Raw genomic sequence first — 70,580 nt, forward strand, 5'->3', positions numbered from 1 at the left:
GCTAGGTCCCTAAGTTGACTAAGCTGTGGGGCAAACATTGTCAATTTACCCAGATAACATGGGCCTCCATAAACGTTCTTTGGTATGCCTTGCCAGGCTCTATCACCACAAATAAGGAACACACCAGTGGGAAGTGCCTTGGCGGTTCTGTTGTTCCACAACAGATGACCTCAGCCCCTTCTTGATGCTTTAACGCCATTATTCCAATTGTTTGCTCCAAAAGCACCTAAAGGTCTAATATGGGCCTTGTCACTGTCATTTGAACCGCAGTGTCCACCCTCATTGCTAAGGAAGTTATCATAGGGCTTCCCTGGTGATACATTTGTCCATTCATCCTTACCTCTGAATTTCATTTCAGGCCGCCTCATGGCCTTACTTGGATGTAAAGAATTGTCGAGATCCTGATATGCACTTCCAAATACAAAACATGTCTGGTTCCACCCCTGGGAGGTTTTCCCTATACTCTGCGATCCTAATAAATCTAATTCTTGGGGATCCCAAGGCAAAGATACATTTAAGCCCTCAATTAATTTTGCAGCACACTCAGAAGCATTAGCAATTCCAGTGCAGTTGTTAGTACTATAATTTCTAAAAGCATTCTCATTAAAATCTGGCAAACCTATTAAGCAAGTTCTAAAAGGATCTGTTGCTGAGGCCATAGCTGTACAGAATTCTTTGGTGCCTGTCTCATTAGCCCATGTGACCCACAAGTTCTTTCTCGGATCAATCTCGGGGGTGGCTGTCCCTGTCTCCGTTGTCTTCAGGAGCAGGTGCATCAGGATCAGCGGAATCAGCTCCAGCTTCATCTTGCTGGCCCTCGACAGCTGCTCTTGTGAGACGACTTGGCACCCAAAGTGGCCCCTGCTCTGTGGAAACACAAAGATAACCTCTACCATTAAACAAAACCAGGGAGGGTCCTTCCCAGTTCCCTGTTTTCGGGTTACGATATTTCACCAAGAGGCCAGGTATCGACGTGATGGCATGATTCTTTAGGGTAGCATGGATGTAACACAATGGGAGGCTCCTGATGATCACCTGTCAAACACAGAAAATTCAATACGAACAACACTTTACTCAATCTCTCTTGGGGGTCGGTGATATCTGCATGTTTGGCCAAATAGTCCTTCAGTGTATGATGTGCTCTTTCTATTATAGTTTGGCCCGTAGGAGAATTTGGAATCCCTGTGGTATGCTTTACTCCCCATTGCTAGAGGAAGTGCTGGAACCTGTCACTAGTATAGGCCTGCCCGTTATCTGTCTTTATCTGCTCTGGGACTCCTAAGACTGCAAAAGCAGCAGTGAGGTGTTTGCAAATGTGCCTTGCTGTTTCTCCTGTCAGGGCAGTAGCCCATATCACCTTTGAAAAGGTATCAATACTAACGTGAACATACTTTAGTCTCCCAAACTGTGCTACCTGCGTGACGTCCATCTGCCAAATCTCTAATGCCTTTAAGCTTCTGGGGTTAACCACAAGGCCAAGACCCGGCCCGTGATGGCTACGTTGCCCTTAGCTTCTGCTACTGAAAGCTTAAATTGCCTAGATAATGCTCTAGCATTTTGATGAAACATTTCATGCGAAAGACGTGCCTGTTCGAATGTATTTACTGGGGGAACTAGCTGACTAGTGCTCACGAGTTTATCAGCTCTATCATTCCCCTCTCCTAGTCCAGAATCTAACTGGTGGCTTCTAATATGGATCACACAATACTCATGCTCTCTCTGAGAGAGATGATGTCTGAGTTCTAGGAACAATAGTGCTAGTCTTTCTCTTTTTGGTTTCTTTAGCAATGAATCTTCAATTCTGGCAACGACACCTGCAACATAGAGAGAGTCAGTAACCACATTCAAAGGCTCTTGGGCCCAGTTCTTAAGGGCCCACACTACTGCTGTTAATTCTAGGGTCTGCAAAGAGTCGTCTTTAGTTCCTATCATAAAATGATGATGCCATCAACCATTATGATACCATGTACATATTGCTCTTCTCTTTTTCCTTCCTGAATCTGTATATACTGTCTGTCCGGGTACAGGTATGGGGCTTACTTTTGGAATTCTATACCACTGTAGGTTTTTAACTACCTGCCAGGTCTTTCCATCTGGATAAACATTACTTATCTTCCCTGTAAACCCCAGCAGAGCGTCTTGTAACAGTGCAGAGTTGTGAAGGCACCAATCTAGATGATCGCCGGTAAATGGTACATAGATTGTAGCTGGCTCCTTTCCATCGATTTCAATGATTCTAAGCCTACCCCTTTTAATTAATTCAGCAAGTATCTCTGTGCGGGTCTGTATGGTGTTCTTTGGATGAGTGGGCAAGAATACCCATTCTATGATCTTCCACTCATTGTCAGTGGCACTTGTATTTCCACTATCCCTAACCATTTCCCCCTTCTCTTCTTGCCACTGAGCAATGAGTGCAAAAGGATACCACTGTTTATTAACACAGAGAAGCATTAGTGGCTGGTCAGCAAGGCGACGGGTGGATACACCTGTCAGAAATTTATTGACAATTGACTGGACCGCCAGCTGCTGTTGGGCTGTTAAGGAGACATGTTTGTGTGCATCCGTGCCCTGTAACAGGGGCAACAACGGTTCTAAGTCCTCATTAGTTATTCCCACTATCCTGCGAACCCACTGAATATCACCCACAAACTTCTCAACATCTGTCAGCGTCTTGAAATCTGTGTGTAAAGCAATCTTTTGAGGTCTGATTGTGGTCTCAGTAATCTGCCAACCTAAGTAATGCCAAGGGCTCTGCTGCTGTATTTTCTCTGGGGCGACAATCAGACCATTTCTTTTGCAGACTGACTCAATCATTTCCAAGTCTGCAGGCTCAAACGGCCACGAACGACAAAAAAGAATGTCGTCCATGTAATGATAGATAATTGTACATGCCCAATGCTTTCGGAGGGGTTGCAAAGCCTTTGCAATGAACAGTTGGCAAAGAGTAGGTGAATTCTTCATGCCTTGTGGCAAAACTGTCCACTCATAACAACTCGCGGGTTCGGCCTTGTTCACAGATGGTATTGTAAAGGCAAATCGCTGGCAATCTTGTTCGGCGAGGGGAATAGGGAAGAAACAGTCCTTCAAATCAATTATCAGCAAATGCCAGTTCCTCGGGAGCATACTAGGTGATGGTAGTCCTGGCTGAAGTGCTCCCATAGCTTGCATCTGGTCATTCACTGCTCGAAGGTCCTGTAGTAGTCTCCATTTCCCGGACTTCTTCAGGATGACAAAAATAGGAGTGTTCCAAGGGCTAACAGAGGGTCGAATATGTCCTGCCTTCAACTGTTCCTGAACAAGTGCCCTAGCATGTTCAAGCCGCTCCACAGTCATAGGCCACTGCTCTATCCATACAGGTGTATCTGAGTGCCATCTGAGGGGTATGGGTGGCGGCTTGCAGGCAGCGGCCCACAACGAAAATGCTCGCTGTGAGTGGTGATAATCACGGCACCGACCTGGCCCAGAACATCACGGCCAAGAAGTGCTTGCAAGCTGTCAGGCAAGGGCATGACATACACTCGCTGGTGCACGGTGCAGTCCTCCCAGCACAAACACACAGGATCTCTGCTGAGCAGTCGTGCTGCCGCCCACACCGACCACGCCAGACATCGGATTGGTGAGCGGCCAGGCTGAAGGCCACTGGGTCCGATTAACAATGGTGACATTGGCACCTGTGTCGACCATAGCCGGGAGCCTCACCGCTTCCCCATGGGCAGATACTTCCAGAGTGATCATGGGTCTCTGCATCAGAATCCTAGTGAAGCAAACCGCCGGTCCGGTAGAGCCAAAACCTCCCACCTGCAGTGTCTGGGAAGGGAGGGGCCGGCGGCCGCGGCAGAGGGAATGCAGCAAGTTGTGCAATTTTACTGCCAGCTGGGAAAAACAGGGGCTGGGCAATCGTGTATGTCATTATGGCTATCGGCCCCGTATAGTCAGCGTCGATGAGTCCCGGTACCACAATAAGACCTTTGAGACTAGCTGATGACCGCCCAAGGAGAAGCCCTCCCAAAGAGCCCCATAAGGTAGAAAGGGGACCCGAAGCGGTGGTTGGAATTTTCGTGACTCGTGTATCTTGTAAGGTGACGCTTACTGCTGTTGCCAAGTCGACCCTGAGGCTGCCGCTGGTGGCTGGGTAGTGGGTGTTGAGACACCCAGGGCCCCATCCTGCGCCACGGCTACTTGTGTCTTCACGCAGCCGCTCGCACTGGCTTTGGAGTTTCCCGAATGGCAGACCACTGTGGCGTGGCCAGGAGACTGGCAGTGATTGCACCATACTGAAACGGAACAACACCGCCTGACGTGACCCGGCTGGCCACAGCAGTAGCAGCTGACCACGGTTGCGCCACACTTCCAATGTTTTGTGGAAACGAGAAGGACCCTTTTATCAAGCGCAATCTCCACTGCCTGTCCCACTGCATGAGCCAATTCTCCTGCTGTAGCTTGATTAGATGCCTGCACAGTGTCTGCAACCAGCGCATATTGCTCTTGATCCTGCGCACGGGCCACCCATTCTAACATGTCTTCCACAGCCACCCCTGCAGGCAATGTGGCCAAAATACCCCGGGTCTTAGGGTTGGCATTTTCAAATGTCATGCACTTCATCAGCCCTGCCTTAGTGCTATCGTCTAGCTCGCCCTCATGTGTCAGTGCCGCCCATAGCTGATCAACAAAATGACTATATTCTTCATTCGTCCCCTGTCGGATCCCTGCATAGGAGGGACCAGGTGTCAACCCAGGAGCAGAATAAAAGGCTTGTAATGCGAGCCGGGCAGACAGATCATGAAGCTCTTGCGGGAAATGAAGCTGCACGTCCGTAGCCTGATAACTGCCCTGACCAGTTAAGATGTCGGGTGTAATCCCATTCAAAGGATCACCAGCCCTCTGATGTCGAGCAGCTTCCCACAGGAGAAACTGGGAAGGTGTCAGGATAAGACTGGCTAAATTGCAGCAGTCCACAGGCATGCAACGGTCAGCGGAAAACAATCAATCTAGCATCTGCCTAGCGGGTTCCAATCACACTCCATATTCCTTAACAGCCTTTTGTACACGCTCCAGGGGCTTCCACTCCCAGGCATCCCAGCGCGCGTTACCATCCGCCCCAGTTATCATGGGAAAGGCGGTGGACTGTGCCGGGTGCCACTCCCCCTCGAGGATAGCATTCCTAATGACACCAGACCATTTCATATTATGCTGAGATGCTGTCTTTCGGGTCTCCTTGTCTGGCTCTGCCATCTCCCGGAGGCGCTCAGCCAACAAGCAAGCGGATGATGAAGCAGGGAGTGCCGGGGCAGGAAGAGTCGCCGGACGTAACGGCCCCGTAAGTTGCTTTGCATGTTCTGGAGTCCATTTTTCTAAGAACTTAACCACCTGATCCAGCATCCGCTCAGTGTCGTCAGCGGAAGCCGTGGGGGACCGATGGCCACTGACGCATGCCGAACTGCGGGAGCACGCCCCTGTGGCCGCAGTGCCACCATCAGGAATGGAGATGTCAATGGCCAGTTTATCAGGCACGGCCGGTTTATCGGGTGTGGCCGGAGTGGGGCGGGGGGGGAGGGGGCAGAGGTGGTTTGCGGGGCGGGGGACATGGCTGACTGCCCGAACTGTCCTGTACACTCTTTTTCAACTCCGCCATAGAGCTGGCAATTTTCCCAGTCATGCCTTTAATCGGAGCCGCCCTGCTAAGACCGAAAAAACGGGCTATGGAGCTCTCTTTCTCGACCGCTGGCTGCAACGGGGCATTTGGGGCGGGGGCAGAGGCAGAAACTGGCGTCACGCACGCGTCAGAACTCTCCGCTATTGCCAGCGTGGCTAGAAGTTGAGAAACTGCCAGTGCCACGTTCCTCTTGGCTTTCATCTCTAGCAACGCACGGAGCACATCGTGCCAGGTGGGACCTAGCTGTCGGGCCATCTTAGAATCTTTTCCACCATTAATAACTTCATCCCACAATGCATCTCTGACCTCCTGCCATGTGTCTGGCTTAAAGACCATGGGAGGCTCACTCACAAGGCCCCGTGACTGCGCCCAGAACAACAGCTCACGGAGCTTCTTTAAATCTGATGGAAGCCCTCTCTTAGAAAGAATACACCCCAGAAAACCTAGTGCCACCTCAGCTTCCATGACAGCTTACCTTACACATGGGCTGTTCACTCCAGAATGAATGTCCAGACTACTGCCACCTCTGGGCAGCGCTACCCAGCCCAGCGGCACCGAATGATGCTTACTTCCTCTGATGCGGAGAACATCCCGCAAGATAATCAGTCCCCTCTTCTTTGGGCCAACCCTCCGGCCCCCAATGCAGTCTCACCTGTGGCCGGCTTGCATCCTGACTCCTCTGTTCGAGCACCAGATGTTGGGAAACACGTTTGGTGGAGCGCTATGGGAAAATGACTCTTTGTTCACCAATATGGCTAGATGGTCAAATCCACTTTATTTTCATGATACAGTGACTTATATGCACTTTAGCAAGAGGCGTGCTCAGCTTAAGATTGGTTACAGGTGATAATTGAAAGGTTACATGTAATGTGCACATAGGTTAACTTATCACAACATTCTAAGGGTCAGCCTCCCAGACCACCCACTCCGTCCCCCTTGGTTATCTAGTCTCTGCCCACTGCAGCTGTGTGTGGGGTGCTCAGTTGTTTACATCTCGATCTCCTGGCCTCGCTGGGAACCAAGGACGTTCTCAGTGCAAGTTACCCATGTTTATGACTTTATGTCCTCAACTGGTGAGAAATTCTTCCACAGTTCCCAGTGCCCACAGAGAAGGCTGCCATGGGTGTCCTGGGCTGTGCCAAGGACTTCTTGTTAAGCAAACAAGATCCTGGTTGGCTAAAATGTCAGCATCCATGGGACTGAATTCTCCTGCTGCTGCTCCTGGGATGCCAGTCCGGGCTCTCCTTGAGCACTTAGGACAAAGGAGCTGCTGCCCTGCAGCCCTGCCAGCTGTCTCAGGCAGGCCGTGCCCAGGCATGGGGAGCAGCTCAGTCTGCTTGCAGGGAGATAAACCTGTGCTGAGAGCTCTGCTGAGTGGAGAGACCACAATGGGCTCAGCAGCATTCTTAGGTGCCACACAGCCCTCTCTGTGATGTCACACAGCCTACTCTATGGCATCACACAACCCACTCTATGGCACACAGCTCTCTCCATGACATCACACCATCCTCTCCATGATGTCACACAACCTGCTCCATAGCCTCAAGCTAAGATGTTGCACAACCCTCTCTATGACCTCACATGGCCCACTCCAGATCACAGACCCTGCTCTATGCTGTCACAAATCTCTACCTATGACAGGCCAGAGGGACAGGAGAGCATCCAGAGGGACCTGGACAAGCTGTAGAGCTGCACCCAGGGGAACCTGAGGAGGTTCAAGAGGAGCAAGTGCAGGGTCATGCACCTGGGCCACAACAATCCACCCTGTCAATGCAGCCTGGGGCAGGAGGTGATAGAAATCAGCCCTGAGGAAAAGGACTTGAGGGTGCTGAGGGACAAGAAGCTGTGGGACATGAGCAGGCAGTGCGAGCCTGCAGCACAGAAGGCCAACAGCAGCCTGGACTGCACCAAAAGGTGCATTGGGACCAGATCCAGAGAGGAGACTCTGCCCCTTTGCTCTGGTGAGACTTCACCTGCAGTGCTGCATCTGGCTCTGGAGCCCTCAACACAGCAAGGACATGGACCTGATGGAGAGGGTCTAGAGGAGGACACAAAAGTGATCAGGGGGTTGGAGCAGCTCTGCTGTGAGGACAGGCTGAGGGAGCTGAGGTTGTTCAGCCTGGAGAAGATGAGACCAAATAGCAACCTTCCAGGACCTGAAGAGGGCTACAAGAAGGCTGCAGAGAGAGACTGTGTGCAAAGGCCTGCAGGAACAGCCCAAGGGCAATGGCTGCAAACTGGAGCAGAGTAGACTGAGGTTGGATGTTAGGAGCAGGCTCTGTAGTATGAGGCTGGTGCAAGACTGGCAGAGGCTGCCCAGGGAGGTGGTTGGGGACCCATTCCTGGAGATATTCAGGCTGAGGCTGGACAGGGCTGTGAGCAACCTGACCTAGTGGAGGATGCACTGTGTGCAGTTCTGGAGCCCCCAGCACAAGCACATGGAACTGTTGGAGCCGGTCCAGAGGAGGCCACCAAGATGATCAGAGAGCTGGAGGAGCTCTGCTCTGAGGACAGGCCGACAGAGTTGGGGCTCTGCAGCCTGGAGAAGAGAAGGCTTCCAGGAGACCTTCCAGGATCTGAAGGGGGCCCCAGGAGGGCTGGGGAGGGACTACTGACAAGGTCCTGTAATGGCAGGATGAGGAGGAATGGGTTTGAAATGGCAGAGCGGAGATTGAAACTGGATGTGAGGAAGAAGTTCTTTGCAGTGAGGGCAGTGAGACACTGGCACAGGCTGCTCAGGGAGCTTGTGGCTGCTCCCTCCCTGGAGGTGTTCAAGGCCAGGCTGGATGAGGCTTTGAGTCACCTGTTCTAGGGGGAGATGTCCCTGCCTGTGGCAGGGGTTGGAGCTGGCTGAGCGTTGAGCTTCCTTCCAACCTAACCCATTCTATGATTCCAATCTATGTCCCTGCTGACTGCAGAGGGGGTTGCACTGGATGACCTTTGCAGGTCCATTCCAGCCCAGCCCAGGCTGTGCTTCTCTGGTCCCAACCAGCCCAATCTCTGATGTCACACAGCCCTCTCTAGGATGTCACACCCCCTGCTCTACATTGGCACACAGTGTGTGCTGTGGTAACATGTTGGAGAACACGTTCGGTGTAGCGCTATGGGAAGATGACTCTTTGTTCACCAATATGGTTAGATGGTCAAATCCACTTTATTTCCGTGATGCAGTGACTTATATGCATTCCAGCAAGAGGTGTGCTCAGCTTAAGATTGGTTACAGTCAGAGGGTCCAGAGTTACATGTAAGGTGTGCATAGGTTAACTTATCACAACATTCTAAGGGTCAGCCTTCCAGACCACCCACTCCGGCCCCCTTGGTTATCTAGTCTCTGCCCACTGCAGCTGTGTGTGGGGTGCTCAGTTGTTTACATCTCGATCTCCTGGCCTCGCTGGGAACCAAGGACGTTCTCAGTGCAAGTTACCCATGTTTATGAATTTATGTCCTCGACTGGTGAGAAATTCTTCCACAATTCCCTCTTTTTCTTTTTGAGCAACCCACACCTGGCTAACTACCTTAGTTAAGCTCCTCTTAATGCAAGCAAAGACAATACAAGTGCATAGCAAAACTATTATGAAAATAACAAATAGCTGTAAGCCTTCTCCTAATAAGCTACTTAACCACCCCGGGATTGTCCCAAACAGGTTCTGCAACCAGTCATCAAAAGTCAATGTTTCCTTTTTGATCTTGTCAATATGACCTTTCAACCAGGTTATACTCTTGTGAATGGACTCACCATGATCTGATAAATTCAAACAACACATCCCTTCAAAGTCCTCGCAGCTGTGTCCTTGGGCTAGCAAAAGAAAATCAACGGCTGCTCGATCTTGCAACAGGGCGTGACGAAGGCTATTTTGATCAACCAATAGTTGTCCTAAAACCTTTGTGGTGACATTGGCTTGTTTTGCTGACCAACACGTGAGTCTCTCTAACTGTACTAATGCTTTTCCAGCTGCTCCTCCTGGTAGAAATACAGCTAAGGCAACACGAGCAGCTGTAGATAATAGTTGAACGTTGTCATTGCAATTAGGACTCAATTTTAAAGATCGCTTAGGCCGGCGTCGGGCTAGGTTCCTAAGCTGACTAAGATGAGGGGCAAACATTGTCAATTTACCCAGATAACATGGACCTCCATAAACGTTCTTGGTATGCCTTGCCAGGCTCTATCACCACAAATAAGAAACACACCAGTGGGAAGTGCCTTAGCGGTTCTGTTGTTCCACAACAGATGACCTCGGCCCCTTCTTGATGCTTTAACACCATAACACCAATTGTTTGCTCCTAAAGCACCTAAGGGTCTAACATGGGCCTTGTCACTGTCGTTTGAACCGCAATGTCCACCCTCATCGCTAAGGAAGTTATCATAGGCTGTTTAACACAGGGGTGAATGGTGCAGCTCCAAATCAACAGTGCTACAATCAAAAAGAATAAACCTGTTAGAGCTTTCATCAGTAGCATTAGTCTGGCAAGCTAACAACCCAAGCTTAGCTAACAATCCCAAAAGCTATTTCTGCAAGCAACAGTAAGTCGTTCGTTCAGAAACCCAAAAGTGCAGATGAACATCACAGTCACAGGAGAGTGCAGCTGTGCCACGTCTGCGCTGGCTCTGTGTGGCAGTCGACGCTGCAGACTCGCAGATCACTCAGCTGTCAAGTATTCTTCTCAGACTCCCATAGTTCTGGATTCACTCGATGTTCTCATTACACTCCTTAGCTATGAGCTGTGTCTGACTATTGTGCTTAAGAACAACAGACCTCTAAATACAATACAAAGATATGCCCTAGATGTTACTATCAGTCTATTCTACTTAGGCCTTTTCCCACAGTTCTTCATCTGCTTTTACAATTTAGGGTAGTGTTTTTTATCTCTTGCAGGACCCTTGCAAGAGAAAAAAGTCACATTGCCATCTTATGCCAATTTGAGTGGGCTTTGGCCTTTACAAAGCTGTTAAACTGAACCTATTCTGTTAAACCACAATCACTGAAAACTCATAACAATACCCAAATTCGTTAGCCATGGTCCAAACCTTAAAGATCCATACAAATACAATCATCATGTCAGTGCTTCTTTCAAGTCCTTTCACAGTTCTGCCATCTGAGCAAGACTTCTGCTCACTTTAGGAAAAACAGGCTGGTCATAATCAGGTTGGTCTTCATCAAGGCCTGTGAAGATAAATGGTCAAACACAAGCAGATACAAGAACAAATGCAGACACATCCATTGCCTAGGCTAGCAGATCCACTGGCCTAGTCTGTATGATGTGATTAGAAAAATCTCAAGAAGGAAAAGATTTCTTCTGCTATCCTACTGTCCTCTAACCCATATTCCCCTTTTCAATAATGCCTAGATATACCCAAGAAAAACATCCCATAACATCCTTATGTCCTAAGTTCCCAAAACTACAAACCCTTAGTCTTAACTTATCTTACTCTAAGAATCTATCAGCTATAGGAAATTCAAGAAAAGCAAGGAAAATCCAAGAAGATAACAATCCCATGGTATTCTCAGAAAAAGGAAAAGTCAGAATTGTCACAAGGCTCATTTCATGCAATTAGCAGCTGCTCCAGTAACCTTCTATACTAGTCCTGTCTTTATCTGTTATTGGGGGAAGGAGCTGACTGGCATTAGCCTACAAGCTCTATCATTCCCTGCTCCTAGTCCAGAATCTGGTTAGTGACTTGCAATGCGGATCTCAGTGCCTACACCCTCGCTGTGAGAGGCAATGCATCTGAGTTCTAGTCTGTCCTGCTTGGTGCCTTCCGTGTCTGTATAAGTTTCCACCCACGGTCAGTGGCACTGGCATCTCTGCTATGTCCTAGCTATCTCCCTCTTTTTGCCACTGAGCAGGGGGGCAAAAGTCATTGCTGCGTAGTCTGCAGAAGGAATTAACCAGCAAGGCGATGGTGAATACCCCAGTCAGGAACTACTAGCTATCATTTCGAGTGCAAACTGTTATCATCAGGTGACTAAAAAAATACACCTGTGAGTGTCCATGCCTGTAACAGGGGCAAAAATGGTCCTAAGTTGTCCTCATCATTCTTGCTATCATTTCCATAAACTTTCTGACATCTGTCTTCAGTAGCACAGTATCACAGTACCATCAGGGTCGGAAGAGACCTCAGAGATCATCAAGTCCAACCCTTCACCACGGGGCTCAAGGTCAGACCATGGCACCAAGCGCCACGTCCAACCTTGCCTTGAACAGCTCCAGGGCACCAGGGACGGCGACTCTACCACCTCCCCAGGGAGCCCATTCCAGTATCCAATCAGTCTCTCAGTGAAGAGCTGTCTCCTCACACCTGGCGTTGCCAAAACGGCTTCGAGGCTTCACTGCCTCCTAGCAGGGAAAAAAAATCCGTAAGAGGAGATAACTCTGGCAGAAAAAAAATCCGTAAAAGAAACAACAGGCGGCGGGGGGGAACGGGGCCCCACGGGCCCTCCACAGGTGGCAAGAGGGGGGGAGGAGGAGGGGGAGGAGGCCAGCAGCCGCAGTGCCGCTTTTGTCCTTGGCCCTCCATCTTGCCCAACCCCCAGCTGTTTCAGGTCAGCCACCACTTGGTGTTTTCGTCCTTCCCTTCCCACTATCAATCTTCAGTACACAACATGAAATCTACTCTGAAAAGTTCCAAACTGCCATCTTCCCTCCCAGGCTCTTCAAGACAGAGAGAGAAAAAAAAGGCAGAGGTTAAGCTGTGAGCTATCGAACAGCTAATCTCCCTGTAGCCATACAAATGCAAATTGACTAAACTCTGAAAACGACTCAAGGAAACCCACAAATTCTTCCCACCCCACCAATCCCCTCAGCATCTCCCTCAGTCCCCCAGCTGTTGAAGACTCGCGGGGGGCCCCTCAGCTTTGGGATGCAGTCTGTTGGAGATGGGCGGGCGTGCAGCGGCGAAGGGGGGCGGATCTGAAGACTGTTCCGCCGAGCCGCGGGAAAGGGAGGGTCCCGAGCCGTCCGGTGCGGTCGCGTCTGCTGTCAGTCCATTCTCTTTACCGTCCATTCCTCTGTACCTTCAGTAGCGTGTCTTACCGGCTGAAAACTTAAAGTCTGGTCCTGTATCGCATGCAGTCATCGGCGGGGACGCGCGGGCTACAGCGGCAGATTCGAAACAGTACACACAGCAGCAGGCAGCCGCCCTCCGCGCGGCAGGTCTGAAATCTTTTCAAGCTGAGAAGCGATTGTAACTGGCTGCCGGTGGGTCACTACGGGCAGCCGCCATTGCGGGTGTGTCACTGAGTCGCTACGGGCAGCTGCCATTATGGGTGTGTCAGTGAGTCACTATGGGCAGCCGCCATTATGGGTGTGTCAGTGAGTTGCTACAGGCAGCAGCAACAACCCAGTCCCAAGCGCGTCTCTCCTAGCACTCCGATTAGACCGATTAAAAAGTCCTTAGCTTCCTACGCGCAGCCCACAGAGCTGAAGCAAGACGAGATGTCTCTCGGAGACTAAGACTCGTCAGCAGGGACAGAAAACAAAGTCATTCACATAGTGATAAACAATTGCACATGCCCAGTTCTTTTCAGGGGGCTTGCAATGCTTTGCAACGAACAATCAGCAGAGAGTTGGTGTAGTCTGCATGCCTCGCAGCAAAGTTGTGTACTCCGAGCGGCTCGCAGGCTCAGCTTCAGTCACAGATGGTACTATAAAGGCAAATCGCTGGCAACCTTGTTGCAAACCGCGTATCGCTCCCTGCCGTGGATACGTTCTAACGTGTCTCTTACTGATGTCCCTGCGGTCAACGTGACTAAACCAGGTTACCGGGCGCAGCTCCAGCAGGGAAGGAGGGCGGAGGCGGGGTGCGGGGCGGGCGACATGGGTGCCCGCTGGGATCATGCGTCACGCTCATATTCAACTCCGCCACAGAGCTGCCAACCTTCCCAGCCACGCCCTTAATGGGAGCAGCTCTGCCAAGACCGAAAAACCAAAGCACGGAGCTTTCTCTCTTCAGGATGCTCGGGGCGGGGGCGGAGGAGAAACCTGGCACCGTGCACACATCAGAGCTCTCTGCAATGGCCGGCAGGGCGAGAAGTAACAGGAAAACCACCGCCGCCATGTTTCTTTCAGCTTTCATCTTTAGTAACGCACGGAGCACCTCCCGCTGCACTTTCAATTTTAAGATCATGGGAGGCTCATTATTCGCATACGCCCGGGCCAGCAGCTCTCAGAGCTCAATGTCCAGTGAACTTCTCTCATGAGATAAATACGCCAGCAGACGCAGTGCCCCAGCAAATCCACTGTGGGCCTTACCTGCCTTACACATGGGCTGTTCACTCCGGAAATGAACGTCCAGACTACTGCCACCTCGGGGCAGCGCTACCTGGCCCAGCGGCACTGAATGATGCTTACTCTCTCCGATACGGGGAACGTCCCACAAAATGATCGGACCCCTCTGTCTTCGGGCCAACCCTCCGGCCCCCAACGCAGTCTCACCTGTGGCCGGCTTGCATCCTGACTCCTCTGTTTGAGCGCCAGATGTTGGGAAACACATTCGGTGGAGTGCTATGGGAAGATGACTCTTTGTTCACCAATATGGTTAGATGGTCAAATCCACTTTATTTCCGTGATACAGTGACTTATATGCATTCTAGCAAGAGGCGTGCTCAGCTTAAGATTGGTTACAGGTGATAATTGAAAGGTTACATGTAATGTGCACATAGGTTAACTTATCACAACATTCTAAGGGTCAGCCTCCCAGACCACCCACTCCAGCCCCCTTGGTTATCTAGTCTCTGCCCACTGCAGCTGTGTGTGGGGTGCTCAGTTGTTTACATCTCGATTTCCTAGCCTTGCTGGGAACCAAGGACGTTCTCAGTGCAAGTTACCCATGTTTATGACTTTATGTCCTCGACTGGTGAGAAATTCTTCCACAGTGCCACACAACCTACTTTGTGCTGGGTCTCAGCTCTCTTTGTGCTGTCACACAGCCCTCTCCACCAGCAGCTTTCCCTCAGCTGCCTTCTCCCAGCTCCACACAGGACACCACTTGTGGGTACCACTTGGGGGTTTCCCGCTCTGGGCTCAGTGATCTCCAGGCTGAACAATGCAAAGTCCCTCACACAGGAGCTGAAGGGAGGGCACCTGCTACAGGCAGGCAAATGCCATCGGCTGGGTGCAAGCTCCCAACTGATCAATCTTTGCCTGCTTTCAGCTCCACCCCCACATCCTGCTGGCCCTTACCTGCTGTCTGTTCACTCCTCACACTCTGCCCACGCTCTGCAGGTGGTCCCAGGCTCCTGGTCCCAGGCTTTGCAATAGCCTCTGTGGCTCTGCTGCCACATTCTCCCACATTCACCCCTCTGATCCCAGGGTCATTTTGCAGTTTCACTCACCTCCAGTTCCTGACTCCCACAGCTGCACCTCCTGTGCTTTGTGCCATCTTCCCAAGGCAATCAGTGCAATGAGCTACAGCTCAGCTCTGTGCTCTGGCCAGGAGGCTCCACATGCACTGCAGCACGGCAGACCTGGAAGGCAAACCTAAACCCCCACACCTGTAGGGTCTGACCTGCAAAGCAGTGCTGGGGTGGAGCCAGGAGAGACTTTTCCCTGACTCTTCCATGATGTTCCTGTGTTAACTTCCGAGTCTCAACCAACTGCTGCTGGGATGGAGCCTGTGGCTCTGGAGCTCCTTGCAGACTGCTGGCAAAGGCTCCTTGCAGATGCATCCTAACCAGTTCCCCTCTGCTGCCATCCTTCCTGCTGATATAGTTTAGCAGGCTGCAGGTGAGCTGGAAATCTGCAGGCCCACTGGTGGGCTGCTGGAAAGCTCCAGGGCTGGTGGAGGTCAGCAGGGCACTGTTAGGCCAGTGGAAGGCATCAGGGCCAGTGGGGATCCTGTAGGAAGCCTTGGGCCTGCTGGCAGCAATCAGATCCACAGGGAGCTGCTGAAAAGCCTGATGGAAGCCCTGGGCCTGCTGCAGTCCCACAGGAAAACTTGTGGGCACCAAGCAGCAGGCTTGCAGTGCAAGCAGTGGGCACAGTGGCTGGCAGCAGGGCACTGCTGGGGACTGAAAAGCCTGTGGGAACTCTTCTGGGAGGCAGCAGGGCCAGGGCTGGGCTGGTGGAAAGCCCAAGGGAATCCCCAGCAGGCTCAGCCGGAGGCTGTGCAAAGGCCAATGGATGCCTGCCAGCAGGCCCAGGCACTCCTGAGGCAATTCCCTTGGCTCACCACTTCCCCTGCTGCATTCCAGTGGCTCCAGGATATCTCTTGGCCTTTTCAGGAGCCCCCCAGTGACACTGCAGGGTTCCAGCCAGCCAGGGGCTGCCAACCTGACTTCCACCTGCCCACCAACTGCCCTGCAGCATCCCAGCTGGACCAGAACTTCTCCAGAGCTTTCCTCTAGCCCAGCACTGCTCCAGATGGAGTCTACCAGACTAGAGCCCTCTGCTGGCAATTCTACAAGCCCAAAACTCTTCCTCATGCACCACAGAGGCCTCTCAGGACCTTTCAGCAACCCAACATTTCCTCACAAGACTTCCCCTGTGCCCAGGGCTTTCTTCAGGCTGCCACAAGCTCAGCACTGGATCTGACTCCTGACAGCAGGCCTGAAGCTCCCCACAGCACTTCCATTAGCTCACCAAGGGCCATGATGGAGTCCAGCAGGCCCAGACATTCTTCCTTCCTTTCCATTGCACCTGGGCAGCTGAGAAAGAAGTGCCCAGGCACCCCAAGAACCACACCCTACCAAGCCCCTCTGCTTGACACATGGCCACCCCAGATGGACCTATCCCCACACAGCTCACCTCTGCTGCTGCCTGAAGCAGGCAGGGACAGGCAAACACAGGCAATGGCTCCACAACAGGCACCCACAGCTGATGATGGCAGCCCCCAAAGCATCACCCACCACCATCACATGCCGCAAGGGCTCCACTTTCCAGACCTTCAGAGGACCTCTGCTGCTAGGCCAGGCATAGGCCAGACTGGACCAGGCTCTGCCAGTGCCCAAACAGAAGCAGCATTGTCCAGGAGGTCACCACCCATAGCTGACAGCAAAAGCCACCTCCAAGGGACATCATCCTGCACAACCTGGCCACCAGCACAAGACACTCAGCAGCCTGCCAGCTGCCTCAGTGCCTGCCAGCAGGGCAGGGCCTTCCAGAAAGCCTTCCATTATCCACCACTGGCCCTGCTGCATTCCAGGAGGCTTCAGACTTCCCACAGGACTTCCACTGCACCAGCAGTGGCCCTCTACAATTTCAGCTCCCCCAGGGCTTCTATCAGGCAGACCCAAACCTCCCTACAGGATTCCCATTGGGTCACCAGTGGCCACGATGCCTTCCAACAGCAATTCTACTGCCCCACCTGTGCCCTGCACTCATTGCACTCATCCTGCTGCAGCAGGCTCAAAGATTAACTACTTTAGCTCAACCTGCTGCCTCAGGAGAGAAGGTTCTTGGCACTCTTGCCACTCCTCAGGCTCCTCAAAGCTCCTGAACACTCCAAGAAACCTCTGGCTGCTGGAAAGCCTCAGAGCAGCCACAGATCAGCAGGCATCCAGCAGGAACACTGCTGAGCTAGGGAGAAGGCCTTGGGAAGCCCCAGGCCTGCTGGAAAGCACCAGAGCCACTTACCACAAACCTGAGAGAAGCTTTCCAGGGGTTCCCAAAGACCTCCCTGAGATGTGCCCTACACTCTACAAAGATCCCCAAAGTCAAGCCTAGAACACTCCAGACCTCCCCTCCCAAACACTTAACATCCTGGCACCCCTGAAAACAAAGCCTCTGTGATGCCCCTGAGACTACTCTCAGCAAGAGACTCTCAAGACTCCTCTGAGAAGCTCTGTTTGACCTCCCCAACCTGGGAACAGGGCTGCTGTTCCCTAGGGAACAAATACCCCCAACATTTGGGCACTGTGGGCAGCAAGGGCTAAAATAAAAGCCAAAAGACAGGATTTGGGTCACTGTGGGCTTTTATTGACACACCTGGGCACGGGGCAGGAGGGGTATTACCCCAGGAAGTCACTAAGAATAGGGGGGAAGAACCAGACAAATCCCTGCACAGCTCAGCCCAGCTCCAATGGCAGCTCTGGCTGTGCTGACTCAGCACTGCAATGATTCTCAGCAGCACTGGTTGGTGCTCAGCAGGTGTTCCAGGTTGAAGCTATAGGGTTAAAAAAAATTCTGGGGACTAGAAGATTGTTATTCAATCCCATAATTCTGCTATCTCTTTATAGACTCACAACAAGGTCAGTTTGTTCTCCCTTCCTCCTCCTGCCCTGTGTGTGTGGCAAGAGCCACTTTATCAGGAACAGGTAAGCAGTAGGCCTCTTGGATGGCAGAGGCACTGGGGGGAGGATTGGAGCACTGCAGAATGTAGATTTAGAGTTTTTTTGGGATGGGGAAAACTTCAAGGGGGTTTGCCATGGATGGGGAAATGACTTTGCAATGTCTATTGCTGTATTGTCTCTCTCTAAATACAACTCTGTATTTTCTCTCCAATTTGATTTGAGAGTTTAATCTCTGTCAGCTCTCTTTAAAAACCCACGACAGAATTTTGGTGGCCCGTACAGGGAATCGAGATGGTTGCTTTGGCATGGACTGAACTGGAGAAAAATACAGAATCAGAGCTTAGGGAAAATGGTGCCTCTCAGTGAAGCTGGCATGGAGAGCTGGAGGGCTTGGAGAAGTGAGCTGCTCCCCTCCTGGGTGGTGGAGGGGGGAGAGAGAAGCAGCAAGGAGTGAGTTGAAAGGTCTGAGGTGGCTAAAGGTGACATGGGACCCCTGCCCCTGAAGCGGTCACAGCTCTTGCTGACCCACAGTGCGGTGCCAAGTGGCACTGCACAGGGTGAGCTGGAGGGGTGGGGTAGAGTGGAGCAGGCAAACCCCTGCATGTTTGCCCCTCCTGATGGCAATCCACCAGTGGTGGAAATGCAGGCAGCTCCGGCAGTGCCAGTGGCCTCCCCTGGACCTGTAGATCCAGGCAGCGTTTCAAAGATGGCACCACGCAGAGCAGCGCTGTTGCCTTCTGTGGTGTGGTGACCTGGTTCAGGAATGGCACAGCAACCAATCCCAGACCGCTCGGACCATCAGCTCACAGACACCAGTGTGGTGGACAGCAAATGGCGTTTCTTGATGGGTGGCACGGGATTATATAGCATGGGTTACAACATCACTTCCGTCTGCTTACATCATAAGCTGAACACTATTGGCTGTTCAGAGAGGGGCCCTATCTTTCCGTACAGCGCGATATCTTCCGGCCGCCAGACCCTAGCTGCCTACATTTCCCCCCTCCCTATGCATAATTGAATTAGCTGAAATAGAACAGTCTCAAAGAAGATATAGATCATAATCTTGAATAAAAACACACTAAATGCATAACCAAACCAGCTCAAATATCCTGTTCTTAGTCTGTGCTTTACAACAATCTAAAGTATACCTATCACAAACTTGATTAGAAAACATAAGGCACACTAAGCAAGAGGTACCTGGGAATAACGGGGTGTAACTGGGGATAGCTAGGGGGGGAAAATGTTTAAGAACATTCTTAAAGCAGTTGTTGGCATTCTACCGACATGATGTTAACACTCTCTAGCTGGCTCTTAACAAACAGCACGAGCCTATTCAGCATACAGGGTCCAAAGGTCAATGCTACCACAAGCATTACGATTGGCCCTATCAAGGTAGATATAAGGGTGGTCAGCCACGGTGATTGGTTAAACCAGGATGAAAACCAATTTTGTTGGGCTTCCCTGTCTCTTTCTCTTTTTTTCTAGACCCTCCCTAAGTTTGGCCATGGTATCTCTGACAACCCCAGTGTCACCTGCATATACACAACATTCCTCTCTTAATGCAGCACACAGTCCACCATGTTGTAAAATCATGAGATCCATTTCTCTATGATTTTGTAAGACTACTTCAGACAACAATCTCACTTACTTTTCCAAAGTGCTGATTGATAGTTCAATTTCAGCCACATCTTCATCCACTGATATTCTGAGGGAATGAAGCTTTTGATTCTCTTCGACAAGTGAGGCTATTCCTGTACCTGTCCCTGTGGCTCCTACAGCCAGTAGGGTAGCTATGGTCAGAGCAGGAATGGGTTCTCACTTTTGTATGTGATAAGAAGTTAGAAGGGTTTGATGATTATATACAAATTCCTCAGGGTGGTATATGATTCTTGGAACAATCATTACTTGTGTACAAAATTCATCACTGCCATTGAACTGTTTAAGAGATATACAGGGGGTAATTCCAGTTTTTGAACACATCCATTTGGTATTATTGGCAGGAACCAGCCAATTGGCTTTCAATCCTTTTCCTAATGTGGTCTCATTTGTACATAAGCACTTTTTCTCAAGGAGTACTTTGCCAATACATTTACACTGCCCTGATACGAATTGCATCGTTATTCCTGGGTTGCTCACAGTGTGCCATAGACATTGGCTTGGATTAGTGCCACTCACTAGCTCTGGTTTAGAGGGTATACCTACTGCTTCATAAAAAGGAGGCCTTACATCATAGCAAAGGCAACAGTTTGTTGCCATCTTTGGGTTTGTAGAGTTCAGTATCTGGTATGCTGAGTTCAGCAACTTCCATAGGGAGGCATTTCAAGTTCTAAAGTATTCAGAGTGTCGGTGTTATTGGGAGCCACACCCTCGGTACTATTCTTGGTGTTATGTATTAAAGGTTTTGATGTTTGTGGGTTAAGAACTGGGTTAGGCCCCATTGCTTGGGGTGCTTGTAGCATGATCTTAATAATTTGTATCACTACTCCTGGGTCTTTGGTAGCAATATGAATAAATACTGACCACATTTTCCCCACAAACCAACCCAGACTAGCCAGGTTTTGGATTTCCAAGTTCAAATGTTTACAAGTACCTTTTTGAGATATCATTCTGTCACACACAAATTTTGGATGCATACACCCTTTTGGTCCCCATCTTACCTGCAAAAGTTCACCCTCTTTTTCTGGTCTTGTTATAATGGTCTCGCATCCCCAGTACCCACAAAACCCCTATCCTGGATAGTTACAGTAACTCTTTCCTGGGTTCAAACTGGGGCACCAATATGTTCCCCATTATGATTTAGATTTAGATCCTCCAACTTTGGGGAATAGCTCACCAATTGTAACCGTAAAGGCTGGGGCACCTACTGTTATGTTTCCCTTTATCTCTCAACTGCTCGCAGGGTCCCATAGGACCCATCTGAATGGCTGATGGTGATTGTAACTTGGTTCTGCCTGTCCTATAGTGAAAAGCCCTAAAACTAAGATCACACAAAAACATCACAGCCCTCCCCTTTGGGGGCTATCTTGCCGTTGCTTGGATTTCACTGTTGCGACACCCTCAAGCGCGGGTAGAATGCTTGCCGACTTGTCGTCCTCTTCTGCCACCAGGACATACGCGTTACGAGGCCGTCCGATAATCCGGTCCTGTGGACAGAAACTCACAGTTTTCATTAGCTTTATTTTGGAGGTCTGGTTTAATAGACTTAAGTGGACACCACTTAACCCTGCCATCTTTTCTGACAGCAGCGTACCCACACCCTGTCAAAACTAATTTCCACCCTGGTTCCCATTCTCCCAACTCATTTCTAACTATGACTGACAGGCCCTCTTCTAGTACCCGAGTGGCCCAATATTTCTGGGAGGGTCTATTTACCTCCTCCCCTCTGGGGAATTGATTTAATGCTAACAGAGCAGTTGCTAGCAAGCGTGTTTGATCTCCCGAGGGAATGGCATTGGCAAACCCTTCTGATTTTGCTAATACCTCCAACTGAACTTTCAGAGTTTGATTTGCTCATTCAACTATAGCTTGTCCTGTGCTGTTGTATGGAATGCCGTGTATCAGGATAATGCCCCATTTCAAAGCAAATGTCTGGATTGATTTAGAGACAAAATTCAGACCGTTGTCTGTTTTAGTCTGATTAGGGACACCAAGCCACACCATGGCTGTCAGCCAATGTTGGACGGTCGCTTTGGAGTCGATCCAGAGGTGTTGTGTAGCTACGATCACTCTGCTATACGTGTCTACAGTTACTGCTAGCCACGCTCGAGTAACTGACAGAGCGTGAAGTCCATCTGCCACACTTCGAAGGTTTTAAGGCCTCTGGGGTTGACTCCACTGGACCACAGTGGTGCTTTCTGGCAGTGGGGGCATGTGGCTACTATGTGTTTTGTGTCAGTGACCGAGATTCCACATTTCTTTGTTAGCACTTTGGCTCCAATGTGGAGAGGCTCATGCAGCTGGTGGGCATCTCTTAGCATCCACAACCCTTTTGCAGTGGCGTCTGCCTTGTCTTTGCTGATTTGGAAAACCCCTTTTATTGGATTGTGGCTGTTACCATGGATGACTGAGATAGTGCCTTTTCGGGAGAAGAGTGCCTCTTGCAGCATTAGGGCTGCTGGGGATGTTGACACACCAGGCCCCGCCATGGCCAAGCAAAGTTTAGCCACAAACATTGAGTCGGTCACAATGTTAAGATGTTCCATTGGGAACAGTCTGCATGCCAGTACTATGGCTGTCACTTCTAGCTGCTGGACTGAGAGTGCACGATCAGTCGTTTTAATGCAGTGCTATTCTTTTCCCAATTGACACACAGCTGCCGCAAGTCATTGAAGATGCATCTCTAAATACTGTTGGTCCCTGTTGTGGCTGGTCCATGATTTTTCGTGGAAGGTCCATGTCGACAATTGCCAGCATTTGAGGCCAAGGGGGTTTTGCAGGGTACTGGACTTCTCCGCCAAATCCAACAAGAGCTATGGCCTGATATGCTGACATTGCCACTGATTGAGTCAGAAGCTGTTTGTGGAAGGGTAGGTATATCCTGGCAGGTTCAATGCCTAGGCATCTTAGGGTGAGTTTTCTGCCTTTCATGACGAGGTTACCAAGGCACTAAACTCCTGGAGGGAATGCACGTGAGGATTTTCCCAGGACTGTCCACTGTATAGGTAGAATTTTCTCAGGGGGCTCTTGGGCTAATTCCCCTATTCCCCCGCCCCGTGAAATGTACATACAGATCGAGTGGTGCACCTGGGCTCCACCTGGCGTGTTTGACGATACCTGTTGCTCGATAAAGTCAAGAGGGTTCATTGCTTCTGTTGTCAGAGTCTTTTGTTCCCATGGATTCTTTCCTTTCAGGAAATCATATGGGGGGGCATGGCTTTGGGAGGGATCAGAACAATATTGTGGAGCCATTGCAAGGATCTCACCAACTGTTGCATATCACGGAGTGTCTTGATGTTCCATCGGATCTTTATCTGTGGGGGGGGTCATGTAAGAACTTGTGATCCCCACTACCAAAAAGCTTGCACATGGTCCCTTTTTGACTTTCGCGCTTGTGATCTCAAATCCATTAGCTTTTAAAGTTTCCGAAACCGTTGACACCAGCTGGTCCACCTGACTTCCCGATGGCGCAGTGATTTCGTCCTTGCATTGAATAATAGTTGCAGTCAGATTACTAAGCCAAACCAGTGCCAACACCCAATCCACTGTAATCTGGCAAACAGCAGGCAAATTGATCATTCCTTGTGGCAGCACTTTCCACTGGAAGCACAAGTTGGGGCGTTGGTGTTGCGGAGGGCAGGAATAATTCGTGGCCGAGTCGAGAATTTATCAAAAATAGATATTTTTTATTTTTCCAAAAACCCGCCCCCACAACTATATATACAAAGATTGATTTAGTTTAATAAACAGGTTCAGTTACATGAGAATTAATCTACAAGGATACCATCAATAATCTGACTATATTTGGAAGTCAGAAGTTGGAAAAGGACTCAGCTATTAATTAATAGCGGTTTCTTACTAAATTAAGCTAAGCCAAATAACTCACTCCGGCTGGCTCGTGTGGTCTATGTTCCTCTTCCTTTCCAGCGGCTGCAGGAGTCGTTAAGGGTCGTTAAGGGTCGTTAGGCACACAAAGGTGTGCCTAACAGGAAAGCGAATCCTTGGTCTCTCTGCAGTCCAGGCACAGGGGAGTGTGTGAGCTCAGGCAGACACATACATCCAGGCACGGGCAAAATACAAAGTGGGAACCCCAAAGGCAGGAAGACCCCCAATATTTATAACCTTCGCTAGACAAAGGGCAGAGTTACCACACCTTAGGCGTGAAAGCGCACGGCCAATCCCAGCCTGGCTCCAGAGCAGGAACTCACGGGGCAGTCCTCCCCCCCCTTCACGGCTGCAGGGCAGGCGAGGGGGGGGGGAACCAGGCGGCTTTTCCCCTTTCCCCCCGAAGTCCGGGCAGGAGAGGAATTTAGGGGTACAGGACTCCAGGACAGTTGGCTATTTGGAAACACAACAGAAAAAACAAACCACTCCTTGTCTTCCTCGTCCAAAGGTATCGAGAAGAAACAGTTTTTGATGTCAAGGATGGCACAAGGTTGTTCTTTTGGTATCATAGAGTTCATGGACAACATCTTTTGAACAGGGCCCACTGGTTGGATTCTCTTGTTTACTTCATGCAAATCATGGAGAAGATAGAACCCCTCGCTGCTCCATTTGGGTATTACATGGGGTGTTTCATGGGCTAGTGGAGGGCTCTATGTGACCTCGTTGTAATTCACGTTCCACTAGCTCAAGAAGAGCATTCATTCGAGGCTTTGACAGGGGCCACTGCTCGATCCACACTGGGTCAGACAATTTCCACGTCAGTCTAATTGGTGGGAGTGGGAATGCGGCAGTGGCCCTTATGGTAAATTTGTCACCCTGGCTTTCAACAGGGCTAAAGCATCCCTTCCCAGCAGGGGTGGGACTCCTGACATGACATATGGAAAGAGGGTGATAGTTTTCTCTGGTCCCTTTTCAGTGTGAAGCATTATTGCTACCAATTCAGTACTCTTCTGAGCTTGAGTTAATCCCCCGACTCCTCCCACCATGGGGGCATCTATCAGTTTCCAATATGGTGGCCAGTTTGACTCAGGGATGACTGTAACATCTGCTCCAGTGGCAATCAAAAAGGGGACACTAATGGTAGTGCCATTCAAAGTATTATGGAAGGAACAGGTCCCCCACATCACTGGTGGGTTGTTGCACTTTACTGCCAGGGCTACCCTGGGGTCTCACCCCCAAGGGGTGGTCCTTGCTGTCCCTGGGAGAAGGACATATTTGGCTGAACCATCAGTTGAACCATAAAATTGGTTACTTCTCGAGGGGGCAGCATGTTTGGGAGCGTTTTGCCCCATCCGGGGTTGGTATAGTTGGGCCGCCTCATATTCCAATTGGGAGAGGGTTGTGCACAGCCTGGGTGCCCTCTCCCCCTCCCGTTTCCCAAGGTTTTTGATCTACATTCCTTAGCAAAATGTCCTTTCTTTCTGCAGGCCCAGCACGGTCCTCTGGGTTGGTTCATGGGGGGGGGGGGGGCGCTGTTGGCAGGTCCCCCACCTGAAGGCAGTTTGCCACAATGTGGCCCATCTGGCCACATTTGAAAGATGCCATCATGTCAGCTATCGCGGTGCGGACAGCCACCTGGATTGGAGCCGGATGGTCTTCATTCATGATGTGCTTAATCATGCCTGCGATACTTGACCCTACCGGCAGTGATCGCAAGATTTCTTTGGTTGTCGAATTGCACTGCTGGCATAAGCATTCTGCCACTACCAGGCCTTTTGCTTCCACGGGCAGGGTTGAAGAGTCGATCGCTGCCTGGAGACGATCCACAAATTGTGTAAAACTCTCACTTTCATTTTGCTTTCTTGTGGACCATGGTGACGGTTTGGCGATGACTCTAGAGGCTGTGCGAATAGCTTCTCTGGCTGCATGACTCATTGCCATGACTTCCTGGGCCCACAGGGTTGTGCCTGGGGGGTAATCATCACTAGATCTGGACCCACCAGCCACTGCAGGCTGGAGCCATGTAGCAGGTGATCCGCCCCAGTTACTTGAGCCAATTGCCTCACACAGTTGTCCTCCCATTCTTGTTTAAAAACAATCATCCCTGCCCCACCAAAGATCAGCCTACAAGTTTGGTTTATATCAAACGGGAGCATGTCGTCTCCCCCAAAACACTGTCTATGAGGGTGGAGACCACGGCAGAATTAAGCCCTTTAACCGTGATTGCTTTTACAATTGCTTGTACATCCTTAGGGTTTATTGGCAAGTGGACCCTTTGTCCCCCGTCTGTCACCTGGACTGGGAACGCTAGCGTGGCTGATGGGACCCAATTGGCACATGCCATGTTTACTTTCCTCCAATCCGTGAGAGGGATTTGCCCCCCTCGTGGTTCCTCTTTAACTCGGTTGGGAATATCTTGACTTTTGAATCTGTCTGTTCCCATTTCCTCCTCCTCTGAATTTGAATTGCTGGACCACTCATCCTAGCTAGTGTCTGATCTGGAGTCAGAAATCGACTGACTGCTCACTTCTGGATCCCAGTACCTTTTTGTTGGGCTCCGGCCCCACCCTCTTCCCTTATGGGCAGGCTGTTCCCCCCTTCTTGACTCGCCCCACCTTCTGCTCAGGCTTTGGTCCTGCCCACTTCCCCTGTGGGCAGGCCGTTCTCCCCTTTTCAACTCACCATGCCTTCTGCTCAGCAGGGTGTTTGCCTTATAAGGGCATTTTTTTGGATGGGCGTTCTGATTGGTTCTTCATGTCTCATCCATGTTCTTTTCCCCTTTCTCGTTGCTCTTCTCCTCCTCCATCTCATTCACCTCCCCCTCCCATTTACATGTGCTTGTTGGTTCTAGCACTTCCCCCTTGTTCCCGCTAAAGGCATCCTTGCCCCGCCCTTCCCCATTCCGGTTGATGCCATCTTTAGGCGCATAGGGTGGTAGTCTGACCCAGGCTTCCTCAAGTTCTGGTTTCTCCACAGCACCCCTGGCCTCCTCAACTAGCCTACCCCAGAAGGACTTTGTTCTTATCTGTCCCTCTGTGGGCAGTTTGGGGTTCGGGGGCTGGGGGGCATATCACCCTCCCACAAATCTTTAGACTCAGAGAGATCGTTTTCACTTGGGGGGTATGAGGTCTGTGTGGCTGCCCTGACTCCCAATTTTGGGGCAGCCAACAAACTGTCCTTTGTTGCCCTCCACATCTCCTGCTCTTGTATGGCCTTCTGCAAGGCCTGTACAACTTTTCCCCACGACTTAAGATTTTTCCCACAACCCGAGGACATCGTTTCCTCGGCTAGTACCTTAGTACATTTATCCCACATTTCAGGGTGGAGTATATCCACTGGTTGGTCAATGACCCGAATTTGTAACAGCCTCACAACTGCAAGAGTAAAATCTTTGGGTTTACAATCAATACCCCACTGCTTATGTAATTGCAATACGACCTTCACAAGGGCTTCCATCCTCCTTGTTGGTCCAGGAGTGTCCTCCCCTCTGTGTTGGTCCTACCGCCGTTCATCTGATTCCAGGAGACAATTCCTGGGTTTTGGCACCACTTGTCACCTTCTGTGGTGTGGCAACCTGGTTCAGGAACGGCACAGCAACCAATCCCAGGCCACTCAGACCATCAGCTTGCACACACCAATGTGGAGGATGGCAAATGGCGTTTATTGATGGGTGGTGCAGGATTATATAGCATGGGTTATGTCACTTCTGTCTGCTTACATCATAAGCTGAACACTATTTGCTATTCAGAGAGGGGCCCTATCTTTCTGTACAGGGTGATATCTTCCGGCCACCAAAACCTAGCTGCCTACACAGTGCCATCCTCCTTGGCAGGCTGATTGCCATGGTGGCCATCCTCTTGCTGGGTGCAGCCACTCTCTATTCAGGGGATGAGCTGGTGACTTCAGAAGAAATGGCTGTGTTTTGGTACCCTTCCTGTCCCAGCACAGGCAGCAAGTATGGGCAGGCTGAGGCTGTAGACAGCGAGCCTGCATTTGGAGTGTGTCCTGCTGGGGAAGATGCAGAAAGTGGTGATGGGGATCCCCTTTCCTCGCTCTGACTCAGCCTGAACTATACAGTGGCAGAACTGGCGAGACTGAGCATGGGAGAGGCAGGGGGATTGCCCTGCTTCCTGAGCACACTGGCTGGTTCTACACAGAGTAGCCAGCCAGGACTAGAGGCAGGGGCAGCTCTGGTGACGAGTTCAAGCAGCAGGGCAAGCCACAAGGGTGCCCTGATAGTAGTGCCTCCTCTGGCCTGTGAGGCAGTGGTGAGGATGGACACTCCTGGTCAGGCAGTGGTTCCTGTGAATGGCACTGATCCCATAGAGGTCTTCTTCCCAATTCTGCCACCTGCTCCTCGCCCACCACCAGAACCTCCTCCTTCTCAGTTGTCTGTTGAGAAGATGGAGGGAGAGGTGCTGGGAAAGGTTAAATCAATTTGAATTAATTCTGTTCAGATTGGGGAAGTAAGATAAGGGCACGGACTGGTGGTGCGGCAGGTTCACTTCTGAGTGTGCAGCTAGAGTGGAGAAACTGCAGGATGAACCCTCAGGGGTGGTGGATGGCCTGGTACAAGAGACAAGTGGAAGCATGGGGCTCTTGTAGATGCTGGAACTCATCTGTGACAGAAAGATTCATCTGTGATGAAGGGATCTTCACTCCTGCATGCATGAGAAGCAAACTGGAGCAACAGCTTGAAGAGAGGAAGTGAACTGGACTTAGTTGCCCCATTTGACTGCCCCAGGGGTGGAGACATGCCATTGGAGACGACTGTGGACTGAGACAGATTGTGCTGAGAAGGACTCTAAGAGAATAAGAGAATCTGCAGTGAGTGATTGAGACTTTGCAGTGGGCAGCTGCTTGGATGCATGGAATGCAGAGAGTTGAGTGAGAATGGCCTGGGACTGTCCATTATTTGATGTTGAGTGCAGATGAGCACAATGCAGATGGAAATGGAGTTCCTGTGTTTGTGAAAAGGATTTGTTAGGAGAACTGTATGGGTGTTTTCTGCCTTTGGATGGGGATACAACCTGTCCAAGGGGTGGTTATTTTCTGGTGGGAGAAGTCCAGGACATGTATGTTTGGTCAATGCAAGAAGGTGGTAAGATCAAGGGTGTTCTGCAAAGGAGTTTTGATTTGGACTGAGACAGTTTGAGTTTAAAGTCTGTACAAGTTGTTATTGAGGGTTTTTTAGACAGTGGATGTCATCTGAGAAGTCCATTGGATGAGAAGAGTTGTGCCCAGGATCTGAGCAACAGATGGGTTTGAAGAAAAGCAGTGGAACAATGCAGGATTTGGATGGCACTGTTCACTATGTAGAGTTTGTTTCTAGTTAGATGAGTAGTGTGATGAGCAGGAATTATGGGATTGAATATAGGGGTGGAATGTCCCAGGTTGAGGCTATAGGGTTAAAAAATTTCTGGGGACTAGAAGATTGTTATTCAATCCCATAATTCTGCTATCTCTTTATAGACTCACAACAAGGTCAGTTCGTTCTCCCTTCCTCCTCCTCCTGCCCTGTGTGTGTGGCAGGAGCCACTTTATTTGGAACATGTAAGCAGTAGGCCTCTTGGATGGCAGAGGCACTGGGGGGAGGATTGGAGCACTGCAGAATGTAGATTTAGGGTTTTTTGGGGATGGGGAAAATTTCAAGGGGGTTTGCCATGGATGGGGAAATTGCTTTGTAATGTCTATTGCTGTATTCTCTCTCTCTTGAAATACAATTCTGTATTTTCTCTCCAATTTTATTTGAGAGTTTAATCTCTGTCAGTTCTCTTTAAAAACCCATGACAGCAGGGCAAGAGATGTTTGTACCTGCTGGAGCCCTCAGCCTCTGAGAAATGAAGCTGGAAAAGAGGCCATTTTGGGTCAATCTGCTGGAAAGGCCTTCTTGGGGTGGGGGCACAATTCCCCCAACAGACACTGGTAGGTTTATTTGTGCTTGTCCTGCAGCATGGGTTGGTCACCAGTGTCGGTACAGTGGTGGGAAGTGAAACTGCCTCTGCTGGCGGAGCTCTTGCTGCAGTCAGAGCAGGTGAAGGACTTCTCACCAGTGTGGGTGCAGTGGTGGGAAGTGAGACTGCTGCTTTGGGTGAAGCTCTTGCCGCAGTCAGAGCAGGTGAAGGGCTTCTCACCACTGTGAACACGACGGTGCTGGGTGAGGGCAGAGCTCTGGGTGAAGCTCTTGCCACAGTCCCTGCAGCTGTAGGGTTTCTCACCGCTGTGGATGAGTCTGTGCTGGATTAACACTGTGCTCGTGGTGAAGCTCTTGCCACATTCTGCACAGGGGTACAGGTGCTCTCTGGTGTGGATGCGGCGGTGGATGGTGAGATTGGAGCTGTATTTGAAGCTCTTTCCACAGTCCCCACAGCTGAAAGACTTCTCAGTGGTGTGCACACTGCGGTGCTTTGTGAGGGCAGACTTGCGAGTGAAACTCTTGCTGCAGTCAGCACAGGTGAAAGGCCTCTCTCCAGTGTGGGTTCGGTAGTGGACAATGAGACTGGAGCGCTGCACGAATCTAATGTCACAGTCTGCACAGCTGAAGGGACTCTCGCTGGTGTGGGTTCGGCGGTGTTTAATGAGATGTGAGCGTTGAGTGAATCTCTTGTCACAGTCAGCACAGCTGAAGGGCTTCTCGCCCGTATGGGTCCGGTGGTGATTGATGAGGTACGAGTGTCGTGTGAATCTCTTGTCACAGTCAGCACAGCTGAAGGGCTTCTCGCCCGTGTGGGTTCGGCGGTGAGCAATGAGGCTGTAGCGCTGAGTGAATGCCTTGTCACAGTCAGAACAGATGAAGAGATTCTCGCCCGTGTGGGTTTGGCAGTGGGCAATGAGGTGTGAGCGCTGCGTGAATCTCATGTCACAGTCAGCACAGCTGAAGGGCTTCTCCCCAGTGTGGATTCGGCGGTGGGCAATGAGGTTAGAGGGATCTGTGAATCGCTTGTCACAGTCAGCACAGCTGAAGGGCTTCTCGCCCGTGTGGGTTCGGCGGTGTCTAATGAGGTATGAGCGCTGTGTGAATCTCTTGTCACAGTCAGCACAGCTGAAGGGTTTCTCGCCCCTGTGGCTTTGGCAATGCTTAATGAGCCTGGAGCGCACTGCAAAGCTCTGCCCACACTCAGGGCACTGAGGCCGCTTCTTAACTGGCACAGAGGGGGCTAAGAGCAAACCATCCTCCTTTTCATATTCCTCCTCATCTTGGTCATCTTCACCCTCATCATCCTCCTCATACTCAACATCATCACAGTCATCATTCCCCTCATTGTCATTCTCTGACTTGAGATCTTTCTCCTCCTCTTTCTTCAGGATGCACTTGGCTTGCTCCATCTTACTCTCTGGGCACTGCTTCTCCTCCCAGCTCTTCTCTGAGTCCTTCTGAGGCCATGCTAGTGGGGGATCAGGTCACTGCTCTTACCTAGAGAAGATGGAAGCACCTGACCCCAGCAGCTCAAACCCTGACATCCTGCCTGGCTCAATAAAGCCTCTGACACCTGACACCTCCCAACAACCAACATACAGCTGAGGCAAAGAATGGAGAGTGGCCCTCAAACCCCCACTTTTTACCATGGGGTGGAGGCAGATCTCAAATACCTGTGCTGAGACCCCAGGTGCTGCTGCTGGGGGCGCTGAGACACCCTGGTCCTTATACAGTGCTCTCAGCCCCCTGTTTGCCAGCCCTGGGCTGTTGGCAGGCAGCTTCTTACCCCAGGACCCTGACCTTTGCTCTCTCCTGCTTCAGACAAGAGGCAGCAGTGCTCACCCAGGAAGACCAAACAACCTCCAACCATCTCACACTCACACTGCACATCCCAGACCCAAACACAACCTCCTTCTACACAAATGAACACCACCTGCCTGCGGGGCCCTCAGACTCCTGTGGCATGAGGATGTCCATCACAGCCCCAATGGCAGTCAAATATGGGGGGTAGGAGGCTCTGCAGGGGGTTGGAATTTATCACATGGATCAACAAGAGCCTCAGGCCCTGCTGTTGGCCCCCACTCTGGGTTCTTTACCTGATGGGCTCTTCCCAGGGGCAGCTCTGCAAACTCTGCTCTTCCCCAGCATAGAGGGACAGGGCTGCTGCAGAGAGGACACAGCCCCTGCCAGACATAAGCAAAGGGCTCAGAGGAGAGGACTGAACTGCAAGGGATGGCTCAGCACTGCCCAGGACCATGCAGCAGAGATGGGGCTTGGAGCAAGCAGCTCCCAAGCCCAGCACTATGGGCACAGCAGACAGGCACAGCTGCTGAAGAAGTGCAGACTCAGCTCTTGGCCCAGCACACAATCCCCAGCAAAAAGACAGCTGCAGGGCAGCACCACAGGACAGCTGTCTCCACACAGCCTCAACCAGGCCTTGGCTGCAGCCTCCTCCCACTGCCTGCCCAGGGCTCTGCTGGATGCACCTGCATTGCCCAGCATCTCTGGCCCCACCTCTCCTCCCTGCCCCTGCTCACACACCCCACACCACCCACTCTCTGCTCAGCTCTGCCCTGCACACTACTCCTGCCAGCAGGGCCCAGCTCAGGGACAGCTGTCTGATGACCACTCCTCAACAGGTGGGCAGAGAAGCCCTGAGGACACACACAAAGGGAGGTTCCTGCTCTCTGCAGATGCAGCAAAGGGGCAAGAGACTTGCTCAGCTTCTTTCAAAGCCAACTCAGCCCTCAGTCTGATGCTGGAGGAGTCTCTGACTCCTGGACACACCTCACACCTCTAGCACCATGCACACACAGGCAGCCTAAAGAGACTCAGTCCAGAGGGTTTGGTTTCCTTCTCTCCCTGCCCATTTCTGGCAGCTTCCCCTTAGCAGTTCTCCTGGAGCTGCCATCCCACAGCCCCAACAGAAAAGGAGGTTTGCTGTTAGGGCACAGCACCCATGCTCTGTGGGCAAGCTCCCAGCTGACACATGCAGATGCCAGGTGTGCTCCTCTTTGAGTCCATGCAAGGAAACCAGTATGACATCACCTCCTACCAATGTGGTGGAGAGATCAATGCCCCTAATGGAAGCTAAGAGTAATGCTTATACAGTGGCTAATAACAAGGTGTACAATTCTGATAGGTTACACAGCACAACATAGGCTGTCCACAGGCCTAGAGGCACAGCTCATCCAGCAGCCCCCCTGAACCCACCTCATGCAGCTCAGCTACAGGTAACTCAAGGTTCTCTTCTCCTGCAGCTGCACTCCCTTACCAGAATGACCTAACCTTACCCTTCCTGCTCTCCTTGTTTCAGACTGCTCAATTCTGCCTGTGCCATCTCCCCCTTTCTTTTTGAATGTTGCACTACTGATCATGCCTCGCACACATTGCACTACACACAGTAAAATACAATGATCGTCAAGAAAACAACAAGTGCATAAGCAATCATTGTAACCAGGTGTTGTGGAGGGGTTTCTCTTATTCCTCCTCTGTTAGGGGGAGGTGAGAAAGTATAAAATTATTTATTAATATTTACAAATTTGGACCACCCCCAACCACTATGTAATGAAGTTCGTTGTACAAGGTTATGAAAACAGTTGGGATATATTTACAGGGATTGGATTATTAAATGGAAATATCAAATTATCAACAACTATAGACAAAGAGAAAGATTCCCTTAGGCTTAATGCCTCTTAACAACTATACTGTCTGCCCAGCAGGCTGAAACTATGTCTGCTCTTCAGACAGAGGTAACTTATCTTACAAAGGAATGAAAGCTTGCTTAAATGTGTTGCTCTTAAGTATTATTAATCACCCTCCCGGGATTGTGTCACAGCATGTGCCCAGTATTCGGGTCTTGGTGAAGCTGGAATCTGTCCCGGCTTGCAGGGGAAATGATAAGTGTCTCTGGGGTAAACAGGATTTCTCTGACCTTCTCTCCTGGTGTGAAGTGGTCTCTACCTTGGTGCTGCTGGTTCTTCTGGATGCCGGTGTCCAGGGATGGTCAGCTGGCAGGGTTTCCAGGTGCAGGAGAAGGATTTGTCCGTGCAGCTTCTGACACGGTCGTCTGTACAGCTAGCAGGCTGTGTTTGTAGGTTAGCAGACAGTCTGGAAGGTCTGCTGAGCCTAGATTTTTCCAGGCTTACAGGCAGCTGGCAAGCAGAGTCTGCCGGGCTGCAGGGAGACTTGAGCTCCGTAGATAAATGCAAGGTAGCAAGCCAGTATGTACGGCTGCTCTAGGCTTAGGCAGGGGGCTCTCGGCTCCCCATATATGTATGAAGTGCAGGTGTGCAGGCGCTCTGCTTCTCAAAGGGTTCGCAGACAGCTTAACTGCGCCTTGAGATCAATGCAAGAGGGCTGAGCTCTTGCAAGAGAGTAAGGGCCTGACTCTGTGTCTAGGCCATGCAAGCAGATCTATACTGCTATGTGGATCAGAGAGCTGAGCTTGAATCTCTGAACGCTCTGGACGCTCTGAAAACTCTGAAAACATGGTGCTCCTGTGCACTCCTCTTTATAGACTGAGCTGAGATTAGTGGCTCATTTGGCCATCTAAAGTGACCAATCAGGTTGGCAGTAAGCCAAAACCTTACCTTAATAGGCAGAAGCTGTTTGCCTGGACCCTCCCAATAGGGGATTACCTGGGCGGACCCCAGGGGTACATGGACTGGGTGTGTGTGTGTTACACAACCTGTTTACTGCCATAGGTCCTGGCAGAAAAAAACATGTCGAGGTATGTAGAGGCATAGGGAGGACTCAGTTTTAGGGCTGCTGCCCCTCCACCACACCAGGCTGCTAAGCCATCCTCTTAGTCCCCAGCCTTCAAAGGTCTTTTCAAGCCAATCCCATCTACCTTCTTCTTTCAGCCTCCATACACCATCATTCAAACGCCGGATGCTGGCGTGTACAGACTCTGAGTGATCAGACAGGCTCATGCAACACATTCCATCAAAACTCTCACACCTGTGGCCTTGTGCCAGAAGCAGAAAGTGAACAGTTGTCCAAAGGATCAGGAATCCAGACCAAAACCACAGTCACAGCAGAAGGCATGTGTGTCACACCTGTGCCGGGCTCTGTGCGGTAATCGATGCTGTAGAACCGTAGATGTGTTTGGAGTTGACAGAGAGAGACCCTAAACTACAGGGGCCTCCTCTTGTATGTGAAGCAGTAGCAGGCCAGGCTCTAACCCCACAGATGAAAAATGAGAGGCCTGATGTGCCCCTGCTTCCCACAGTGCTCACCTAGTTGCCCAATACTTCTCTCAGACTCCCACCATGCTGGATTCACTCTGTAACTCCAGGAACTTGATATTTTCACCTCACTCCCTTGCTGTGACCTGTGTCTGTTGTGCTTAAGAGCTGCTAATTTCCAGATGTGATACAAAAGCTATGCCCTATACCCTCTGCTTTTTCTCTTAGGCTTAGTGTCATTGTCCTGTTATGTTGCACTACAAGTAGCCTTAAAACATTAGGATTATTTTCTGCTCCTGGCAATTCTGATAAAGGACTTCCCAGGAAACCCTTGAAATACTGCTCTACTGTTGGGATTTGGGCAGAATTGAATAAAGAAAATAAGGAGAGTAAGCAGGATTGAGGAACTGAACTGACAAGGAGACACAGTTGCAGAAAAGTGGCCTTGGGAGGCTGGCAGAAAAGCTGAGGGAGTTCTGAGCTGTGCCAGAAGGCAGGCCACTCAGCCCCCAGAACAGGCAATGCAATGGCTAAGTTCTTGCCAAGTGGGGGGAGTTGGTCAGGTCTGCCTCTGTGCGTGTGGACAGCCCATCTAGGTCTGCCTCTGTGCTCTGCTTTGTAAGCCCATCAAAAGCACAGGCCCCTCTGTCCAACCCCAGTATATAGGCTCACACTGTGTTTCAATGAACAAATTGACCATTGTGCATCCCAGGGGTGTAAGCCTGGTGCCTCTCCCTCTCCCATGTGGGAGGCCAACTCCACATTCTGGTGTCCCCTGGTGCTCCTTCTCGCAGCTTGAGGAGCCCAGCGTCTGGCATGTGCGGCTTCTTGGGCTGCGGGGAGGTCCGAAACACAAATGATTCAGAGTGCAGGAGGGTTCGCCCGCTGGCGACGGTGGCCAGGCCCAGCCGAGAGAGTTGGGAACTTGTGGATCCAGGTATAAGCTACAGGTGAGCAAAGGTCATCACTGCCATTGCAGTGGAAAGAAGCTGCCAGAAAATACTAATGCAGCTTGTGGAAAACAGGGCTGCTCCCCTAAAGGAGGGGACTTAGTCATGCACTTAAAATAAAAGGGATTTTTAAAGCACTTAAGCCAGCTGATTTAACAGCAGAGGTCTGGCAGCAGCAGCAGAAGATTTATGAGGGTTGTAGAGCCATAAAGCTGATGCTGAAGTATGAGAAGGGAGAGGAAAGGAACTGTCATAAGGAAGCTGCTCCAAAACTTTTGTCTCTCTGTGAGAGATGGACACTGAAACTTTAAAAATCATTTCTGCTGTGGAAGATCACCTGGGGTGTGGTGAGAAAAGCCCTGAGGGACGACAGAAACCAGGGCTCCAAAGACTCCTAAGTTTGCCTTTCCAGAGCAGACGGGAAAGTAACGGAAAGCCAGCAGCTAACAGCCGCAAAGGTAGTTGGAGAACTCCTGAGAAGCCGAAAGCTGTGAAAGTGCCCAGAAGTGACCCACTGCCACCTGAGGCCTCTGCGGCTCAAAGCTCCTCTAAGTTAACTTCTCAGCTGCAAAGATGGAGGATCGGGAGGACAGAAGCAGCTCTACCTGGAACACCATGGCAGTCATCAGACCCATGGGTGTGGCATCCCCTGCGGGATTCACCTGTAGCATGCCCCCTCCCCACACCCACCTGCTAGAGCAGCACAGGCCTATTCCCCCCACCTCCCTCCCTGTTTTTCCCTTGCAGCTTCTGCAGAGAACTCGTCCTTTGCTCTTAAAGGAACAGAGGGCATTTGTGATAGCTGTTTTGTGAACTGAAATCCTGATCATGTTTTTAGCTTTGATTGTAACAGATCTTAGAGTTGAAGAGTTTACTGGATAAGATGTTAACGGTAATAAGCTTTAGAATAATTTGAGCAGGATAATTGTGATAAGACTTAAGTCAGTAAAACAGAGTATGTTAAGTACCTGATAGCTGAACATGTTCAATAGTTAATATAATGGAATATTATGGCAAGAGTTCTTTAGTCAGTGCATGAGCTGTGATTTAAGGTTCTTTTCTTTTTTGGGTATCAGAGTATTTTCCAGCAGCTCCAGGGATCTGAGATTTTCTTGATTTCCTTTGCTTTTACTCAGTAATAATTTAATGGTTTCATTTCTTTTACTTGATATATTTTTTAAGTTGATAAACAATTTAGTTAAGGCCAAGAGTTTATAACAGGGATAGTATAGGATATAGGGGTGGCAGAGGATATTATTTCTTTGTGTTTTTTTTCTTCTATCAAGATAGCATTACAGGATAAAGTTCACGTAAAAAAAAAATAGAGAGAGGGAAAATTTGACAATTTGCTGATTACATCACAGAGAAATTCACCCTAGAGGAGGCCAGTGGATTTGTTGGCCTAGAGAATGAATGTGCTTGGGTTTGTTTGATGGATAGCAGCTTGTGATGTTCAGAATGTGCTAGTTTGAAGCTAGAGTGTTTTGGTGAGAAGGATTAGATTACAGGCTGTGAAAGGAGACCAATGGTGATGCCTGCTTCCCTCATAGGCTTGCTGAGATGGATAAGAACAAGAATCAAAACATAGATAAGGCACTACTCCTGCTGGGGAGCTCTGAGCTGCATATCTCTAACCTCAGCCTCCATTTCTCTGACTAATGCACATTGATTCCTAACCCCCTGGCCAAATCTCTGTTCTTCCTTGGGACTGAAGCAAGGTTGAGAGGGGTAGGGGGAAGGAGAAGGGGCGGTTGGGAGCCCCTCCTGGGGACTCAGATTTCTGGGAGGGCTGTTGTGTTTCTGTATTACCTTTTACCTTCTCTATTTCTGTATATACCTGTACAGACTGCAAGTATCTGTTTGTACATTCTGCTAAGCTGTCAATAATAAGCTTCATTCAACTTCCAGAGCCGGCTGAGTCCAGTCTGGGTGGTTTCCAAAGTGCGGGGGGCAGGGAACACCCAAACCATCACACACAAGTTTTTTGGCAGTGAGCAGAAGCCTTGCTCAGATGGCTGTGCAGAGAAATGTACATGAGATATGGTTGGTGTACAGGTTTTGGTCATGCTTTGAGTTGGGTATTTCATTTGACCTCTGTTATTAGGGCCAAACCCACTCACTGGCAAAGATGGGGAACAACTGTTTTGCTAGCAGTGTTTAAAGCACTGTGGGTGTTCTCTGTTTGCAAAGGGCCCCGCAAAAGATGAGAAACGCTGCCTTCAGCTTAAAACAAAGAGAGCAATTGTGGGAATTAGGTCTATATGGATGGAGTCTGAGCAAGCAGTGCTGTGACATCCACAGGTCCACTTGTCAGCTGTGGGTATTGTTATACTGTAGGCACTGCAGTTACAAAGGGTGGAGAAGTGTAAATAGATTTGATCAGGATTTGCACTGGCAGTGTCCAGTTTGTCAATATGGCATAGAAAGTGGCACTGTGGAACTGCATCTTGAGGCATTCCTGGGAAGACCTTTATCAGAACTGCCAGGAGCAGTAAACAGTCCTCATGTTTCATGGGCATTTGCAGCCCCACAGCATTTCACAAATGCACTAAGCTTAACAGAATGCCCAGAAGGAAGGTACAGGGCATAGTTTTTATTTCATATTCTAAAGTCAGTAGCTCTTAAAAGTGGCCTTAGGAGGCTGGCAGAGAAGAAGCTAACAAGGGTCATATTGTTCCTTCCAGGAGACCATGCAATTCCGCTCTCTTTGTTATTAAAAAACAATCAGGCAAGTGGCACTTGCTCCATGAGCTCAGGAAAATTAACGATATGTGATGGAACCTATGGGGGCTTCACAACCTGGCCTCTCCTCCCCACCTATGATCCTGAGACATTGGCATTTGACTATTATTGATCTTAAGGATAGTTTTCTCAACATTCCACCGCATCCAGATGCTGCTCCTAAACTTCCTTTCTCAGTTCCCCGTGGCAAAGATAGCAGTGGGTTGTACTGCCTCAAGGGATGAAAACAGTCTTAGGATTTGTCAGTGCTATGTGCCTAGGGCTCTCAGCACGGTACCAATGGAAATACGCTTTGCTATATCATTACATGGATGATCTCCTTGTGGCAGCACAGTACCCAGAGATCATGGAGAAAGCTGTGGCCCTTGTCATGTCCACTGATGTTAAAGCTGCTTTGTGTATTGCACCTGAAAAGGCTCAAACATTTTTATCCACTTGGGGGACTACTCATGTTACAGGCATCCCTCATTCCCCCACAGGGCAATCGATGATTGAACGTGCTCATCCAACACTTAAACATCTCTTGTTACAGCAGAAAGGGACAATGGGGGCAGCCACCCCAGAAGAAAGGCTACAAAAGGCCTTGCACGCTTTTACTTCTTTAAACTGTTCCCTCATGGGCAATACTCCCCCGATCATCAGGCACTGCAATGCCAACGACTCCTCTGAGAAAAAGGAGAAGCCTCCTGTTATGGTTCCTGACTTAGAAGCTGGGAGAACTGTAGGCCTGCACCCATCAATAACGTGGGGCAAAGGGGATGCTTGTGTCTCCACAGAAAAAGGAGCTGGTGGCTTGCAGCGAAGAGCACACGGCCGCATCGATAGGGCCTGTCGAACACTGAGGACTGAGCCTTCACACTGCAAGTGGAGTCCCCGGCAAAATGTCACTCCCAGAAGGGAATTTTGTATTATGCATCCTCTGTACTTGTAAAAAAAATAAACCTTTCTTCTGCCCTTCCCCTTTTCTTTGCACAAAACTGATGTTTGGATCACCCTTGCTAATGGAACAGGACAGAGCTCTCTGCAGAGCTACTGCATCCCCGGAGAACACCTTTTCAACAAGCTTGTTGCAGTGTATGCAGAAGGTGACAGAAGGCTCTGCAAGGATACTTTTTGTACAACACAAAGGGGGAAACGTTGGGAATGGTAGGACTGTTAGTGCTGACATACCAGAACATAAGCCACAGGTGCAGAAGGTTTGAAGGGGAAAAGTCCTGAGTTAACAGAGGGTCGAGATGACCTTAAGGAATGTTGCAGCAGACAGAGCTATGCGGAACATGAGCCTGTGGTTTCGTTAACCTTGGCTTATCCAGCTGCTAACGTACGAGGTCTGTCTCCATGAGGTATGTACTGAGGTCTCTCTTAACGACCAATTAGGATGTGGCACAATCTTTTAGCTTGTATGTTAAGGTACATAACCAAGTGCTGAAAGTACAATACAGAGAACTTAGCTTGCATCAAGCTTCTCTCCACATCTCAATCAGGGCAGGGGATGGAGCAGAGCTGGAGGTGGGGAGAGTCAGACTGGAGGTGAGAAGGAAGTTCTGCACCATGAGAGTGGTGGGGGCCTGGAATGGGTTGCTCAGGGAGGGGGTTGAGGCCCCATTCCTGGAGGGGCTTAAGGCCAGGATGGATGAGGCTGTGGATAGCCAGAGCTATGGTGAGGTGTTCATTCTACCCTATCTCTAATGTAGGCCTGGCTCCCTTCGCCAGTGGGCCAGAACCCTGCTTCCTCCTGCCATCCACTGCCTGACTCTTCCTCATCCCGAGAAACCATGTCAGGGGTCAGCAGGTGCCAGGTGTGCTCCTCTCTCAGAGTCCCTGCAGGGAAACCACTCTGACATCACCTTCCACCAATGTGGCGGAGAGGTCGATGCCCCTTATGGAAGCTAAGAGTGATGCTTATACAGTGGCTAATACAAGGTGTACAATTCTGATAGGTCACACAGCACAACATGGGCTGTCCACAGGCCTAGAGGCACAGCTCACCCATCGGCCCCCCTCAATCCCCCTAACGCAGCTCAGCTACAGACAACTCAAGGTTCTTTTCTCCTGCAGCTGTGCTCCCTTACCAGAACAACCTAACCTTACCCTTCCTGCTCTCCTTCTTTCAGACTGCTCAATTCTGCCTGAACCCTGACATGCAGAGGTGCAGGACAATTCACTGCTTTCATCTCCTCAAATGCTGACAGATTCTCATCAACATCTCTGTGGGTGCCATAGGCAGAGGCACTAAGTGCAGCCTCAGCAAGTGCGCTGACCACACCAAGCTGTGGTGTGGGACATGGACAGGCTGCAGAGCTGGGCTCAAGCCAACCTCACGAGGTACAACAAGTCTATGTGCAGGGTCCTGAAGCTGGGTCGAGGCAATGCCAAGCAAAAATCCAGGGTGGGCAGTGCCAGGCTGGAGAGCAACCCTGACAAGAGGGACTTGGGGGTGCTGCTGGACAAGAAGCTCAACATGAGCCAGCAGCGTGCACTTGCAGCCCAGAAAGCCAACCAGAGTCTGGTCTGCAGCAGGACCAGGGAGGTGATTCTCCTCCTCTGCTCTACTGAGACCCCACCTGGAGCTGTGCATCCAGTTCTGGAGCCCCTAAAACAAGAAGGATGTGGAGATGCTGAAGAGTGTCCAGAGCAGGGCCACGAGGATGCTCAGAGGGATGGAGCAGCTCTGCTGTGAGGACAGACTGAAAGAGTTGAGGCTGTCCAGGCTGGAGAAGAGGAGGCTCCCAAGCGACCTTCTTGTGGCCTGCTAGGATCTGAAGTGAGCTACAAAAAATCTGGAGAGGGACTTTTTAGGTTGTCAGGGAGTGACAGGACTGGGGGGGACGCAGCAAAGCTGGAGGTGAGGAGGAAGTTCTGCAGCATCAGACTGGTGAGACCCTGGAATAGGTTCCTCGGGGAGAGGGTTGAGGCCCCATCCCTGGAAGGGTTTAAGGCCAGGATGGATGAGACTGTGGGCAGCCTGCTATAGGGTAGGGTGTCCCTGCCCATGGCAGGGGGTTGGAACTGAATGGTCCTTGTGCTCTCTTCGAACCCTGACCTATTCTATGATTTCCTGCACATACATTTTTCAGCTGGGCCTTGATCCTGAGCACTTTTTGAGGGGACAATGCCCAATTCCTGCCTGACCATTCCCAGGCCCTTCCCTCATTCACAGCACATCCATGTCCCTGCCATCTTCGCTGTCCCATGGCCCTGTGTTCCCCACCTCTGCTGGGCTTGGAAGGGTGGAGTGGAAAATGTTGTGGCTGAGGAAGCATCTAAAGAACTGGGCTGACAGCAGGAGCTCAAGCATGGAATGTCCTGAGAATAAAGGCCATGAGGAGCTGGAGGCCTGAAAGAAACAGCAACAGGCCAAGGGGAAAGGGTTACAGATGAGGGGTGGGGAGGGACCCTGCAGCCGCCAAGCACAGGAACTGATGAAAGGCGACAGAGGGAGTGAGAGCTCAGGTGACTCCTGCCATGGAGTATGGAGTGGGCTGAGTGGGCAGGACCCCCAGGGGGCCACTTGGGCAGTGGTGGACGTCAGGAGGTGTCAGGGACTGTCCTGACCCAGGCAGGCTTTGGCTCTTTGTGCTTCCAGCCTCAGTTGCTGCCCCCATCCTTGCAGGTAGGAGCCAGACAGAGCCACAAAGCTGCTGAACTAATCCCTCCCACTCCCGGCAAACTTCACCCTCGATCTCTCCATCCATCTCTCCATCTGCAGTCACTTTCTGCCCTCTCAGACTCCCCAGGGCCCCAACAAGGTCCCAGGCTCATCCACACACCCAGCATGGCCCAGCAGAGGGACCTAGAATAGAGCACCCTGCAGAAGAAGTGGGAGGAGCTCAAGTGGGCAAGATGCAGGGGTGGCCCAGGGGAACCTCCTGAGCTTCAACAAGAGCAAGTGCAGGCTCCTGCACCTGCGCTGCAACAAGCCTCACAAGCAGCACAGCCTCGGGGAGGAGCCAACAAAAAGCAGGCCTGAGGAAAAGGACTTGTGGGTGCTGGGGGACAAGGAGCTGGACAGGAGCAGGCACTGTGAGCCTGCAGCGCAGAAGGCCAACGGCAGCCTGGGCTGCACCAACAGCAGATGCAGAGAGCAGACTCTGACACTGTGCTCTGCTGACAGCTCACCTGCACTGCTGCATCCAGCCCTGAAGCCCTCAACATAGCAATGACATGGACCTGATGGACAGGGTTCAGAGGAGGCCATGAGAAAGAGCTGAGCTGTTCCAAGCCCCTGATCGCAGGACAGGCTGAGGGAGCTGAGAGTGTTCAGCCTGGAGAAGAGAAGGCTTCAGGGAGACCTCACAGTGATCTTCCAGGGCCTCAAGTTGGCTACAAGAAGGCTGAAGAGGGACTGCTCCTATGGACTCCAGACCCTGGACGGAGAGTATGCCTGGAGGATGGACTGCCCCCCCCTGGTCAGTGCACACTGGGTTAGGGATCAGTTACACAAATTAAACATTCACAAGTCCATGGGCCCTGATGAGATGCACCAAAGGGTGCTGAGACAACTGCCTGAGGTTATTGCCCAGCACACTCCATCGTCTTCGCCAAATCATGGCAGACAGGAGAGGTGCCTGAGGGCTGCAGTAGAGCCAATGGCACTGCAGGCTTCAAAAAGGGCAACAAAGAGGTTCCAGGGAACTACAGACCAGGCAGCCTCACCTCCAGCCCTGCAAAAATGATGGAGCAGCTCCTGCTGGAGGGCACCTCAAGGCACTTGGGAGAGAAGAAGCTTATCAGGAGTAGTCAGCATGGATTTAGCAAGGGGCAGCCATGCTTCACTAACCTGAGAGCATTCTATGATGCCATCACTGAATGGGCAGATTCAGGGAGAGCAGTGGATGGAGTCTACCTTGGCCTTAGCAAGGCCTTTGACACCATCTCCTATGACATTTTAGTGAGCAAGCTGAGGCAGTGTGGGATGGAAGAGCAGGCAATGAGGTGGATTAGGAACTGGTTGCAACAGAGAGTGCAGAGGGTGGTGAGCAATGGTGGCAGGTTCAGCTGGAGAGCTGTGACCAGTGGTGTCCCCCAGGGATCACTGCTGGGGACAGTCCTGAGTGTTCAGCATCTTCATCGATGACACTGATGAGGGCACAGACAGACAGAGGCTGCTCAGCAAGTTTGCTGCTGACACCAAGCTGGGAGGCTTGGCTGAGACAGCTGCAGGCTGTGCTGCCATCCAGAGAGGCCTGGGCAGACTGAGAGCTGGGCACAGAGGAACCAGGGGAAGTTCAACAAGGACAAGGGCAGAGTCCTGCACCTGGGGAGCAATAACAAACTGCACCAGTACAGGCTGGGAGGTGATCTGCTGGAGAGCAGCCCCAAGGAGAGGGACCTGGGGGTGCTGGTGGCTAACAAGTTGCCCATGGCACAGCAATGTGCCCTGCTGGCCAAGAAGGACAATGGCATCCTGGGGTGCATTAGGCAGAGTGTGTCCAACAGATCAAGGGAGGTTCTCCTCCACCTCTACTCTGTCCTGCTGAGACCTCATCTTGAATATTGTGTTCAGTTTTGGGCTCCCCAGCTGAAGAGGGACAGGGATATGCTGGAGAGGGTCCAGTGGAGGGCTAGGAGGATGATGAGGGGACAGGAGGGCACGGCTGATGAGGAGAGGCTGAGGGACCTGGGGCTGCTTAGTCTGGAGAAAAGAAGACTGAGAGGGAATTGGATAAATGTTTATAAGTATCTGAAGGCTGCCAGGAGGAGGGGACAGGCTCTGCTCACTGCTCCCTGCAGGGATAGCACAAGGAGCAATGGGTGAAAGCTGCAGCACAGGAGGCTCTGCCTCAACACAAGAGGGAACTTCACTGCAAGAGTCACAGAGCACTGCCACAGGCTGCCCAGAGAGGTTTTGGACTCTCCTTCTCAGGAGACTTTCAAGGCCACTCTGGATGTGTTCCTCTGTGATCTGTGTCAGATAGGATTGTCCTGCTCTGCCGGGGGGGATTGGACTCTTTGGGTCCCTTCCAACCCCTAACACCCTCTAAGCCTGTGACAATGAAGAGGTCAAGGCCAAGGAGGAGCAGAACAAGAAGAATGCTTAAAAAGCTTTCCAACTGCCTGGAAAAACAACCCAAATCCCTTCCCAGCTGAGCAGAAACTCAAACAAATGCTTGGGCAGCTCTGAAAAGCTCTCAGCAGGGAACTCTGCAGTCACTTTCCAGGCTCACTCATGTCTTGGGCACTCTGCACAAAGGCTTCAAGAGCTTTGCAGCTGCCCTCAACGTGCCCAGCACAGCTCTGTGCCCACAGAAGGCCAGGCTGCAAGGGACCCCAAGGACCTTCTGCTCCAACCTTGCCAGCTGACACTGCACTTGCCATCAGCATGCCCAGGCCCTGACAAGAGCAGTCTTAAAGCTGCCCAGGCCAGGGGAATCCAACACTGCCCTTGGGAAGTGATTCCAGGGCCTGACTCTCAGGGAGAAACTTTGCCTTCTGGACTGCAGCCTTCCAGTTCAGCTCAGTTCCTGCAGCAGCTACTTCACAGCTGCCTCTTGAGCATCACAAACTCTGAGGCACAGCTGCAGGACAAAGCAACTCTCCTGCAACTTCCAATCTGATAAAAGCTCCAATTTTACATCCAGGGCAGGGGCCAAGCTCCCACCCAGCTTCACAACATTGCTTATTTACAGTTTCACTCCACTGAAGTTCTGCTCAGTGTCCAGATCCAAGCATTCACAGAATGGTTTAGGCTGCAAGGGAACCCAAAGCTCAAGCAGCTCCAACCCCCTGCCATGGCCAGGGACACCTGCTACCAGACCTGCCTGCTCAAAGCCTCATCCAACCTGGCCCTCAACACCTCCTGGAGTGGGGAATCCACCACCTCCCTGGGCAGCCTGTTCCACTCCCTCACCACTCTTGCTGCAAGGAAATTCTCCCTCATCTCCAACCTAAGCCTCCCCTGCCACACTTCCAGGACACTTCCTCTCCCTTCCATCACCTGACACTGGCAAGAACAGACCAACCTCACCTCACTGCAACCTCCTCTCAGGGACAGGGCAATCAGCTCTCCCCTCACCCTCCTCTTCTCCACACTCAACACCCTCAGCTCCCTCAGATGCTCCTCACCAGCCCTCTTCTCCACACCCTTCCACAGCTTTCATGCCCTTCTCTGCACCTGCTCCAGGCCCTCAACGACCTTCTTCCACTCACTGCCTCAACACTGACCCCAGCATTCACCCTGTGGCATCACCAGGGCCCAAGACAGGGGCACAATCCTGCCCTGGACCTGCTGCCCACACCACTGCTCAGCCTTGCACACCACTGCAATTGCTGCAGCCACTTTCACCAATCATTTCCTGCCTTTGACAGCTCAGCAGGCAGCAAAGAGCACAGCTGCAATTTCTTGCTCTGCTTCTCAAGCTCCTCCAAGGAAACTTCAGGACTTCTTCCCAACAAAACCACTCAGGACAGCCTGACCCCACTCAAATCAAACACTGCACTCAAATCAAAAGCAAGGCCTCAGCCACAAGCAGACTCTGGACATCTCATCCTGCTCTCAATGCTCCCTGCTCTTCTTCCACACACCATTTCTCCATCTCCACACCAACAGCAGCAGGGCACAGTGCTCCTGACAGCACAGGGGACAAAAGCTCTGCACAGCTATCAGCCTACAGGCAAACAGCAAAGCTCCACCTGAACTCACTCTCTTTGTGGGCAGGAAACCTTGAGAGGAACTGAACAGCAGCCTGAAAGCTGTCAGCAAATCTTTCTGCCTAAGGAGATGCAGCCTAACAACTCCCAGACACCCACTCTGCACATGGCTGCCTCCTGCCTGCTGCAGCAGGGAAATGCACTCAGGCTCAGCTTTAACAGCCTGTTGGGGACTTGCCTGGGGCCTTGCTTGCTGCTCTATAGGGGAACTGCACCAGAAAACACTCTGCAGGCTCCCTCAGCTGGAAGCACATCAAATCCAAACACACAAATGCCTCCACACACACCACTGGAAATCCCCAGCTGGGCTCAGCCTAACATGCACAAAGAGCCTGCTGCAGACAGGGCAATATTCCTCCTGACCACAGCTGCCAGTTCAATTCACACCTTCCTGACACAAATCACTCCACATGTGCCTGACACCCTCCCTCCAGGGCTCCAAGGCCAGGCCACATGAGGCCTCAAGCAAACGGCTCCAGTTCTCAGTTACCCTGCCCACAATTAGAGTCCCCTCCAAGCCAAACCATTCCATGACTCCAGCATCAAACACAGGACACACAACACCCACAAGAACAGGCCTCACAGGGACAAGCATTTGGCAGCTCCCTTTGCACAGACCCAGACCAGCACTCATGCACACCACCACAGCACACTCCAAGCACAAAGCTCTCTCCAACACCACTGGCTACCATTACAGCACAAGGGAGCAGCTCACACCCCTCAGCAGCTTTCAGCAGCTCCCTCTTCTCCCAGTGCTCAGCACCATCCCTCTGCCTGCATTCAACTGCCCTCAGCTCCCAGCTGCACACAGCAAGACTCAGAAGAGAGAGGCTCAGCACTCGAAAGCTCAGCACAAAGCCACTGCAGCAGAGCCAGCACAGGCACTGCACACAGCATTTGACTTCTCAGCTGGGGACAAGATCTCAGCCTGCTCAGAAAGCACTCCACCACCTCTGCCTGCACATCTCAGCCACTCTGCAGCACAACAACTTTCTCAGCCTGGCACACACAGGGGAAACAAAGCCCAGCACAGGGGAGGCTGGCTCTGACTCACCACCAACACCTCTCCTACAAACACAGGGTGAGAGAGCTGCAGCTGCTCAGCCTGCACAAAAGCAGCTCTGGGCTCTCCTTGCAGCCTGCACCTCAATTTCTCAAGGGCACCTAGAGGCAGGCTGGGCAGGGACTGTGCACAAGGGCCTGTGGGGATAGGACATCAGGCAGTGCATTCAAACTGGAGCAGGGCAGAGTTAGGCTGCACAGCAGGAGCAAGTTCTGCACAGGGAGGCTGCTGACACTCTGCAACAGCCTGCCCAGGTTGCTGCTGAAGGCTCCAGCCCTGCACACAGTACACATCACAGCTCATGTGCTCCCAAGGAGCCTCCTATAGCTGCACCAGGCCCTGCTCACTGCCACGAGGTGCACAAGATCACCTCTGAGGGGACCTTCCAACACAATGCCATCTGGCCAAGTCTGGTACCCGACACAAACTGCACCATCAAGCCCTGCAACAGCCTGCCCAGGCCACTGCTGCACTCCCTCACCCTCCAGCTCATCAACAGCTCTGCACCTCTCGTGCTCAGGGACAGGCCTCAGTGCTCACCTGCCACTGCTCAACCCAGCAGCTCCACTCTGCCAGCTTCAAGCCTTTGGCCACACCAAACTGTGCTCTCATTCTAACAACTCCAACAGCAGCAGCAAGCTCCACAACCCTCATGCTTCACACACCAAAAACACCAACTCCAGAGATGCAGCCCAAGGCAGAGGACAGCTTTTATTGCTAGGGATTCCTGTGCCACCAGCTTGGCAAAAGCTAAACCCTTTCAGCTCTCCACTTCTGCCTGCAAGAGCACACAGAGGCTCCTCAACCCCTCTCCAAGCAGCTAAACACAAACTCTCCACACCAGGCTGGAAACCATTGGCAGTGCAAAGGCAACTTACAGCAGGAACTGCACAGAGCACTACAACAGCAGCCTGAGATACACAAGGACAGAGTCTGCCTTGGCCACCACCCCCCAACAGACCTCCTCAGGACAAAGCTTCCCAGACATAGTCTACCTCAGACACAGCTTTCCAAACACCTCCTCAGGACAAAGCTCTCCAAAACCTCCCTCCAAACCAGGACAACCCCCAGGCCTCCATGACCCCTCCCCACCACTTCTCTCTACCTCCCCCAAAACAAAACAAATGGAAGCAGCACAAAATGAGCTCAGACAAGGCCAAAGGCAGACTGCAAACCTCCTGCACAGAGCACAGATGAGGTCCACACTACAGAGGCAGAGAGTCAGACAGAAGAAAACTGAGAGTGCAGCTACTTTGTAGGGGCAGTGCATGCAGGATTATGGCAATGAAACAACACAGTTGGGCAGGGACTTTGTACAAGGGCCTGGACTGATAAGGCAGAATGGATTGAGGCTGCAAGAGGGAAGACCCAGACTGGACACGAGGAACAAATTCCACACAGTCAGCCAGGGGAGACACTGCAGCAGTCTGCCCAGGGAGGTTGGGAGTTCCCCTCCCTAGAGGTGCTCAAGGCCAGGCTGGATGAGGCCTTCAGCAATCTGGGCTGCTGGGAGAAGGCCCTGCACATGGCAGACAACTGCAACTGGGTGACATTTAAGGGCCCTTCCAGCACAAACCATTACAGCAATGCAGCCAAAGGGCACAAACTGCACAGTTCAAGCTCAGCAACAGCAAAGGAGCCTGGAAGGAGCAGGCTGGGGGCAGTGGAAGGCAGCAAAGAGCTCAACCTCAGCTGCTGGACAGAGCCACAGCTCTTCACAACTCCCAAAGGCCTCTAAAGCCTCATTAACAGCTTCAAAACTCCTCCCAGTTCCTAAAGATGCATTCAACTCTCTCAACAGCACTGCAGACACTTGCCTGAGTTCTGCCTTTGACAAACTCTTCAAACAGGCCTGAAAATCTCCAAAACAGCTTAGGAAACTCTCCAGAAGTTATTAAAACCTTTCTGCAACTCTGCCAACTCCTTCTCTAGAGACTTCAAGGACTTTCTGGGTCTCCTTCAGCCTTCCACACCCTTCAGAAAGGATGAAATAGACTGAAAGCCACACTGAATATCACCAACATCTCTTTAAATCTCTTGAAGGCCTCTCAAACCTCATCACAAACCTCTCAACCTCACACGAGTCACTCAAACTATCTCAACATTACCTCAAAAGACAACAAATCCCTTCAGAGCTGATCCACAATTCTTCACATCTCATTCCAATCTCTCCAGCAACTCTCCACGAGTCACACAAAGTAATGCTCGAGAGAGACTCTCCAGGCTCATTCATCTGTTTGGCACTCTTCAAACACACTCAAACAGGTCTCAAACTGCCCTAGAAGCCATCAACATCTCTGTACAGCTCTCAAACTCCCTCAGAAACTCATTCAAAACCTCCAAACGCCTTAGGACTACATAAAGCAACCCAAAGAGGATTTAAAATCTCCTTGCTGAGGCTTGAAGCTTTTCAGCAGCTTTATGGCACTCAAACTGCTTTGTACAAACCACTTCAACAGCATCAAAATCTCTTCAAACATCACCAAACAGGACTGAAAATGACCAAAAGGCATTAAAAAAAGCCTGAAACTGGACAAAAGAGCTGCAAAACTCATTAAAACTGCCAGGGAATGCTTAAAATATGTTCCAATAAATCATTAAAAAGGCTTGAAAACAGGAAAAATATGTAAGAAAAAAACTATTAGAAGAAACACAAAACAAAAAATCTTTCAAACATTTTAAAGGACTCAAAGTCATGAAAATAGCTTTGCAAATGAACAGAATAAAAGGCCTGAAAACTTTCAGATGAACTTTAAAAGTCACTGAGAGTGACCAGAAAGAACCAAAACCTCCTCCAAAGCCTCACTCCAGGCCCTGCCCAACTCCTGCACACTGATTGTGCACAGCTCTCACACAGCTTCTGCCTCTGCCACTCTCCAGCAGCCTTCACAAACCCCTCCCGAGCCTCACAACTGCCTCACAAAGCCTCACCAGCTGCTGCCAACGCCTGCAGCTGACCAAACCCTCAGCACAAGCCCTTCCAAGCCCCTGCCACTGCCCAAACCCCCTCACCACGCACCCAAACCTCTCGCCCGGAGCCTCACACACACTCGCACCACTCTGCGCCTCCTCAGCCCCGCACACAGCCGCAACACAAAGCGCCAAAAGCTCTCCCCAGCTCCTCACAGCCTCGCACCAACTCCCCACAGCTCCACAGAACCTCCGCACAGCTCTCGCCACAACCTCCCTGCCCACACAGCCTCAGCCCCTCCCGCCCAGCCCTGCCCCTGCCCCGCACCACACACAACATGGCGCCGGCCCCACCCCAACGCCAACTCCCGCCCTGCCCCGCGCCGCCCCGGGGCCCTGCCACACACTTCCGCCTCCGCTCCCGCCGCCCTCAGCCCCTCCCGGCCCCAGCCCCGCTCCTCTCACCCACGCCCGACCCACACAGCCCCAGCCCCGCTCCGCTCCCGCCGCCCTCAGCCCCTCCCGGCCGCCCGCTCCCGCTCCCGCACCCACGCCCAGCCCCGCTCCTCTCACCCACGCCCGACCCACACAGCCCCAGCCCCGCTCCGCTCCCGCCGCCCTCAGCCCCTCCCGGTGCCACTCTCGGCTCCCCCAGGCCCCGCAGCCCCTCCCGGTGCCACTCTCGGCTCCCCCAGGCCCCGCAGCCCCTCCCGGCTCCTCTCCCCCGCCACCCCTCACGCTCCCGCAGCTCTCTCACCGCAGCGCTGCCCGCGCACACCACAGCCTCTGCTCCAGCGCTCCCACGACGCTGCCCAGCACCAGCCAAAATGGCGCTCACGCCCCTGGGGCCGGAGCCCACAGCGCCCTTGGGGGCGGGGCCGCTCTGCCCACGCCTCCCATTGGCTCTGGCTGCCAGCTCTGGGCGGGGCCTTGCCGCACCTGCGCCCCCTTGCGCTCGGCGCCGGAGGGGCGGGAGGGAGCCCTGGGCTCAGGCTGCTGAGGGCGGAGGCTGTGGGGCTCGGGGGGGGCTGTGGCTCTGGGGGGTTCTGACACCTCCGGAACCTCTCTGCACAGCTCTGCAGAAGGCCCAGCACGAGGAGCAGGCACTGTGGGGCCAGGCCCAGGGGCTCAGGCAGGAGCACCCCTGGCTGCTGGCCCAGCACTGCCAGCTGCAGGCACTGGGGGAGGGGGGCCTAAAGCACTGCTGGCAGAGGGCTGGGGGATGCCCACTCCTGGCAGCATGTCAAAGGAGCAGCTCTGGGCAGCTGCAGCCTGAACAGAGGCTGCAGGGACAGCTGGGACCAGAGATGACACCCCCCCCAGGCACCCCTCACCCAAAAAAAGCCCCAAGAAAGCACCCCACAGGCCCTGGGGGTACTTGGGGAGCACAGGAGGCATTTGGGGGATCCAGGAGGAGCATCTTAGGGTCCCTGGGGGCAATCCAGAGGTGCCAGGAGGGAAACCAAAGACTCTTGGCAAAGCATGTTGGGGTCCCAGGCTGCTCTTTGAGGCTGCCTGCAGGCACCTGAGGGGCCTGGGCTGCATTGGGGCACCCTGGGGGCAGTTCTGAGTGCCAGGAGCCATTCTGGGGGCCCTCAGGGCCAGCTTGGAGCCCATTCTGTGGTTGCAGAGAGGCATTTGGGGCTCCACTTGGAGCTCCCATTGCTAAAATGGCCTGGAGCTCAACGGCCCCCACCTGCTGGGCAAGTATCTCAGTCTCACAGTAACACCAAGGTTGGAAGAGACCTCACAGATCATCAAGTCCAACCCTTTACCACAGAGCTCAAGGCCAGACCATGGCACCAAGTGCCACATCCAACCTTGCCTTGAACAGCTCCAGGGACGACGACTCCACCACCTCCCCGGGCAGCCCATTCCAGTGTCCAATGACTCTCTCAGGGAAGAACTTTCTCCTCACCTCCAGCCTAAATTTCCCCTGGCACAGCCTGAGGCTGTGTCCTCTTGTTCTGGTGCTGGCCACCTGAGAGAAGAGAGCAACCTCCTCCTGGCCACAACCACCCTTCAGGTAGTTGCAGACAGCAATGAGGTCACCCCTGAGCCTCCTCTTCTCCAGGCTAACCAATCCCAGCTCCCTCAGCCTCTCCTCGTAGGGCTGTGCTCAAGGCCTCTCCCCAGCCTCGTTGCCCTTCTCTGGACACGCTCAAGCATCTCAATGTCCCTCCTAAACTGGGGAGCCCAGAACTGAACACAGCACTCAAGGTGTGGTCTAACCAGTGCAGAGTACAGGGGCAGAATGACCTCCCTGCTCCTGCTGACCACACCATTCCTGATGCAGGCCAGGATGCCACTGGCTCTCTTGGCCACCTGGGCACACTGCTGGCTCATGTTCAGGCAGGTATCAATCAGCACCCCCAGATCCCTTCCTGTCTGGCTGCTCTCAGCCACTCCAACCCCAGCCTGTATCTCTGCATGGGGTTGTTGTGGCCAAAGTGCAGCACCCTGCACTTGGAGCTATTGAACCCCATCCCATTGGACTCTGCCCATCTGTCCAGGTGGTCAAGGTCCTGCTGCAGAGCCCTTCTGCCCTCCAACCCAGCCACATCTGCCCCCAGCTTAGTGTCATCTGCAAACTTGCTGATGGCTGACTCCATGCCCTCATCCAGATCATCTATGAAGATGTTAAAGAGGATGGGGCCCAGCACTGATCCCTGAGGGACACCACTAGTGACAGCTGCCAGCTGGATGTGGCACCATTCACCACCACTCTCTGGGTCCAGCCCTCCAGCCAGTTCCTAACCCAGCACAGAGTGTTGCCATCCAAGCCATGGGCTGACAGCTTAGCCAGCAGTTTGCTGTGGGGGACAGTGTCAAAGGCCTTGCTGAAGTCCAGACAGACCACATCCACAGGCCTCCCCACATCCACCAAGCAGTCACCTGATCATAGAAGGAGATCAGGTTGGAGAGGCAGGATCTGCCCTTCCTAAACCCATGCTGGCTGAACCTGAGATCTTTGCCATCCCTCAGGTGCACTCTTATCACCCCCAAGATAACCTGCTCCATCAGTTTCCCTGGCACTGAGGTCAGGCTGACAGGTCTGTAGTTCCCAGGTTCCTCCATCTGACCCTTCTTGTGGATGGGGACCACGTTGGCAGTTTCCAGTCTCCTGGGACCTCTCCGGTGAGCCAGGACTGCTGGAAAATGATGGAGAGCAGCTTGGCCAGCTCAGCTGCCAGCTCTCTCAGCACCCTGGGATGGATCCCATCCCCCACAGCTGAAGGGGTGCCCCAAACCCGGGGGGTCCTCACAAGCCAGGGCACCCCAGACCAAAACACCCTGGGGGCGAGCTGCAGCCTTCCAAGGAGCAGCACAGGGGGCAGGGGGGCTGGGGGCATCCTGCAATGAGAGTGTCCCCAGACACAGGCAGGGGACTGGGGGCACTTGAGGCTGTGCTGGCAGCACAGGGCTGGGCACACCACATCCTCACTGCCCCCAGCACTACACAACCCCACAGCTCCCCACAGCCAATATCCTTACACCCCTTACAGACCCCTGCAAAACATTACAGACCCCTGCAGACCATTACAGACCCCAGCAGACACCTATAGAGCCCTGCAGACTGATGGGGGTAGGCCTGATAGGCCCAAAAGAGGCTTCTCCATCTCCTGCCTTGCCCAGGCTGTTTCTCTGCTGCACCAGAGAGACAAGCGCAGGAAAAGGACACCAAGGAACCTGCAGCCACTGCGTGAGGCCTGCCCAGGGCGCTGTGGGAAACAAGGAGCACACTTAGCTTGTGCCTGCCCAGTGCAGGGCCTCCAGAGGAGCCAGCAGACAAGCTCAGAGCTTGTCTGCCTCTTTCCCCAGCAGCTGGGAAGAATCAAGTCTCAACGTCCCACCAGGCAGAGGCCCCTGGCAGCGTTTGGGCACTGCCTGGACTGTGGCCAGCCCCCGCCAGAGGGCAATGAGACTTTGTGAGGAAATGCTTCAATGCCTCTTTGTAACTCTGTGCTGCCTCCTGCCACCAGCAGAAAGAGCTCCTTGAGCCCCTCTGGTGGCCCAGCAGTGTACTGACTGCGAGCGGCGTTTGGCCGCAGGAATCTTCTCTCCCAGTGTGGTTCTGGTTTCAGTCTTTTGCTGCTCACTGCTGGCTCTGGCTCTTACCCCCAGAATGTTCCCACAGCCCTGTGAGAACAGAACATTCCTGAAATTTGTTGGGGGGGCAGAGCTCTGAGCAGCAAAATTAATGAGCAGTATCAATTGTGGGAAAATATCATCTGGCATCAGTTAACTTCCCCTCTGCGACAGCAACTCAGGCACACTGAGCCCCTTTGACCCCACCAGTACAGACAGGACAAGCTCTGGTATAGGCTGAACCCACTCTTCCCCTCCCAGCACAGACTGGGCAAGGCACCAGTTCCAGCCTGGGTGCCTTTAAACTCTCCCAGTAACTCCTGGGCAAGTCACACCATAAACTGGATCCTCTGCTCCCATTCCACTTCAGACTGGATCCCATCCCTGCCCAAACTGGATCCCATTAAAGTCTCCAAGGACAGGCTTGGCCTTGTCCCACTTTCATTTGTTTCCCTCTGTCTCGGTTCCAATTGAAATTTCCAGAGACTCAGATAAATTTGATTGAACCAATAACAATTCCATAAAGTGCCCTTCCCTCTTCCCCTTCTTTCCCAGAAGGAATTAGGGATTAGATGGAGAGAGAGAGAAGGAAGCACACCCAAATAAATCAATCTCACTCCATTTGAAAGTTAAACAAAAGAAAAGTTTAACAGTAACTGAAAAAGGTATCTGAGGTAGGGAAGTTCCAAAGGATAGGGAAGGGGAAAATAGCAAACACAGAATGTATAAGTACAACCCGATTGTGCTGGTGATGGCTTTGTGCCCCTCGTGGGTGATGGCCACGTGGTAGAACAAAGAGAACCCAGGAAACAGATGGCAATGGTGGTATAACCGAGTCAGGGGGGCACAGAGAGAGACTGAAACAGGAAGTCCCCCTGCTTTTGTGGGACAGGAAGGGGGAGTGGGCTAACCATCACCTGGTGCTGTTCAGACCCACCCCTGGGGAGTGGTCAAGATCCCCAGGGTCAGGTTCAGGGTTACTCCCCCTGGAGTGTTAACCCTATACGCCCTCATCCCTTCCCAGTACAGACTGGGCTTCAATCCAGTACAAACTGGATCCCCTTCACCCTCCCAGTACTGCCTGGATCCCTCCAAATGCCAAATGGATACTCTGAGCCCTCCCAGTACACCCTGAACTCACTCCCAGTACAACCTGTGTTGCAGGCCACTCTGCCTGCTATTTCCGCTTGCCGGCAGGACAGCGGCAAACAAGCCCATAGACCAGTATGGTTCGGGGCAGCCACCTGAGAATTCAGAGTGATTCAATTTGAACTATGCAGAAGCCATTTATTGATCATTGCAGCCTGAATTTATACACTCAGCCAGCAGAGCACAGGCCTACACATTAGCATAATCAGTCAGGCATGACCCACCACATCTGCATAAGTCCATGCCTTGTTATCCTCGTTAGCGAGGTCCTTTATCTACCCCTTGTGAGATAAGGTGGCCAGCTGCAGGTGAGAACCAAGGTCTGTTATTACAAGGATCTGCCTGTTGTCACTTCTCTTCAGTCCATTCCCACAGCTCTCCTGCACCTGCACCCCACAACTCTTCTGCATTCTGCATTCCCACATCTCCCCTTTCTGTTCCTTCTTTAAAACGGAGGTAGTGTTTCTCATCCAGTCTGCAGGGCCCTGTGCAAAAGAAATGCCAAACACAGCACCTCTGAAACACTGCTAACAAAGGCAGCTGCTCCTTATCTCGTCCAATGCATAGGTCCTTCTGTGCTCTAATAACAGAGGGTCCAGCTGGAAACTCCCCTTGTGCCATTGCCTACTCATTAAAATAGCATTGCTGGAAGCTTGTGAAGCAGGAACCTAAATCCATTAAGCATGATAAAAGCATAACCATATCTCAGTGTACATTCCAATACACAGCCATCTGAGCAGAAGCCTTTGCTCACCACCAAGAAAACAGTCTGAACATCCAAGCTGACATCCATCAAACCAAAAATCCAGGCACATTTGCCCTCTTTTTCCCTTTGTGTGTGTGTGCTTTGTGAGCGCCATGGTGTGCAATCAGCATAAGCAGGTGTGAAGTGTGATATCTGAGCTTATAACTTGCATAAGTGTGATGGTACAGCCACAGTGACCTGTCACAGGCCAGTCCCACAGAAAGCCAGTGCCTAAGCTGGCATGAAACAGGATCCAAAACTCTTTGTCATAGGAACCTTGCCAAAATCATAACCATGTTACCTCTCTGCGTTGTGTTGCTGTGTTCTGTTTCCACATGATTCTTACCCTTCAAAGAAAAACCCTAAGCAGGAAACATTATCCCACAATATACCTACAGTAACTCTGTAATCCTTAACTATATGAATGCTGAAACTTGATAAAGGAAAGATTTTGACCCCTGGAATTGATTCCAGACACAGAAAAAATAAGAAACCCAAAGGAAAAGTTTTAAAAAGGAATATTACACTGAGCAGTGAGGTTCTTAAAAAAAAGGGAAAAAAGAAAAAAAATCACGAAGCCCTGGCATGTAGAGAAACAGAAACCTTTAGCTCAGTCAGCCCCAAAAGGAAAAAAAATTGCTGATCTATCAGTTTCACTATGGTAGGACCAGTCACAGACTTATCACTCTCACTCCAATATAGCATTACAATTAACAAGCACTTAACATCGTATCCGGTAACCTCTAAGATCCAGCACAACCAGAAGGATAAAAACATCACCAAGAGTTACAGCAGCAACCTACAGTCAGCAAGGTACAAAAATGTGCAGCTGTCACTTTAAGAATCAAGCCGTCCTCTCTCCGCTGAGAAAGTGCAGGGAGAGGGGGGTGGAGGTGAGCTGCGCTCACCGCGCACCAGGGGAGGGAGGCGGGGGGGGGCTCCCAGTCCCGCGGGGAAGGAGGAGGGAAGGGGGGAAGGGTGCCTGTGTCCCGCGGAGCCGGCGCCGGGCGGAGGCAGGGTGCGCACTCCCAGTGCCAGCCTGTGAGCCCGTGGGGGGGAAGGTGGGGAGGGTGAGCTCGCTGCTCCGGCAGGCGCAGGGGGAGGAGGAGGGGGCGGAGTGTGGGCATGAAACCGACAGCAGAAACCCAGCCCCGATCTGCCGCCGCGCCAAAGCCCGCAAGTGCCAAACCCCACGATGGAGTCCGAGAGCAGGGTGTGGGGGGGACGCAGCTGGCGAATCCGACGGAGAGGCACCGCCCGTCCTCCATCTCTGCAGCGAGAAGATCCAAGGCGAAGAAGGGAAAAACTCGATCGGCCATGAACCTGTTGGATGCAACCAGCCCAGCCCCCTGCAGCCCAGCCAGAGACCCAGCACCTCCCCAGAACAGACCCATCGCCCCCGGCCGCGATGGATCGGCTGCAGCCCAAGCAAAGGCAGCATTTCACAGTACCGCAGTCAGTGCACTCAGCCGTCTCAGGAGTAGCTTTTCAGACGCTCCGACCTGCAGGTTTTGTCTTTCTTGGGGGGATCTTATGAAGCGTGGGAGATTGCAAGAGTGGGGCTCCGGAGGAGGACGAAGCTCCGCTGATGTGGATTCCGTCGCTGCTTCTTGGTCTCCGCTTTTCCTCTCGAGCTGCAGAGAAGTTAGCTGGAACAGACTTTCAGACACCTCAGCTGGCAGTTACCACTGAGCTGGGATTCGGCTTACAGCAAACAGTTACAAACAGCAGTCTCTGGGCAGCGGCAAAGAGATTCCTGAGGTGTCTCTGCGGCTTCCACTACTCTGCCCAGTCTGACTTTAAGGCAAAAGCTAAGAGCCTTTGGAAACAACATTTAGGTCTCTTTTCAAGGTGTCTCACCTGTCGTCTCCCAGGTGGCCGCTTCAAAAGGCCACGTCCCACAGGAGTCAAGAATGGCTCCTTTTGACCAGCAAAATTAGAGCCTCCAAACGCCTCACAGAGACATGCTTTGAGGGGCGTTCCACCACTGCTCCTCCCAGCGTGGACCCCATGCCCCCCCGGCCGTCCGCCCTGATCAGGGGCAGAAATCTACTTACCTCACGAGGCGTGCACGGCTTTGAGCCAATCTCCGGGGCAGAGACTGCATACGGCCTGTCTCCTGCACCCCTTCTCTCTCGTCAGCCATCTTCACATCCCCCATACGGAGCATTTGTAGCTGCGGAGCAAGGTCAGGCCTCTCCGTTCTGTGCGCCCGAAGGCTGCAAACAGCCCAGCCCCCTGCAGCCCAGACAGAGACCCAGCAGTCCTGCACCTGCACCCCACAACTCCTGGCCTGCATCAGGAACAGTGTGGCCAGTAGGACAAGGGAGGTTTTTCTTCCCCTGTACTCAACACTGGTCAGGCCACACCTTGAGTGCTGTGTCCAGTTCTGGGCCCCTCAATTCAAGAGAGATGTTGAGGTGCTGGAAGGTGTCCAGAGAAGGGCAGCAAAGCTGGAGAGGGGCCTGGAGCACAGCCCTATGAGGAGAGGCTGAGGGAGCTGGGGCTGTTTAGCCTGGAGAAGAGGAGGCTCAGGGGTGACCTCGTTGCTGTCTACAATTACCTGAAGGGACATTGTAGCCAGGTGGGGGGTGGCCTCTTCTCCCAGGCAGCCACCAATAGAACAAGGGGACACAGTCTCAAGTTGTGCTGGGGGAAGTCTGGGCTGGATGTTAGGAGGAAGTTCTTCGCAGAGAGAGTGATTGGCATTGGCATGGGCTGCCCAGGGAGGTGGTGGAGGCACCGTCCCTGGAGATGTTCAAGAAAAGCCTGGATTAGGCACTTGGTGCCATGGTCTGGTTGACTGGATAGGGCTGGGGGATAGGTTGGACTGGATGATCTTGGAGGTCTCTTCCAACCTGTTTGATTCTATGATTCTGCATTCCCACAACCTGCACCCCTCAGCACCATCCCACTTCACTCTGCACCTTTGCTAGCACAAATCACAGCTGCTGATCCCCTCCTAGCCCACACTGGGCCATGTGCCAGTGCAAACTGCTTTGCTTTTCACCCTCCCACTTTGCATTTGGCTCTACCACTACCAACTGCTATGGCAGCCCACTCCAGGACAGAAGGGGCTCACTCCCAGCACTGGCAGCACCACTTGGCTCTGCCTCATAGAGCCCAGTGCCAGCTGCATCCTCTGATCTGCTTCCACTAGATACTGGCACTCATCCCAGTCCAAACTAGGTCCAGCTGCCTCCTCCTGGGACAGGCTGAGTCCCTTCCCAGTCCAAACTGGATTGCTTTAGCCTCTCTCAGCACAGCCTGGCCTCTCTCCCACTACAGTCTGCATCCTTGGACACCTTCCCCATACAGCCTTGTCCCCAGCCCGTTACAAACTGGATTCCCTGATCCCCACCCGATACACCTTGGGCCCCTCACACTCTCTCCAGCCATTGTCACCAAACCCTACCCCTAATCCTTGATCCTCCCTAGCCTTTAGGCCCCTGCTATAACCCAAAGGACCTGAGCCCATCCCTCACCTCACCCTTTAACACTCAGCTTCTCCCCAAAACACTCCTGCCTCTGACTCTGCCCCAATTGCTCACCCTGGCCCCAGCCTTTACACCTGGCATCGACTGCTTGGTCTTAACCCCTGCCCTCAGCCCAGCCCAAACCCAACCCCTGCTCCTCAGAGCTGGCCCTCACCTGGGCCCTGCCCAGCACTATCAGCAGGACACCAAAGCCTCTCCTCCGCCTTGGCCTGAGACCCAGACCTCAAAGGCAGCTCTGAGCCCTCAGCCCTTTCCTGGACACCTCAGACCTAAGTATCCTTCCTGTGCTCTGTGCTCTCACCTGCACACCTCCCACCTCTGACTGGCTCTGTTTGGCTCCAGCCACAGGCCAGAGGCTGTCAGCTCCCAGAGCAGCCACATCGCCTTGCAAGTGGAGCAGGAGGTGGCCTGTGGCTGAGCAGCTGATGGACACCAGCAGGAGATGGGTGGCAATGCCATGGGGAGCTGAGCTGTGCCTCAGCATCTCAGGGCTAGCAGCAGGCACAAGGCTGTGCAGGGGCTGGGAGGTCACTGCTGCCTCAGGGGCTGGGAGGTCACTGCTGCCTCAGGGGCTGGGAGGTCACTGCTGCCTCAGGAGCTGAGAGGGCAGCAGCAGGAAGAGGGCAGCAAAGGGTGTGGAGGGGTCACTTCTTGCTGCAGCAGCTGAAGGGCAGCCCTGACTCCTGCCTGGGCTCTGTGCTGTTGGGCTGCCAGCTGCCAGTGTCCCCTTCAGGCAGCAGAAGGTTTGTGGTGGGCAAGGCACTTGTGTGAGTCCTGCCCCTAAGCACCTGGTGGCCCCTGCAGGAAGAGGCTTGGGGCTGGGTTGTCACCTCCCTGCCCCCTGAGTGTCTGAGGGGACAGCAGCAGGCACAGGCCTTGGCTGTGGCTACTGCAGAAACTGAGAGGCAGCAGCAGGGAGGGGCCTTGGGTATTGGTTTGGAGCTGGAGGTTCTGCTCTGTGCTGTCCCCAGTCAAAAGGCACTGCAGGCTCTGGCAGGGACCACTGCAGGCAGTGAAGAAGGCCAAGTGCAGCTGGGCTGTGGCAGCAGGAGTGTGGCCCCCTGTGATGGTTTGGGGGTTACCCCGCCCCCCCACACTTTTGAATTTACCCCAGCTAACTCAGACGGACCCTGGGAATATAGATGAAGCAATTTATTTACAGCTAGCAGAATTTACAAGCAGCTATTTACAATATATACAGTTATATACAGTTATATACAGAAATATACAAAGGATAAACAATACAAAAGCACAACTCCCCTCCCAGAAACCTGAGTCCCCAGGAGGGGCTCTCAAACCACCCCAACACCTCCCCCCGGCCCTCTCAACCTTACCCCAGTTCTCAGGAAGAAGAGAGGTGCAGCCAAGAGGTTAGGGAGCAAGGTTAGTAGGAGCAGGGTTAATGAGATGTGACCAGGTCTAAGGCAAAAGCAAAAGTGAGAAACAAAATGGAGAATGTTTTCTTCTTCTTCCCAGAGTTCTCAGTGTGACTGTGAGAGAAGTAGACACAATTGTTTTTCATTTCACTGCCTGTTATCTAGTTCTTTTACCAAAACATTCCAGCTTGCTTCAAACTAGCACAATCCACCCCTGTCTACTTCGCTCAGAGTATCGCTGAGAATTACCCAATCTAATCCAAACCAATATTTACACTAAAACAATATATACAAGTTCAGTTCACACTTCAATCAGATGTAGGTGATTCAAAAGCTCAGAACAGGGACTCTCAGGTGATGTTGGGTTCGTGCTCACATACTGTAGATTCTATTGTAGAATCTCTCAGTGTTGGGCGCCGATGTTACCTAGAATAGAAAACTCCTAACAGCTTGAATTTAAACTCTTTCAGCTAAAGTTAAATTTCTCTGTGGAATACACTGGATTTCACCATTCTCCTGCATTACCCAGTATGTATGACCAGGACCTTCAGCAGAAACCACCCCTCGGACAGGTTTCCCTTCGCCCGAAGGAGAAAATACCCAAACAGTTTTCCCTAACAGATTCTTCTCACGTACAACAGGAACTTTATCACCGTCTACTGTTTGGACCAAATCTGATTGTGCAGGTCCTGCTCTATTTACTGAACCTCTACTATTTACCAACCAGGTAGCTTGTGCTAAATGTTTGTCCCAGTTTTTCAGAGTTCCACCCCCCATGGCTTTTAGGGTGGTTTTCAGCAAACCGTTGTAGCGTTCAATCTTCCCTGAAGCTGGTGCATAGTAGGGTATGTGATAGATCCATTCAATACCATGCTCTTTGGCCCAGTTTTTCACAAGATTATTCTTGAAATGAGTACCATTGTCTGACTTGATTCTCTCTGGAGTTCCATGTCTCCACAAGATTTGTCTCTCCAAACCAACAATGGTGTTACGTGCAGTAGCATGTGGAACTGGATAGGTTTCCAACCATCCAGTGCTGGCTTCTACCATCGTTAGCACATACTGCTTGCCAGAACGAGATCGAGGTAAAGTGATGTAGTCAATCTGCCAGGCTTCACCATACTTGTACTTTGACCATCTCTCACCATACCATAAGGGCTTGATTCGCTTAGCCTGCTTAATAGCAGCACAAATGTCACAGTCATAGATGACTTGGGTGATAGCGTCCATGGACAAGTCAATTGACCTATCACGAGCCCATCGGTATGTTCCATCTCTGCCTTGATGTCCAGATGAGTCATGGGCCCACCGAGCTAAGAACAGCTCACCTCGGTGTTTCCAATCAAGGTCAATGTCAAGTTCAGAGTTGGTATCAGCTTGAGCAATCTTAGCAGCTTGGTCTGCCTGCTGGTTATGTTGATGCTCCTCAGTAGCTCTGCTCTTAGGCATGTGTGCATCTACGTGCCGCACCTTCACTGGAATTTTCTCCAGTCGTGCATCAATGTCCTGCCATAGATCAGCACACCAAATAGGCTTTCCTTTCCTCTGCCAACCATTCTTCTTCCAGTCCTTTAGCCAACCCCATAGAGCATTGGCTACCATCCACGAGTCGGTGTAGAGGTAAAGGAGAGGCCAATTCTCACGTTCAGCCACATCAAGAGCAAGTTGAACAGCTTTTACCTCAGCGAACTGACTGGATTCTCCTTCTCCATCTTTCGTTTCGGTAACTCTCCTGGTAGGACTCCAGACTGCTGACTTCCATATTCGCTTGTTCCCAACAAGACGACAGGAACCATCTGTGAACAAAGCATAGTTCTTTTCCTGATCAGAGAGATCACCATAGGGAGGAGCTTCCTCAGCACGAGTTATTTTCTCCTCTGGAGGTTTGGGACAGTCTGTGCCTTCCGGCCAGTTGGTGATCACCTCCACTAGACCAGGTCGATCAAGATTACCCATTCGTGCTCGTTGGGTTATCAAAGCCATCCATTTAGACCAGGTTGCATCTGTGGCATGATGTGGTGATGAACCTTTGCCCTTGAACATCCAGTTAAGAACTGGCAGTCTAGGAGCTAAAAGCAATTGTGACTCAGTTCCAATCACTTCAGAAGCTGCTTTCACTCCCTCATAGGCTGCTAGAATCTCTTTCTCTGTTGCAGTGTAATTTGTTTCTGAACCTCTGTAACAACATCCCCAGAAACCAAGTGGACGACCACGAGTCTCATTCGGAGATCTCTGCCAAAGACTCCAAGTTGGACCATTGTCACTGGCAGCCCTGTACAGAATGTTCTTAATGTCTGGACCAGATCTCACAGGTCCCAGGCCCACTGCATGGACTACTTCTCGCTTGATCTGATCAAAGGCTGCTTGTTGTTCAGGTCCCCACTCGAAATTGTTTCTCTTACGAGTCACATCATGCAGAGGTTTGACAATCTGACTGAAACCAGGAATGTGTAGTCTCCAAAATCCCACCACACCAAGAAAAGAAAGTGTATCCTTCTTACTGGTGGGAACTGCCATGGTAGAGACTTTGTTGATCACATCCTGAGGAATGTAACGGCGACCATCCTGCCACCGCACTCCCAGAAACTGAATTTCTCTGGCAGGTCCTTTGACCTTGTCTCTCTTAATGGCAAAACCTGCTTGCAGCAGAATGTCAATGATTTTGTTACCTTTCTCGAAGACTTCCTCAGCAGTTTGGCCCCACACAATGATGTCGTCGATGTACTGGATGTGCTCTGGAGCTTTACCTTTCTCCAGTGCATTGTGGATGACTGAGTGACAGATGGTTGAGCTGTGTTTCCACCCCTGAGGCAAACGATTGAACTGGTACTGGATTCCTCTCCAGGTGAATGCAAACTGAGGCCTGCACTCCTTTGCTATGGGAATACAGAAGAAAGCATTAGCAATGTCTATGGTTGCATACCATTTAGCCTCCTTTGATTCCAGCTCGTACTGGAGTTCCAGCATGTCTGGCACAGCTGCACTCATGGGTGGAGTCACCTCGTTGAGGGCACGAAAGTCAACTGTGAGTCTCCAGTCGCCTGTAGGTTTGCGCACAGGCCAGATGGGACTGTTGAAAGGTGAATGAGCTTTCTCGATGACAGCCTGACTCTCCAATTGACGAATCAGCTGATGAATGGGCAACAAAGAGTCACGGTTAGTTCTGTACTGCCTATGATGAACAGTTTGAGTTGCAATTGGCACTTCCAGGTCCTCTATGTCATGATGTCCCACAACTGCAGACTCATCAGAAAGTTCAGGTCTAATGGACAATTTCAATTTATCATCCTCAATCTCTACAGATGCTATTCCAAAAGCCCATTTGTGACCCTTAGGATCTTTGAAACAACCTTGTCTCAAAAAGCCAATTCCCAGAATGCAAGGCGCATCAGGACCAGTTACAATAGTATGTGTCTTCCACTCTTTACCAGTTAAACTGATCTCAGCCTGTAACTTAGTTAACTCTTGAGATCCACCAGTAATTCCAAAGATAGAAATGGACTCTGTCCCTTTGCAATTAGATGGCAATAAAGTACACTGAGCACCTGTGTCAACTAAAGTCCTGTATTTCCGAACTCTTGAACTGCCAGGCCACCTAATGAATACATTCCAATAGATTCGATTCTCTCCACTATCCCTTTCCTCCTCCTGGCTGGAGGCAGGGCACCCCTAATGCTGAACATGGCATGTAGGGTGTACACAATGATTGGTGTTGTTGTGAGAGGAACTGCAACTGTTGGAACAATTGCAGTTGCTCTCGGGAGCTGAAGAAGTGACAGCTACTTTCCTGGCATTATTGCCTCTGTTTCTGCCACTCTGCAGTTCCCTGACTCTCTTTGAAAGAGCTGAAGTAGGTTTACCATCCCATTTATTCATGTTTTCACTGTATGTGTCACGCAGAAGTATCCACAGTGACGCACGTGATTGCTGCTGTCTGGGTGGAATTTGTCTCCTCCTGGGCTGGAATTGCCTTGCAGGAGGTGGGCGTCTGTTCCTGATTGCAGAAACATGCACCCATTCAGATGATGCAGGAATGGTATCCTTTACCAGATTGGAAATTGAGGTTGTAAGGTCCTCCTTCAGTTCTTTCATGGTATTCTCAAAACCATCTTTCATGCCCTTTATTTCAGAAGTCATAGTTTGTATGGCAGAGACTAGGCCAGAATGTGACAAGCTGTCCTCAATCTGCCTGAGCTGGTCAGTGAATTCACCAACAGTGAAAGATCTTCCATTATCACTCCTTGATAGAAACTTGCTGGCCAAGATGTTAGCATAGGATGAAGGAGCAAGCTTAATCAGCTTCTTCATGAGGCTTGTTCCCAAAGGAATATCATCAGGCTCATGTGTGCCATGATCTCCATAGAGCACTTCCTTCACAGCAAACTCCTTCAGAAGCTTAATTCCCTGCTCAATGGTGTTCCACTTCTTGGCAGCCCATGGCAAATCATCTCGGGAAGGATATCTCATAGCCACAGCCAACAGAAGGCGTGTCCACAAGCTAACCCTACCAAGAGGACTTGCCAGGTGTTTGTCCACTCCACTCTCCTTAGTGAGTGGTCCCAGCTGCTTGGCAGACTTGTCTCCTACCTGCAGAGCATTAGCACCAATGCCACGGCATCTCACTAGCCAGCTTAGGATTGGCTCACCTGATTCTCTTGTGTATTCCTTCCTAACTTCCCTGACCTCTCTGAGTGGATCCTTGGAGCCTTGGATGTCATCTTCCTCCTCTTCCTCCTGTTGTTGTTCTGGTAGTGCCTGGCCTAACACAATCTTCCTCATAGCATTCCTAAACTCATGGGAACCATCCTCTCTCTTGGCAGCTAACCTCACAGCACTCCTCTCACTTGAGTATTGTTGTCTCAGCACATCTACAAGGTCTCGCAGACTAACTGCCTCCTCTTCCTCCTCTTGCTGCTGATCACCAGAGGTCCCCTCTCTTACATCCTCCTGCGAACCACTCTTTGTCTTAGCTTTTGCCTTAGCAGGTGCCAGAAGGGCCTGAGCAGCAACAGACTTGGATGTGTCTGCTGGAGGATTTGAATCTTTAGGAGTCTGACTTGGTGGGTTTGAATCCTTAGGGGTCTGACTTGGAGCTTGTGAGTTCAAATCTGCCTTGCTTTTAACAGGAGGATTTTGGTTCTGGTCTGCTGGCTGGGGGTTTGAATTGGCTGAGCTGGTGTCATTAGGATTTGGACTGACTGGGCTAGCGTTACCAGCATTAGCAGTGTTATTATTTGCCTGTCCTCCTGGGATGCCTGCCAACCCTGACGTGTTTTGATTGTTGCTAGGAACATTCTGATTTTGGGTACCTGCCTGTGCTCCTGAGGCTCCTACCGAACTCTGTGGATTGTTGTTGTTTTTGTTATCAGTGTTTATGTTAGTGGCGGGAACACTGGCTGTGTTCCCAGCACTTGGAGAAGGAGGGGCAGAGGCTGGCAAGGGGGAAGCCGATAACTGTGTTCCCTTGTTTTGCTGTGAAAGAGACTGCTTCTGAGACACAGATTTTTTCCTAGCTCTTACAGAAACTGGTTTTGAATTTTTCACCAATAATGCCAAAATTAATATGAATATTAAAATCATGAGGCAAATATTAAAAATTGTGAGAAGAAAAACAGTTTTACACGAGCATGTCCCTAAACAAACAGTTGGAATTCCTGTCTTAGGCTGAATAACTCTCATTAGAGCCATATTCAAAGCAGAATTTCCATTGATTGTCACATTATTGACCAGAGCTCCTGTAATGTCCTTGGTAATATTCTCAGAGATATTAAAACCAGCATAACCAAGAATAAAATCACCCCAGCTCCAGAACATATCTGAAACCTTAGCTTTAGCCTTATTATAAGCCAGATCAATGAAATAAGCAACAATTTGACCTTTTAACCAACTAAATGCCAAGAAAACAAAACCAGACCAGAGCAATGCACCAACCAAATACAATAGCTGCTTGATTAGCTTCATCTTAATTCCCAGAGCTAATTTCCACTCACTGAAATATCTAGCCCCACGTTGGGAAAGCCGATTAAAAAATGTGATGGTTTGGGGGTTACCCCGCCCCCCCACACTTTTGAATTTGCCCCAGCTAACTCAGACGGACCCTGGGAATATAGATGAAGCAATTTATTTACAGCTAGCAGAATTTACAAGCAGCTATTTACAATATATACAGTTATATACAATTATATACAGAAATATACAAAGGATAAACAACACAAAAGCACAACTCCCCTCCCAGAAACCTGAGTCCCCAGGAGGGGCTCTCAAACCACCCCAACACCTCCCCCCGGCCCTCTCAACCTTACCCCAGTTCTCAGGAAGAAGAGAGGTGCAGCCAAGAGGTTAGGGAGCAAGGTTAGTAGGAGCAGGGTTAATGAGATGTGACCAGGTCTAAGGCAAAAGCAAAAGTGAGAAACAAAATGGAGAATGTTTTCTTCTTCTTCCCAGAGTTCTCAGCGTGACTGTGAGAGAAGTAGACACAATTGTTTTTCATTTCACTGCCCGTTATCTAGTTCTGTTACCAAAACATTCTAGCTTGCTTCAAACTAGCACACCCCCTCCATGAGCTAGGAAATAGTCTAATGCTGATCTGGTTTGATCTATTGCAGTTCTCATTTGGGTACTTTGCTTCGCTACCAGGTTCAAAGCATCTCCAGTTTTTATGGATCTCAGACAGGAAGGGGGAGTGGACTAAAGAACCTGGGAGTGCTCAGACCCACTCCTGGGGAGGGGTCAAGACAACCTGGAGTCAGGTTCAAGACCACTCCTCCCAGGAGGGTTAACCCTGTACAGATAGGAACAAGCAGACATGGTCTTGGCTGGCAGCAGGGCACAGGCTGGGCCCCAGCAGGACAGGACAGGCTGTGACTGGCAGGGGCCCAGCTTGCCCTCAGCACCCCAGTGAGCCTCTGGTCCTTTGGGGTGCCAGGGGGTACCTGAAGGTGCCAGGGAAGCACTTGGAGGTCTCAGGCTGCTGTTGTGGCTTTCCTGGGGGCATTATGGGCTGGGCCTTGCCTGATACGAGTTGTGCCAGGGTACAGCATGGGCTGCTGTGGTGGGGCACAAGAGGTCAGGGGAGGCTGTTTGGGGGGTCAGGGATTCAGCCCTCCCCCCCAGTGCCAGTGCCTGCAGCTGGCAGTGCTGGGCCAGCAGCCAGGGGTGCTCCTGCCTGAGCCCCTGGGCCTGGCCCCACAGTGCCTGCTCCTCGTGCTGGGCCTTCTGCAGAGCTGTGCAGAGAGGTTCCGGAGGTGTCAGAACCCCCCAGAGCCACAGCCCCCCCCGAGCCCCACAGCCTCCGCCCTCAGCAGCCTGAGCCCAGGGCTCCCTCCCGCCCCTCCGGCGCCGAGCGCAAGGGGGCGCAGGTGCGGCAAGGCCCCGCCCAGAGCTGGCAGCCAGAGCCAATGAGAGGCGTGGGCAGAGCGGCCCCGCCCCCAAGGGCGCTGTGGGCTCCGGCCCCAGGGGCGTGAGCGCCATTTTGGCTGGTGCTGGGCAGCGTCGTGGGAGCGCTGGAGCAGAGGCTGTGGTGTGCGCGGGCAGCGCTGCGGTGAGAGAGCTGCGGGAGCGTGAGGGGTGGCGGGGGAGAGGAGCCGGGAGGGGCTGCGGGGCCTGGGGGAGCCGAGAGTGGCACCGGGAGGGGCTGGGGGGCCTGGGGGAGCCGAGAGTGGCACCGGGAGGGGCTGCGGGGCCTGGGGGAGCCGAGAGCGGCACCGGGAGGGGCTGCGGGGCCTGGGGGAGCCGAGAGCGGCACCGGGAGGGGCTGCGGGGCCTGGGGGAGCCGAGAGCGGCACCGGGAGGGGCTGCGGGGCCTGGGGGAGCCGAGAGCGGCACCGGGAGGGGCTGCGGGGCCTGGGGGAGCCGAGAGTGGCACCGGGAGGGGCTGAGGGCGGCGGGAGCGGAGCGGGGCTGGGGCTGTGTGGGTCGGGCGTGGGTGAGAGGAGCGGGGCTGGGGCCGGGAGGGGCTGAGGGCGGCGGGAGCGGAGGCGGAAGTGTGTGGCAGGGCCCCGGGGCGGCGCGGGGCAGGGCGGGAGTTGGCGTTGGGGTGGGGCCGGCGCCATGTTGTGTGTGGTGCGGGGCAGGGGCAGGGCTGGGCGGGAGGGGCTGAGGCTGTGTGGGCAGGGAGGTTGTGGCGAGAGCTGTGCGGAGGTTCTGTGGAGCTGTGGGGAGTTTGTGCGAGGCTGTGAGGAGCTGGGGAGAGCTTTTGGCGCTTTGTGTTGCGGCTGTGTGCGGGGCTGAGGAGGCGCAGAGTGGTGCGAGTGTGTGTGAGGCTCCGGGCGAGAGGTTTGGGTGCGTGGTGAGGGGGTTTGGGCAGTGGCAGGGGCTTGGAAGGGCTTGTGCTGAGGGTTTGGTCAGCTGCAGGCGTTGGCAGCAGCTGGTGAGGCTTTGTGAGGCAGTAGTGAGGCTCGGGAGGGGTTTGTGAAGGCTGCTGGAGAGTGGCAGAGGCAGAAGCTGTGTGAGAGCTGTGCACAATCAGTGTGCAGGAGTTGGGCAGGGCCTGGAGTGAGGCTTTGGAGGAGGTTTTGGTTCTTTCTGGTCACTCTCAGTGACTTTTAAAGTTCATCTGAAAGTTTTCAGGCCTTTTATTCTGTTCATTTGCAAAGCTATTTTCATGACTTTGAGTCCTTTAAAATGTTTGAAAGATTTTTTGTTTTGTGTTTCTTCTAATAGTTTTTTTCTTACATATTTTTCCTGTTTTCAAGCCTTTTTAATGATTTATTGGAACATATTTTAAGCATTCCCTGGCAGTTTTAATGAGTTTTGCAGCTCTTTTGTCCAGTTTCAGGCTTTTTTTAATGCCTTTTGCAGCTATTTTGGTCATTTTCAGTCCTGTTTGGTGATGTTTGAAGAGATTTTGATGCTGTTGAAGTGGTTTGTACAAAGCAGTTTGAGTGCCATAAAACTGCTGAAAAGCTTCAAGCCTCAGCAAGGAGATTTTAAATCCTCTTTGGGTTGCTTTATGTAGTCCTAAGGCGTTTGGAGGTTTTGAATGAGTTTCTGAGGGAGTTTGAGAGCTGTACAGAGATGTTGATGGCTTCTAGGGCAGTTTGAGACCTGTTTGAGTGTGTTTGAAGAGTGCCAAACAGATGAATGAGCCTGGAGAGTCTCTCTCGAGCATTACTTTGTGTGACTCGTGGAGAGTTGCTGGAGAGATTGGAATGAGATGTGAAGAATTGTGGGTCAGCTCTGAAGGGATTTGTTGTCTTTTGAGGTAATGTTGAGATAGTTTGAGTGACTCGTGTGAGGTTGAGAGGTTTGTGATGAGGTTTGAGAGGCCTTCAAGAGATTTAAAGAGATGTTGGTGATATTCAGTGTGGCTTTCAGTCTATTTCATCCTTTCTGAAGGGTGTGGAAGGCTGAAGGAGACCCAGAAAGTCCTTGAAGTCTCTAGAGAAGGAGTTGGCAGAGTTGCAGAAAGGTTTTAATAACTTCTGGAGAGTTTCCTAAGCTGTTTTGGAGATTTTCAGGCCTGTTTGAAGAGTTTGTCAAAGGCAGAACTCAGGCAAGTGTCTGCAGTGCTGTTGAGAGAGTTGAATGCATCTTTAGGAACTGGGAGGAGTTTTGAAGCTGTCTGCAGCAGGCTCTTTGTGCATGTTAGGCTGAGCCCAGCTGGGGATTTCCAGTGGTGTGTGTGGAGGCATTTGTGTGTTTGGATTTGATGTGCTTCCAGCTGAGGGAGCCTGCAGAGTGTTTTCTGGTGCAGTTCCCCTATAGAGCAGCAAGCAAGGCCCCAGGCAAGTCCCCAACAGGCTGTTAAAGCTGAGCCTGAGTGCATTTCCCTGCTGCAGCAGGCAGGAGGCAGCCATGTGCAGAGTGGGTGTCTGGGAGTTGTTAGGCTCCATCTTGTTAGGCAGAAAGATTTGCTGACAGCTTTCAGGCTGCTGTTCAGTT

At 51.8% G+C, this 70,580-nt stretch overlaps 2 protein-coding genes and 1 long non-coding RNA gene across 5 annotated transcripts in view; 1 reads left to right on the forward strand and 2 right to left on the reverse strand.

Moving 5' to 3' along the window:
• Window positions 1-29,163: 29,163 nt before the first annotated feature.
• On the reverse strand, window positions 29,164-51,545 carry LOC135174256 (gastrula zinc finger protein XlCGF26.1-like). The gene is made up of 2 exons (XM_064141484.1): window positions 50,600-51,545; window positions 29,164-30,835 (listed from the first exon to the last, which is right to left on the reverse strand). Exon 2 carries the CDS (start codon window positions 30,745-30,747, stop codon window positions 29,353-29,355), a length of 1,395 nt encoding a protein of 464 aa, XP_063997554.1. The 5' UTR covers window positions 30,748-30,835; window positions 50,600-51,545; the 3' UTR covers window positions 29,164-29,352.
• Window positions 51,546-53,463: 1,918 nt separating this feature from the next.
• On the reverse strand, window positions 53,464-57,972 carry LOC135174261 (uncharacterized). Its single transcript, XR_010301840.1, has 3 exons — window positions 57,883-57,972; window positions 54,668-57,459; window positions 53,464-53,982 (listed from the first exon to the last, which is right to left on the reverse strand). It is a non-coding gene; the product is annotated as an uncharacterized LOC135174261 (long non-coding RNA).
• Window positions 57,973-68,109: 10,137 nt separating this feature from the next.
• Window positions 68,110-70,580, forward strand: part of LOC135174251 (gastrula zinc finger protein XlCGF26.1-like) — a 25,117-nt gene continuing 22,646 nt past the window's right edge. For all 3 annotated transcript variants that reach the window (XM_064141473.1, XM_064141474.1, XM_064141472.1), the window contains exon 1: window positions 68,110-68,238. The gene's annotated coding sequence lies outside the window, so the exon portion shown is untranslated. The remainder of the gene's footprint in view (window positions 68,239-70,580) is intronic.

The sequence above is a fragment of the Pogoniulus pusillus genome, unplaced genomic scaffold (genome assembly GCF_015220805.1).
Source record: "Pogoniulus pusillus isolate bPogPus1 unplaced genomic scaffold, bPogPus1.pri scaffold_51_arrow_ctg1, whole genome shotgun sequence".
Lineage (NCBI taxonomy): Eukaryota > Metazoa > Chordata > Aves > Piciformes > Lybiidae > Pogoniulus > Pogoniulus pusillus.

Excerpts from the sequence above, each read along its gene's own strand:
- LOC135174256 (XM_064141484.1), bottom strand. The coding sequence starts at position 30,747 with ATGGAGCAAGCCAAGTGCATCCTGAAGAAAGAGGAGGAGAAAGATCTC.